The sequence below is a fragment of the Carlito syrichta genome, unplaced genomic scaffold (assembly GCF_000164805.1).
Source record: "Carlito syrichta isolate Samal-C Ts95f unplaced genomic scaffold, Tarsius_syrichta-2.0.1 Scaffold316380, whole genome shotgun sequence".
Taxonomy (NCBI): Eukaryota; Metazoa; Chordata; class Mammalia; order Primates; family Tarsiidae; genus Carlito; species Carlito syrichta.
In genome coordinates this window covers 865,133-930,803 of record NW_007260476.1, presented here as the reverse complement: position 1 = coordinate 930,803, position 65,671 = coordinate 865,133, and the positions used below count along the sequence as shown (strand labels likewise).

The window sequence follows — 65,671 nt, the reverse complement described above, 5'->3', positions numbered from 1 at the left end:
GCCCGGGGTTCGAGACCCACTTGGGCAGCGAGACCTCATCTCTACAATAAATCAAAAAATCAGCTGGGCGTGGTAGCGCTCGCCTATAATTCCGGCTACTCAGAAGGCTGAGGTGGAAGGATCGCCAGAGCCCAGCGGGTCGAGGCTGCGGTGGCTGGGAGCGGCCACTGCCCTCCAGTCTGGGTGACAGAGTGAGACTCCAACTCAAAAAAAAAAAAAGAAAGTAAAGAAAGAAAGATTAAAGAAAAATCTCCTGGATGTAAATACTAAATGAGGAATTCTATGGACTGGCCATCTGCAATTCTGATAGCTGCACAAATATGGTTATTTCTATCCTGTGTAGCATCATTTATGATATATTACTCCTCCTTCTTAACTCATAGTTGTCCATTCATTCAATCATTAATGTGACAGGTATTTACTGAATATGTGCCATAACTGTTGTAGGCACTAAGGATACCAGTAAACAACATCCCTTCTTATATCCTAACAAGAAAAATAGACAATCAGCAAGAAGATAATGGTAATAATAGTAGTAAGTGTTCAGGTACTATAAAGGAAATAAGGCAAGATAAGGTGAGAGACTATGACAAGGATGGGGGGTCAAGGAAAACCTTTCTGAGGTTACATTTAAGCAGACACCAGAAGACCAAGAGTCAGACCTGGAGCAAGGCGCACTCCAGACAGAAGGAGCAGTTTTTACTTGCTTTTTAAGGACTATACCTCAGCTTGGAAAATACCTAGAGTATTAGCAAATCTAGATAAAGAAGTATAGAAGGTTTAATTCATGTTTTCTGCACTTTTCCCCCTTTTCATATTGTCTTATATTGAAAAAAAATAGAAATTGAAAATCTGAACCCTACCGGACAGTTTTTATTCAGCCTTTTTTTTTTGGTGCTAGTTCACAAGTGCAGGTTCTGAAGGTGCTGGACAAGCACTGGCATCCCCTGGCTCCTGCCTGAAAGAATTCCGAGCCAGTCCATTTATAGAATGTCATGGAAGAGGAACCTGCAACTACTATTCAAATTCCTACAGTTTCTGGTTGGCTTCATTAAGCCCAGAAAGAATGTTTAGGTAAGTAACTATTCATTGGCCAACTTAATCTGATGACTCAAATGCATAATTAATCAAAGGCAGCCTATCTTAGCTCTTCTTTACCTATGTGTTGATCTGCTCACATCTTTAAAGTGTCCCCATGCCAAGAAAATTCTGTTTAGCTTAGCACTCCCAGTTTACAAATGTTCTTGAGTCAATGAGTAGCCATGATTTTGTACTACTGTACCAATAAAGACAAAATATGTTTTGTCATCACTAAATATATTTAATATTTACATGAACATTTACAGTAAAATACTGAGTAAAACCACTAAATGATTTGCTAATCTTAGTTTACTATATTGGAAGATTTATGAATAATGTAGATTATTTAAAGGGTGGGGAAGGTTTTATTACAAAAAAGATGATTTGTAAGTTTTCATCAAGGCCTATGTTTCTTTAGTACTGCCAAAATATGACGAAAATTATAAAATGCCAACCTATATATCTGTAAAGAGATATCCCTGTAATAAATTTTAAAATCATGTACAATATCCATTAATAAAACTCAAACTCAGCAAGGATTTCCTTTTAATCTATAAACCAACAAGACTTTTGGGGTTGTTTTTTATTTCAGAAAACCTATTCCATCAACTGTGAAAGCTGGGGAATTAGAAAAAATAATAAGTCGCTGTCAGGTGTGCATGAAGAAAAGACATTGAAGAAATGGAAGAAAGCAGAACTGCTATTTTTTCATCCTAAAGAACAAAGTAATGACTCAGAGCATGCTTTTATGTAGGTATTTTTCTCTAACCAAACAATATAACTCCATGGTGGTTTAGTACAAAGTTTCAATTTGTTTCCCCACACAACAAAGCATTTATTTTAAGTTGGTTCTGTGATGTTGATCTCTGAATCTGGGCTGTTTCAAAGTTCTGTGAGGGCAGGGCAGCAACTTGTCACAAAATATCACTTAAAACGTATTCCACTTGTATCCAACATACCATCCCAACTGTAATTGTATAAAGTTTGAATGCTAGAAGTTGGGAAATGTTTGGTCCACTGGATTCTCAACATTTGTCCTCTTCTCTTTCTGTCTTTGAGTCTCAGGGAGGCCAAATCAGTCTTAGGTTGCCTGGCCACCCCTTCCTGAAACTTTAGACCCTGGGTAGAGAGGAAGTGGAGACATGTGGAACCCTGGACTTCCAGACCTGTTGAGGTACCTAAGGTCTCGGGGGACACAGAATTGAATTGAGATTCATGGATTTTTCAGGACTCTTTCAAACACACCCAAGGCTAAGGGCAAAAAGGGGTTCCCTGTATGGAACCATAATAGCCCTGGAAATACTATATGGTTTTCTTTTATATTTTTGTAAGAATTTTTTGTTTATTGATTTCATTTCACCACAGCTATAAAGCCTACTTGTAATCAAAATACATAAAAATTTCCCCCTTTGTGAATTGATTTCAGTAGGATTTTTTTACACACATACTATGAAATGTGTCTAACTTTAACTTCTTTTTTACCAGCACACCTATACAAATAACAAGGGCACTACTTATGAGATGTGCACATCATCTTTGTCCCTATAAATGTTGTTGCATACTTAATGTAATGGAGTAATTCAATAATCCATGAAAGAATTTATGATACGTGTTCACTTACTGGCTCAGAATATTTTTTATTTCCTCTAAATATGTCATCACTTGGGTTTTACAGATTATATTCCTTTGTTGCTTCTCAAATTCTTCCTCTGTAAAAACATGTTCTTTATGTTATGTATTCTTACAAACCGTATTGACAGACTCCGTTGTTTAAAAATCTTAATGTACAAATTGTATAATTTGATAGTTGTATGTCTTAAAACTTGCTTTTCAATGTGTTGGTACATTCCTAAGGTTACTTAATTCAACTTAACAAACATTTTATTCAGCACCAAGCAAGTCCCAGGCCCTGTGCTAAATTATGGAGATGCTAAGAGAAAAAGAAACTTATTTTAGATCTAATATTTCAGAAAGGTAATTTATTGCTCTGTCAAGCATCTCATATAAATGAGCTGGTTCCCTCCCCCACTTTTTGTTCCTTTTCACTTATATAATAGTTCATCATCATAATTTAAGCTGAGTAAACACTTAAAAATAAGATCTATGCCCAGGGAAAGCCCAGAACCTCTAGCTTCTCTTAGCCATCATGGAAGTTAAGATATGAACAATGTCAAAAAAACAAAGAGCTACTGTTTTGTAATAAGGGGTTAAAAACCCCTTATTCTTGATGATAGCATGACTTAACAAGTCTTAGAGGCCAGGCATCATGAGACAAAGCTCTGAAGATGCTTCTTGATCCACCAAGGTGGAGTCAGTGGTGCTGATATTTAAATTCAGGCTATTTCCATCTCAATTGATTTGTAGGTGAAAATATGACCCTAGATGACAGCACAGACTGTGGTCATGGTTTACATTCTTCACAGCTCAGGCAATTGCTGTCAAGCCATGTTCGCATCTAAAGTAGGATGTGCAGCATTTTATTAGACTAATTTATTTAAATTACCTAATATTAAGCCTTTTCTGCTTCAAAAATGTCCTGTTGTCCCAAATGTACTAGAGTGGCATACAGGGCTGGCTGAGCTCCACAAACCCTCCATAGACCAGCAGTTTTCAAAGTGTGGTCCCTGGAAGAGTAGCATCAACATAATCTGGAAACTTGTTACAAACGCAATTTCTAGAGTCCACTTCACACCTACAGAAGCAGAAACTCTAGGGGCGGGGGAAAAAATTCTGTTTTAACAAGCCTTAGCTGGGCGTGGTGGCTCACACCTGTAAATCCTAGTGAGGCTGAGGCAGTAAGATCTCTTGGCCCTGAGTTGGAGACTACAGTGAGCGTGCCACTGCACTCCAGCCTGGGTGACAATGAAAAACTGTCTCTAACAAAACAAAAAACAAGCCCTCCACATGATTCTGTAGACTGAAAAGAACTGCTTTAGGCAAACACCCAAGAATCAACTCTACAGGCAGTTACCAAGTATGGCTGGCTATGATCACTCCTACCTTGCCTCTTTTTAAAGTTCAAAATCACAGATGATCTTAAGGTAACTTACTTTTACTCTTAAGTAAAAGCTCTAGACTGGTGCTAATGTCAAACGACTGGCCTTGGTTCGTCCCGAGGTCTCCATCTTCTCTTGCCCTCTTACCAGTATTTAACTTCTGAGGAAGACGAATGATACTAAAACCTTAAATTCCAATGAAGCCATATGAACAGTTAGTTGTTCAGTCACTTTTAAGACTTTACTTGCAAGTGCTTTGGCACCAAATTACAGCCCATGTGCATTATTTTCCAGCTAACTATGAGTAGCTTATAAAATTGTGAAGATTTAACATTATAGATAAAATGTAAATAATTTGTTTCTTTAAAATTTGAGGCTTCCACTTTGGAATTTCACAGTGTGCTAAAATAACAGATTTCTCAGAGGTATTTCTTTCTGCAAGATAAACATTATTAAGTAACTTATTTATAAAAGTATTAAAATAATGCTTACAATTGAATTTTATGGCTAACTTACAAAGATTTTCTATGTACCAAATGTAACTTACTACTACTAAACTTAATTTAATGTTTACTCTATAACCAAATGAAATATATTTAAAATATATTGAATATTTTATATTGTTATATCCTGACAAGATTATAATATTTTAATGTACTAATATTTCTGTAATTATATCTAAAATATTATTTTATTGTATTGCCAAGAATAAAATTTTTAAAATTGTATCTGGTGTTTTTTTTTTTTCAAAATGGAAATAAATTATTTGGGGATTGTAAAAATAATAACTGTTACTTGTAAAAAAAAATAGAAAATACAGAAGTTATGAGGAACAATCTAAAAATTGCCTCACCCCCCACCCAAGATAACTATTAAATAAGGGTATATACGCTTCCACATTTTTGTCCAATAAATACATTTTTAAACAAAAATGAGATAAAATCATGCTGTTTTGTTACCAGCTTTTTTTTAACTTAATATATTGTGGACATATTTTCACATACTCAATTATAAGTAATTAAAAATAATTAATCGTCATGTGCACCATAGCTTTTTTATAGGTTTATAACACAAGTCAATGAATCCCCAATTGATGGACACTTAATTTCATTTTATTAGAGACATATTGTACCTATGTCATTTCGTGTTTGTCCAATTTCTTCAGAATCAGTCTCTCGAAGGAAAACTGTACAGTTAAAGAACTCACACAATCTTAGGCTTTTGATATATACACAGAAATGCTCTCTAGGCTGAGCAGAGTGGCTTATACCCATAATCCCAGCACTTGGGAAGCTTGAGACCAGGAGTTCAACCAGTCTGGGCAACACAGCAAGACCTAGTCTCTACAAAAAATTTAAAAATTAGCTGGGTGAGGTAGTGAGTACCTGTAGTCCTAGCTACTCAGGAGGCTGAAGCGGAAGAATTGCCTGAGTCCAGGAGGTTAAGGCTGCAGTGAGCCATGATTGTGCCACTGCAGCCTGGGTGACAGACTGAGACCCTGACTCAAACAAAACAAAACAAAACAAAACAAAAAACTTTCCAGAATGGTTGTTAGAATTTTCAGCTGCATCAACAATGTAATAAAAAACACTCATTTCCTATACCTTTGCCAATACTGAATATTGCCATTCTTTTACATCTTTGCTTATCTTGTTTTAATTTTAAAATTTTGCCCATTATCAGTGACGGTGAACATTTGTCACTTTTGTGTGTGTGTGTGTGTGTGTGTGTGTGTGTATAAGTTGCAGTTACTCCATTGCCCTGGCCGAAGTACAATGGCACACTCACAGCCACCTAGCATCGAGCTGCTGGGCTCCGGCAATCCTTCCACCTCAGCTTTTCAAGTAACTGGAACTAAAGGTGTGTAATACCACGCCCAGCTGATTTTTTTATTTTTTTATGGTAGAGATAAGGTCTCACGAAGTTGCCCGGGGCTGGTCTCAAACCCGTGGGCTCAGACAATCTGCTCGCCTTGGCCTCCCAAAGTGCTGGGATTACAGGTTGAGCCACCAAGCCTGGCCACATTTGTCACTGTTAATTAGCATTTTTAAAATTAAAGTAGTTTTTTTTAGTTTTTTGTGAATTTTTTTATTTTTATGAATCCTATATTTTGAAAAATTTTTCCCATTTATAATATAAATATTCCTTATTCAAGCAAAAAATGCATAAAATTTCAAATGTAGAGCGTTGGTAAAGAAAAATGCTTTTAGTATACAAAATATAAAATCTCACAGGGAAGGAACTCTCAAGATGTGTTAAATGACAATAAAGATATAATCAAGGCAATAAATTTAATGAATAAACAGTGATCTGGATGATAATTCTAAGAAGACCAAGAAAATTGTTGTTGACATAAATATTTTAGAAATAGTCTCGGAATTGGGCCAAAGTATTCTAATTGGAAAACACTTTGAGAAAAAAAGTATACTAATCCATTTTTATAAACTCATTTTTACTGTGGGTGAGTAGAAGAATGAATACTATGTTTGAGCACATTCACTTTCTTCCTACTTATAGGTTTGTTTGGAAAGGAAAAAAAAATGTTGATCAGTCCCTGATGGAGTCTTAGCCACCTACTGGCAGGGAACTAACAGAATAGAGAGTGCCTCCTTCAATTTGTGCCCCTAGGCACCTATCTCATCTCACTCAAATCCCAGCTCTGCCTGTTGTAAATTACCAAACACAGGAAAAATTTATTTTGAATAACCAGGCTAAATTTAAACATTCAGACAAATATGATTGTTCCTAGGATTTTATAGTCTCTGTGATTGTTCTAAAAATGCTGACTGCTCAAAATCTGTTTTAGAACTATTGCTTTATGGGGAGTGGGAAGAACTACTGCTTTGGAATTATCTTCAATTCCAGTTTATGAGTCAAACAAGGAAATAGGTCTTGTTACTTTATATCCAAGAGCTCAATGCTTGGCTCCAAAGCATATACTCAGATGAGTAAGATATAGATCTTGGTATCAAACACAGAATTTACAATCTGGTAAATGAAAATAAGACAAATACATGGATAATTACAATATCAGACAGAACATGGTAAGAGCTCTGAGAGACAATAATTAGTGGCTCAAAAGTTGGAGGTCTCAGGACACTTTAAGTGGTCCTTTAAGGACAGTTGGGATTTCAAAAAGCAGACCATGATCAGAAGCAAAGTGGCATTCCCGGTGGCAGGAACAGTATGGATAATGCTAAGCAGTAGTTAAGAATGACGCAATCTCAGGGGACAATTAATGGCCAAGAATGTACAATATATATTTATACACATCATACACACAGTGGTAAAGTCACATTGTGGAAGTAAGTTAAAGCCATATTAGGTAGGGTTTAGAATACCAAGTTGACTCATTCTTTCTTGATTGCCACTACAGATGTGGTGAAGATTTTAAGCGAAAGAGTGGAATTATCAGATAAACCAGCATCCTCAACTTTTCTGTCATCAGGAACTGGTTGCATGGGAGACAATTTTCCCACAGACTTAGGGGTGGGGAGTGGAGTGGATCATCAGGTATTAGATTCTCATAAGGAGTATGCAAGCTAGATCTCCTGCTGTGTGGCCTGTTTCCTAACAAGCCAAAGACTCATATGGTCAGTAGCCTGGGGGGGTTGAGGACCACTGATACAAACAATAACCTGGAAGATCCAGTATTTAACACACTGTACTTGTGTACTTGCCAGGCTATTTCATAGTTTCAAGTGTTTTTAAAAATTGTAAGATTGCTGTTACAAACTTTTGGATTTTGTAGGTAACTATAAATCATCAATTTTATCTTAAACCTGAGGCTTTATATTTGGGATGTCACAGGACATGATGGCTCATGCCTATAATCTCAGCACTTTAGGAAGCCAAGGCAAGAGGATTACTTGAGCCCAGGAGTTCAAGACCAGCCTAGGGAACATAGGGAGACCTTGTCTCTACAAAAATAAAAAAATAAGTTGGGCATGGTGGTGCACGCCTGTAGTCCCAGCTACTTAAGAAGCTGAAGCAGAAGGATTGAGTCCAAAAGGTCAAGGCTGTGGTAAGCCATGAGCATGACACTGCACTCCAGCCTGGATGACAGAATGAGACCCAGACTCAATAAATAAATAAATAAATAACAAATAAATAAATATATTTGGGATGTCACAATTTGTAAAAAAATAAGTTCTGTGTAGATTCACTGTCTAGGAAGAACTAGAGAAAAAAGCCTGGAGATGAGGAGGCCAGTTAAAAGAGAAACAGCCCAAATGATGGGGGTAACTGTCTAGCAGTAGGAACAGATAAAGCACATGGCTGGCATTGAATAGGGAGAATCTAAATGCTGGGGGATGCATTAGTCAGAGAAACAGAAACAAATTTGAAGGATGGATAGACAGACATAGATCTATGGGAGAGAATTGGCTCACACAATTTTGTGAAGACTAAGACAGGATATACTGTCCGAAAGCCAGAAAACCAGAAAAACCAGTATCATGGCTCAGGCCAAGTTCAAAGGCCTGAGAATATAAGGGGTTGCTACTACAAGTCCCAGAGTCCAAATACCAAAGAATCTGGAGTTCTGATGTTCAAGGACAAAAGAATATGGTTGTCCTAGCTCCAGAAGAGAGAAAGAACACATTCATTTTTCCTCTGCCTTTTTGTTCTATGCAAACCTTCAGCTGATTGAAGGGTGCCTGCTCAGGTTGGGTGAGGGCACATCTTTCTTATTCAGTTTCCTGATTCAAACACCAATCTCTTACAGAAACACGCTCAAAGGCATACTCAGAAATAATGTTTTACCAAGTTATTTAGATATAATTTAATCCACTAAAATTGATACCTTAATTAGCCATTGCTGGGTACTTGAGTGACAGTGAAAGCTAATGTCAGTATTTTGAACTTTGATGACTGGAAAAAATAACCTTGCCATTAACTGGAGAAAAAAAGACATTTAGGAGACGGTATCTGCACTGAGAAAAAACAACTGAGTTTGAAACCCTATTGGGATCAAAGCACCTATGGAGCACTTAAGTAGAATTGACTAGAAATAGTGCAACAGGTCAAGACTAAATGATGTGCTAATTTAGATTTATATACTCTCCTTTCCCACATGAGATTTGAGGCAATTGTGGTTGCAAAGATTGTCAATGATATATTAAATCAGAACTAGGAATGTCCACATTAATGCCAGAAGAGAAGGAAGACCCAACATGAACACAGGTATATCACACAAATGAGGGAGCAAAGTTTCCACATAAGGGAGAGAAAATGTCTTCTTCTTCAAGAATCTACTACCAGAAGTGTTAGGTACTTTAAGGTACAACTCTGCCTCATTCAAATGAACAGAAATCAAATGATACAGGAAGATAAAAGATGATCAAGATAATGGGGGAGGACATTAGGTTTGGTATCTGGATCACAACCTTCATGTAAAAGTTATTTCAAAATGTTTTTCTTTTGAGGAAGATCAGAAATAAAAACCAAATTGCAAGTAATTAAGAAGTGGAAGGGTTAGTGGAAACAGCAAGAACCTGATTTCCAAAGGTTTTAATCATAGATGGTTCACCCAGCTTGATCTCTATCCTCCCCCAAAGGTTGACTCGGAATGACTGGTTATTCCTAAAATCTACCTATTCTTAAAGGATGATTTGTCATTGTAGGGTCGTAGAATATGCCAGCCCCAAATCTGACACCTTTGTATAAAGATTATTTTAAGCCAAAGACACTTTTTAAAAAACAGAGGTGTACTCTGATTATTCTTTTGCTTCCTTTGCAGCAGATAAAACTCTCATGTGAAGGGTGGCCTCCCTGTTACAAGAAGGGAGATATTCTTATCACCAAAGACAGGAAGACAAAGCCGAGAGACATCTGTACAAACTAAACTTGTTAAACTAACCATTATCTTCCTAGTCACTTCTCCACTATTAACTGCTGTAACCCAACACCACCGTTTTCTCACTTTTTCATAATTTACTACTCTTTTAACCAATCTATTATATAAGCTTTGAACTCTGCTTCTTTGGGTCATTTCTCTAGTGAAGGCTCCAATGTGCATATAAAAATTACTAAATAAAATTTGAATGTTTTCCTCCTGCTAGTCCGTTTCATGTCAGTTTATTTCTTAGGCCCACCCAAGACCTCAAGAGGGTAGAGGGGACAGTTTCCCTATACCAGAATCTTAAGCCCAGTAACGCAATTCAGAAGGCCTCCCAAATTTTCAGGAAGAATGGCAATAACTCTAGAATATATTCAGATTGTAGAGGAGTACTTAACTCATGTGTCTACCTTTGTTCGGTTGTGAAAATTGAGGCATACAAAGTATTCTGTTACCTGGCTTCAGTTCATCCCAATATTGTGAGCATAACTACTATGGAACGTAACTTCCCATCTTCCGCGATTCTCATCTTGGTAGACAATATCTGATCATTAGAGGACTTAAAGAGTAATGAAAATTGGAGTGTATAAGAATCACTCATGGAGCTGGTTAAATATGAGGATTCTTTTTTTTTTAAATTTTTGAATGGGAGTCTTACTCAATCGCCCAGACTGGAATGTAGTGGCACGCCCACAGCCATCGGAGCATTGACCTGCTGGGCTCAGGTGATCCTTCCAACTCAGCCTTCCAAGTAGCTGGAACCACAGGCATGTGCCACGACGCCCGGCTAATTTTTTTTAAAAATTTATTGTAGAGACGAAGTCTCACCACGATACTCAGGCTGGTCTTGAACCCTAAGCTCCGAAAATTCTCTCGTCTCCGCCTCCCAAAGTGCGGGGTTTACAGGCTTGAGCCACCGCGCCCGGCTTAATATGAGGATTCTTAAGGCTTCATTCCATAGAAATGTTGACGCAGATGGTCCTGAAAAAGTTATTTTAACTACCTGCCGGGTTTACCTTGCAAACACTAGGTTCTCAAAGATCACGCAGTCTAACAAAGGCTAAGCTTGAACCAAACTGAAGTACGGCAGACGTGTTACCTGCGGTCGGCGCTCTTTGCCCACAACAAAGATGTCTCCGTATTGCCTTCTCATGGCCCCCGCTCCTGTGCGTGAGCCGCACGTCCGCCCTTTCCCGTGTCACATGACCAAGAACCTGCTTCCGCTACGGCTCCTGGAAGGGGCCAGCCCTAGCCGTTCTCGCGTCTCTCCCGGCCCTCGGCGAGCTGCTCTGCCGGTGCTTTGCTTGGGCGCCTCGGTGCGCTCGGCCAACGGCCTCTGAGAGCGCCCACCCGAGCGCCCCGGGAGCCGGCGGGCGGCGGCCCTCGCCGGGGACCCTCCGGTGGGCCCAGGGGTGAGTGCTGACGTCTTTCCGACCCGCGGTCCGAGCTGTTCGCAGGGCCTAGCTCCGCCGCCGTGACCCTGAAGGCGACGGAAGGACCCTCGGTGGCCCTGATCCGCCCATGGTGTCGTGCTGGTCGGAGTCCCGTCCCCCGGGCCTCTCGCCTTGAACCCTGGCCTTTCCTCCTCCGCCGACCCCGAGGAGACGAGGCAGAGAAGCACCCTCTCTTGCAAATGTTTTTTTTTTTGGCGAACGTCTTCACCTTTTGTGGTTCGGCGGCTTTTGTGCATTACTTCGGACTTTTCCGACTAGAAAGTAGTTAGTGGTTTGGGAGATGGCAGGAGAGTCCCGTGAGCCTGAACGCCGAGCTTTGCTGGTCGCCTTCACTCATCCCTCCTGGCCTCGGCCCTAACATGTTACAAAGTGACCTTAAACCCGCCCTAGTTAAAAGCAGGGTTTTGCCTTGTGGCAAGTCCACGTTCGAAGGGAAAGGCCTTGTTGGAAGCCCAGGTTGTGGCATCGCGGGTGACTGTGGGCCGCCAGCGAGGTCCCTGTCGCTGTAAGCATCCTGGCGCTCAGGTGTGGATGCAGGCAGTTGCCCCTTGGGTTCCTTCCAGGAGCAGGGAAGCTGGAGGAAAGCTCGGGTGCGCGTCCCGCCGAGCCTCTCTGACCTTGATCTGAAGGCGAGTCTTTCTATTGCAAAATAAAACCCCCAGCTGCGTCTCACAGAGGAAGGGGGGCATTCTCGAGGTCGAGCACCCTTAACCAAAGCGATGATGTCTTTTAATTGCAGAAGTTAAAGAAAAAAAAGCTTTGGGGTCCTTGTGCCCAGATATAGAACCATTTGAATCCAGTACTCTCACCCACTTAGAGAACGATTGTGAATGTTTTCTCTCCCTGGGTGAGAAACATTTGTTTCTGCCTCAATTTCGTTGACTAATGAGATCCCCCAAGAAAAACAATTAGAAAAAAGTAGGATGATTTCGTTGTACTTAGTAGTCTTTTACCATGTAGTTCAATTATTTGGGGGACCCACTATCTTTTTGGTTTCAAATGCTAGTGGATTGGTTTGCTATTCTTTCCAAAAGGAAACTGTGTTCTCTTGCTGTCCGTCTGATAGAGCAGTCTCCTTTTAGTATTGCAAGGTTTATCTGTTGTCCTTCCGCCCTCCTGGTGTTGAAACTTTTCTGTGGGTTCATAACCTTATTTTAAATTTTGCTAATATATAGTTTTCAAAGTTTGCAGTGACTTTTTAAGTACAGTTAGTTGGGTTAGGGGCTTGGGAAGAGAACTGAAACAGGGTGGCCTATAAAAAAACCTTGAACTAGATCCACACAATAAGTGATAAAGAACTGGAGTTTTGTCTTTTTGTTTGTTTTTGTAATTGGAGAATTCTAAAAATCTTTGCAACCACAATCAGTTTGATCTAAGTGACTTCCTAGGCTTTCTGGGTTCCAGTGTTCTAATATAAAAAATGAGAAAATTGAATTTGAATCAGGTGTCCCCAAACTGGTACACTCTATACCATTAATAGTGACTTGACTCTAAGTAGTATGTGGATAAGGGCTCTTTGTAGTAGTATGTTTTTGTAATGTGTGTATATATACATCAAGTCCATGGTTTAAGGTAGTGATATAAAATTTCCTTTTAAAATGCATTTATTGGGTAACCTCCTTGGGTCCCCTCCTGCTGTGGGAGCTTTTCTGTCCTCTTAATAAATCCTGCTTTCTAAAAAATAAATAAATAAAATGTATGTATTTAGTGTTTAAAAGTTGAGTTAAAAATTAAGTGTACCGCTGGGTTCGGTGGCTCAGCCTGTAATCCTGCGCCTTTGGGAGGCTGAGGTGAGTGGATTGCCTGAGCCTGTGGGTTCGAGACCCACCTGGGCAGCGAGACCTCACCTCTACAATAAATCAAAAAATCAACCGGGCGTAGTAGCGCATGCCTGTAATTCCGACTACTTGGAAGGCTGAGGCGGAAAGATCACCGGAGCCCAGCAGGTCGAGGCTGCGGTGGCCGGGACCGGCCACGGCACTCCAGTCTGGGCGACAGAGTGAGACTCCAACTCAAAAAAAAAAAAAAAAAACAAATTAAGTGTACCTAAGAGTAAACGTACTTTGTAAGGAAGGAAATAAGCTCATGAAATTGGTAAGTTAGATACTGATGTTTGGAAACCACTGGGCTTAGAAAGTAGAGATCTGCAATCATCTGTGATTCTGAGGGAGATTTTGTCTCATTAGTTACATAACAGAGTCATGTACTGGTTGCCTACTAGATTCTTAGTGACAAAACTTGTGGAATTAATATCTTAACCCCAAATGAGATGTGTATTTTATTTCTTGCCAAAAGGTATTACCCAAAATGCCATGATCTAATGATGGAAAATAAATTAGACTTTGATTGCTTTTCTTAAGCAGAAAACCCAATAAGTACAGTGTTAAATCATAGTAGAAAATTTTCATTTACTTTTAAAATTTAAGAAGTTCAGCCACATGAGAATTTGGCTTTTTTCAGAAGTTGGCTTTTCAGTGTCTGCCTTTATATTCTAAGTCAGTGAGTTTTTACAAACTCAGAGATTTTTATAACGAAAGATGTTGCTATAGAATAAAACATGCTAGTGAGACCTATGAGATGTGCTAGTAGAAAGTTAATAAGACTGAAATACAATGAACAGAATGTAGAGAGCAACACATTTGAAGGAGATACTGTGGTTCCAGCAACTTGTTTCTCTTGTGTATTTAAAAAACTTCAGTGTATCACGTCCCAAGGCTATAATCTTTTTAAGATAGCTCTTTTCAGTGTTATATCTGAATATAAGAGTTACTGTGCTTCAGATACACACAAGTATTAGAAGAGCTTCCTATCTAGTAGGTGCACAAAAATTGATTATAAAGGTTGCTTGTGGGAATCTGGGTGATTAAGGATAAGATTGGGCGGAACACTTCATTTTCTCTGTATATTCTTATGTACTTTTACCCTGTACATGCATTATTGGTTCAAAATTAAAAACATTTTAAGTGATTGAAAATTTAATCGATGCATTGGTTCCTCCTAATATATATGTATATATGTGTATGTATATATGTATGTACATGCACATTTAAGTATTAAATGCTTATGTTTTTCATTTCCCATGTGTTTCTAAATACAAATCAGAAACAATGACAGAGTTAGTCTTACCTTACCTAGTGAGTAGCCATAGGGCCCTGTCTGCGGGACTAAGATCGATGGTAAACTTGTTAATTTTTTCTTTATTCTTTTATTGATTTCTTAATGTAAGGTTGTATGTCTTAACATTTGGAGAATTTCCAACAGTGAATCCCCTAATAGTGGTATGATATAGTTTCTCAGTTAGTCCCTGTTTTTCTTCCCCAGGGACAAAAGTGGCTCTTGATCCAGCACATGCACATTGAAGCAAGTTAAAAGATTTAATATGAAGCACAGAAGCAGATAGTGCCAAATTGCAAGCAGTAGTGAGTACACATTTGTGAGTAAAATTTTTCCCTTTTGGCTCTGTTTTCTTAACCTTCAAATCATCTGCATGCCAAAGCCTTAAAGATTCATGTTCCCAAAGACATTTTGGTAAAGAATAAAAGAAGCTAGTTAGCAGTCATAATCAAACCTGTTACTGGGGCTTAGCACCCTAAGCAACCTCTAAGAACTCTCCTAAGCATCTCAGTGAAGTGGGGCTTAGAGTGCAGAATATATCTCTGACATGAAGTTTAGGAAATATCCCAGTTATGTTACAGACATTTCTATTGTCTTTAACTTTTTATTACCTTTCTTGTATATTCTCTTTTGCTAGAAACTTAATGTAATTTGGTATTTGAAGTTTATTTCCATTTAAAGAATCCTTTACTTACCTATCAGATTTTTAGGCTACCTCAGATGCATTTACTTTTTGCCTTCTGTATTCCTCTCATGATTTTTTTATTTGGACTTAGTGTATCCCCTTTGGAATATAATGATTAGAGGAGTTTAATAGCAGTGTTATTCTTTTTTCTAATCTGACTTCACTTTTGTATATACATTTGATAAAACTTTTTTATCTTATTTGTAAGGATCATAAAACAATGATTATGATTAAAATTATGTTTCTGATTTTCAAGGTATAGAATAGGCTCTGTTTAGGGCAGATTTGAAAATTGGTTTCTAAGATCAAACCCCAAGCCATGTTCAAGTCTAAAATAATTTTAAGTAGATATTTAATTTTATTCATAGTTTTCATATGAAATGAATTGTTGAAATACTGATTTTTATTCTTTCTTTTTTACAGCTGGAAAAGCAGTGTCCGTGTTGTTATGTACACCTCCAAAAAAAGTTCAGATCTGTAGGGGAATTGTTGTGTAAAGTAAACTGAACGACAGGGTAGCAGTATTTTAATAGCTATTGTATACGTGTATTTACTGTATTAAAATGAGTAAAAGAACAAGCAGTGACACACCACTAGGAAGGTCAGTGAAATTTTATTCAGTTGAGCTGGTATTATAGGTTTGAGAGATAGTGGCATTAAAGCTGATCGCCATAGGCTAACCATGCTCTTTTACACTTTTATCAACATTTTGTATTTTGGGGCAACATCCTTTCTATTGCATTTTAAGGACATACATGTAAATATGATATTAATACAAATGAACGTAAAACTTTCAGTCCCTTTGAAAATGAATGCATACATTAAGATTTATTAATACAACTTCTTTATTTGGTATTCATTGCATCTCAGTCACTAGATATCTAGTGAATATGAGAAGTTTTAATTTTTTGCTGTGATTTTCAGGGAGCTGCATCCTCTCTTTTAGTAAATTCAGAATTAACCTTATTTGCTATATTAATCTGATTTTATCATTTAAAGATTTTGTTTTTTCATGCATGACGGCAATTTCTGATTTTATTTTTATAAAATTCAAGCTGCTTTCCTTCAAGTTGATGAAATTTTAATTTAAATTTTATTTCAGGCAGTTTTGAGTTGTAGGCAGCATGCATCTTTTTTATGCAGAGAGAGAATATGTGTGTATGTATGTACTTATTTGTGTTGTAGTATATAATAATTTTAAAATTTTGTTCCTAAACAATATCCTCAGGGTTCAATTTCAGCTGATAAGTAAGAAGACATTTTGTTGAGGAAAACATTTTCTTTAATCTTTCATTTTTTTCTTTGTATGTGTTCAGTTCTTTCAAGTGAGAAGTTTTCTTTTGCTCTTTCTATAAGGTATTGTCTTCTAATTTCACTACATAGAGGAGACTGACATTTTAACACTCAGTCATCCCTGTCTTCAAATTTTTCTTCCACAGGGTGAGTGGGGCAGCATTTCCTTCTCCCACTGCTGCTGAGATGGCGGAAATTAGTCGAATTCAGTATGAAATGGAATATACCGAAGGTATTAGTCAGCGAATGAGGGTCCCGGAAAAGTTAAAAGTAGCACCACCAAATGCTGAACTGGAACAAGGATTCCAAGAAGGCGTTCCAAATGCTAGTGTGATAATGCAGGTTCCAGAAAGGATTGTTGTAGCAGGTATTTCACATTTGCTTAGAAAGTTACCTGACAAATCCTTGTGTTATATATCTCTATGAAAACTTTTGGGTTTTTCAAACTATTTAGAAAAGAAATAGGGAAATATAGCTTCATATTTTTGAAATTTCAGTGTTTTTGAAAATAATTCAACTAATTTTTGAGGTTTTACACACATAAAAAGTATACATTTTAAGTATATACTTGATGAGTTTTGACAAAATGTACACTCGTGTAACTACCATGTCCAAATATAAAACATTTTTGTCCAGAAGGTTCCCTTGTGCCCCTCAGTCAGTTCCTGTCCCTCAACTCCAGGCAATCCAATCTCCTTTCTATAGCCAGAGAATAGATTTGTCTTTCCTAAAGTTTCATGTATGTAAATGGAATCATAGAGTATATAGTCTTATCTGGCTTCTTTTGTTGAGTATAATGTTTTTGAGATCTTCTGTTGTTGCATATATCAGTTGTTCATTCCATTTATTACTGAGTAATATTCCCCTGTTTGGATAGACCGTAATTTGTTTATCCACTCATCGGTTGATGTGTATTTGAGTTGCTTCCTACTTGAGGCTATTAGGATTAAAGCTACTGGCCTGTAATCCTAGCACTTTGGGAGGCTGAGGTGAGAGGATTACCTGAGCCCGAGGGTTCAAGACCGGCCTGGGCAGCATGGTGTCTCTACAATAAATCACAAAAACTAGCCGGGTGTGGTGGCATGCATCTGTAGTTCTAGCTACTTGGAAGACTGAGGCGGAAGGATTGCCAAAACCCAGCAGGTCGAAGTTGCGGTGGCCATGAGCCAGCCATTGCACTCCAGCCTGGGCTCCAAGAATGAGATTCCAACTCAAAAAAAAAAAAAGCTACTGTGAATATTCATGTACAAGTCTTTGTGAGGATATATGTTTTCATATCTTTAGGAGTGAAATTGATGGATCATATTACAAGTTATAGTTACCTTTTTGCAAAGCTAACAAACTATTTTCCAAATTGTTGTGCTATGCTGCATTTTCATTGATGATGTGTGAGAGTTTCAGTGGTTTCATGTCCGTGCCAACATTTTGTATTGTCAGTTTTTTTAATTTTAACTGTTTGAGTGGGTGTATGGTGATATCTCATTATTTTAATTTTATTTCCCTGATGACTAATAATTTTGGACATCTGCTCATGCTTTTTGACCATTTGTATATCTTCTTTGTGAAGTGTCTATTCAGTTGTTTTCCCAGTTTGAAAAATTGAGTGTTGTAAGAGGTTTTGGTTTTTTTTTTACTATGTATTCTTGATAACTTGGTTTTTTTTTTTTGGTCCGTGTATGTTTTTGCATAATTTCGTTACCATTTCTATAGCACAGTAATAAATTTTAATGAAATGTCAATTCTTATATGCTGAAAGCACTTTTAAAGAAACTAATGCTTACTGGCTAGGTTTTAATTCAAAAGCAAAGAGAAGGTAAATACATTTTAATAAAATCACTCTCTCACTATCTTTTTTGAAGTCGCCCACCTTTTCTTTTTTTTTTCTTTTTTACTCCTAGGAAATAATGAAGACATTTCATTTTCAAGACCAGCAGATCTTGACCTTATTCAGTCAACTCCCTTTAAACCTCTGGCACTGAAAACACCACCTCGTGTACTTACGCTTAGTGAAAGACCACTAGATTTTCTGGATTTAGAGAGACCTCCCACAACCCCTCAAAATGAAGAAGTAAGTAGAACGTTAACATAAACAGAATTTGAAATAATATAGATAAAAGTAAAAGTTAGAGAAGAGTTAAGAGGTTACAAATCATATAATTAGCAATATGTAATGAAAGTTTTCTGTATGGAATATTGATTATTAACAATTCTAATTTATAAATACTCCAAATAAGATACTATGCTATGGTTTTATTTAAACATTATATTTTAGGAAAAAGAAATTTTTGTGGAAAGTTTTAAGATTTGTGTGGTTTGAAGAAAGAGCTTTTATGGCTATATGTTTACTTTGTGAAATCCCTAAATTTGAGTGTTTACATGACAAAAAGGCACTGAATTACTTGCAAAATTTTATTTATTTGGCAAATATTTATGTGTGAGAAGCTGTATGCAGTATAAGAATGAATGAGACATAATTCCTGCTCTCAAAAAGCTTGCTTTCTGCCTTCTTATAGCAGGACAATGATAAGGAAAAGACATCAGCATACAGAAGATATAAAGTTCTTTAACAGCAGAGAATAGTGAAAGTAATGAAGATAGTTGTACAAAGGAGGTCCAGCTTTCCAACTCTTCAAAGTTTTTCATGAGAATTATAGCTATAAAAAACGATTTCCTTGGAGTGATAATTTTTCCAGGAGAGAGACTCTTTCTATGCTAATTCTTCAGGTTTTGTTTTTCTTATGACTTTCTGCTCCTCTTTATTGTTTTAGGCACATTTGCCTATTCAGTGTAAATAACTGATTGAAAGCCACCCAAGCACTTTCCTGAGTGATTATGTTGAGATTGAAGAAAAGTTTGCTAGGATAACCCTCAGTAGATCTAGGCTTTAAGACTATGAGGTTCACTTGTGCATTCATTTTGATGTTTAATCAAGATTTATTTTGATGTCTAATCAAGTGTGATAAATGCCCAGAGTGTATAGCACTGGGGTGAAAAACTTTGGCTGAGAATTAGACCTAATTTTGAAGGCTTACTTTGCCATTTACTAACCCTATAACTTTGGACAAATTATTTAACAATTCTATGTTTTATCTCTAAAATCAAGATAAGAATAATGCCAATAGCATAAGAATATTGTGAGAATTAAATGTAATAATGCGTGTAAGGGCATGTTCTCATTCATGTTAAAAGTTCAATATGTATAAATGTTACTGTTACAAAAGAGTTAAAATCTTGTGGCAGGAGCGAAATCCTGAGATTCAAGAGAAGAGTTTCTGAGACGATTAGTACCAGATATCTGTTGATAGGAAAACAAAGATGATGTACGTAAAGTTTATAGAAGAGTCTGATAACCCTCAAGAGATAATCAACCAATGAGCAAAGAAGGAAGCATAGAAGAAGCTAGGGTTCCAGCAACTTCAAGAAATGGATTGAAATAGAAGGGTAATAAGGCCCTGAGTGCTGATAACATTTGATGATTCACTCAGATACTACTCAGAATCTGTGAGGTGAGAGCCCCAGAACCATTTGCTGTGTAGTAATCATTTTATGCCACGGTTTCTGTGCTTTAGCACTATTGACATTTTGGATTAGAGAATTTACTCTTGTGATAAAGTCTGTCCTTTTACACTGTAGAATGTTTACATCATTCTTGATTTCTTTCCACACGATACCTTAGCATCCTTCAAGTCATGGCATTCAAAAATGTCTTCAATAGCCAAAAGGTGGAAGCAACCAGAATGTCCATCAGATGATAAATGGATAAGCAAAATATGATATATCCATATAGTGCCATAAAAAAAAAAATGAAGTACTGATACATGCTACAACATAAGTGAACCTTGAAAGCAAACCAAGTTTAAGAAGCCAGACAGAAAAGGCCATATATTGAAATTCTTTTCCTTAACATGAAATATCCAGAGTAGGCAAATCTGTGGAATCAGAATGCAGATTAGTGGTTGCCAGGGGATTAAAGGAGAGGGGAATTGAGAACGACTGCTTAATCAGTATGAGTTTTCTTTTTGGGGTGATGAAAATGTTCTGCAACTAGATAGTGGTCATGGCTGCACAACATTTTGAAAGTACTAAATGCCACTGAATTGCACACTTTAAAATTTGTGAATTGTATGTTATATGTCTTTTGCCACAATAAAAAAGAACATATTCTCAGACAAGGCTAGATGTTCTCTAGGGGGCAAAATCATCCCCAACTGAGAACCACTGGTCTAAGAAAGGAAACTACCTGGAGAAAACTTACAAGGAAGTCTATGAAATGGTTGTCTAAAAGCCCAACTGATGCAAGGGATATAATTGTAAGAAGCAACTGTACTTGAGTTCTTAAACTGGCTTAAAGAATCCAAATGAGTATATGAGGAAGGCTTAAAACATGATATAAATAATCCCCTAACCCACCAGGCTCGGTGGCTCAGCTTGTAATCCCAGCACTTTGGAAGGCCGAGGCAAGAGGGTTACCTGAGCTCGCAGGTTCGAGACCCACCCAGGCAACTTGGTGAGACCTCGTCTCTGCAATAAATCAAAAACTAGTCAGGCGTAGTAGTACACGCCTGTAGTTCTGGCTACTTGGAAGACTGAGGCTGAAGGATCACCAGAGTCTAGCAGGTTGAGGCTGCGGTGGCTGGGAACGTGCCATTGCACTCCAATCTGGGCGACAGAGTGAGACTCCAACTCAAAAAAAATAATTCTAATAATCCCCTAACCCAAAGTGGGTTTATAAAATCTAGAGTCTTGACTGGAAGACAGAAAATTGATGAATCCTTTCAGCGTGCTTGATGTCTGCCAATATTTGGATGTCATCTCTAGGACAATTGCTTGGTGACTCTGCCTGCAGGCAGGTAGTAAATCATGTGATAAGAGGATGAAAACAACAAAATACCAAATAATGACAACTCTCAGTATTCTTACAGAAGATGAGGCAGTGTGAATGAGGAGAAAGAGACAGTGATGTTACTACTACCGTCTCCTCTCAAAGCGGAATCTCAACTGGAGCCAGTGGGGAAGGGTCTTCCAGAGAACAGGAGGAACTATAAAGAAGTAGTTAGAAAGTGATGCCTAAAAAATCTGACACAGTCTTGAACAATGTGACCGAGTCAAAACTTTGGACTCCTCTATTGCATCTTATCTATCAAGCAGTGGTATGCTTTGAAAAGATCAACTGCACTAAATGCCAAGAGCTTTGTGAGAAGGCTGTTGAAGTAGGAAGAGAAAACAGACTGGAATAAAGCTGGATTGTAAGCACTTTTGTCCCTCCTACTTCAAAGAACAGAAGTATGAAAATGCCATCCATTTCTATAATAAATCTTTGGGAGAGCTCTGAACCCCGATATACCCAAGAACTGTCAATAGTTAGAAATTACCCAGAAGGAGCAAAATCAGTTGGCTTATATATAAACCGTGACCCAGGATTCATCAAATGGCATCCACAAGATGCCATATTCTACAGCAATTGTGTACAAAGTATACAGCCGCAGCTCAAGGAATGGGAGAAGTAATATCCAGCTAGGTCCAGCCTCATCGCTGATTCCATTTGGAAAGTATCAGCCTTATAAGCAGAATGATAACACAAAAGCTATGGATGTCTAACACAAGGCATTAGACCTGTAATCCCTAAAAGGAAGCAGCAGTTGGTTATAGGTGCCCTAGGATGACTACTTCGATTGACATGACAACCCTGAGGATGTGAAGCAAAAGATCCACAGTTGAACTGAAGTGTAATGAGTTACCCAGCTATATGGCACATCCTAGTACAAATGCAAAAGGACTTTCAGGCACTCAGTGGATACTTTAAAAAGTCCTGCAAAAGCTCAGGAAATCAAGAACCTGTTGGATGTGGGTCTGATCACAATTTGGTGATGGTTTGTTTAGTTCCCTTTTCTTCCCCCCTTGTCTGGAAAGAGGAACTGGGACTGTAGTGAGCAGAACTGAGCAAAAATCTGGAGAAAAAAAGGAAAAGGAGAGAACAACTTAATTGTATATATGTATACACATTTTTCCATGGAAGATTCAGAGGTTGCTCTCACATTCTTTGTACAATTACTGTTCTATGGCCTTCTTAGCACAAGTATGGTCTCTTCGTTTCTGACACATTGGTCCATGTTTCTTTCCTCAAACCCACAGTCACTGGCTTAACTATTCTCCCCCTAGTTATTTATTTTAAATTTTGAACAGTGAGCATGTTTGGGGAGGGAGGATGTTTATCCCAGTTGTTCATTCCACATTGTTAATTCTTACCTTTTCCTTTTCTCCAATAAAAGTCCCACAGAAAACAGGGATGAGTATAGAGGGAAAAATACTAAAACCTCTGAGCAGATTATTGCAGGAGTGGTAGGCTTTGATTAGATTGAGAACCAGTAAACAAAAAACCTAGAGGACATTTATTTGCCCAGGAATTTATGAATAATCAAGTGTATCTTGGAGTATAAACATATTAAAGGGGAATATTTTGCATTTGGTAACATGTGGCTGGTGCTACATTTTATACAATTAGACATAGAAGACCCTATGACCCAGCTTCCAGGATGTTGTCCAAAGCTAGGAAGCTATATTTCTCAGCTTCAGGAGTGAATAAAAAGTAAGTGGATAATCTATTCAGGAGGATTCTGAATGACAATTTAGAATCTTACCTCGGAAAAAAAAAGTCCACCACCGCCTTAACTAAGTGATGAAGATATTTTAAAGAGCATTGTGTTCCTTACTACCGCAGGCAGTATCTAAATTATTTGGTATTACGGTATGCAAGTCAAGTCACATTAGGAAGCATAATAAATCTGCATTTGTCTTATGTTGCCTCCCCCCCCCAATGTGGCACTAATATCAAGCTCAGTGTACCTGTTAAGATATATTTTAACTTGGTCTTGAAATGATGAAAATAGCAGTAGACTTAGGATCTTCTAGCTTCTCAGGCTATGTTGAAGTATTTGTCTTCTCCCACCATTTCCTATTCTACTTGATCTTAGTTCTCACCACATAGAAGTAGGAATGGTTCTGATTTAATAGATGGTTCATCTTGATCCCTGCTATATGGAAGAGCTATTGTACTGTAGGAAAAGCAACCACAATTCTGCAATGTAGGAAGGCAAGTATCGGTAGGATTCTTCCAAACCAACCCAGTACTGCACACTATACAAGAATAAAATGTACTTAATTATGGCCGTGTTAAATATAACATCTGGACATGTTACATTTTACTTACTCAAAGATAATTTTGACCTGAAGGTTAACCTTAAAAGGCTCCAAACTGACTCCTCTGTTTTCAAAGTTATGATTTTCTTTTGTTTAGATAAGTAATTTGTTCATAACCATAACCAAATCTAAACCATGATGTGAAATTGCCTGCTGGATACTGTGGTTTTAAGTTTTGTTGACATGAAATATAGGATCTGCTCTGCTTTGGTGGTGTTATAACCTGATAATCTACTCCCCAGTTTTTTTTTTTGACCAATAAATATTGATCAATATTTTTGAAAAATCTTTTTTTAGTTATTTGATTCACATACTAGTTGTCCTTTACAGTGAAGTTTAATTTTTTTTTAACCAAGCAGTTGCCATGAATGTTTTTATTTAAAAAAAAAAAAAAAGGATTTTCTAAATAGGCAAGGAAGTTAACAATTACCACTGTTCTAGTTGTCTCTTACTATTTAACAAGCCACCCTTAACCTAGTGGCTTAAAACAAAATTATTTGTTTTGCTTGTGGTTTCTGTGGGTTAGGAATTTTCAGTGGGCATGATGGGAAAAGCTTGTTTCTGTTCGCAATGTCTGGGGCCTACGCTAGGAAGTCTCAAAGGCTAACGATGACTCAACGGCTGGAGACTGCAGTCATCTGAAGGCTTGCTCACTCGTGTACTTGATAATAGCTGTTGTCTGTGACCTCTGCTAGGGTTATGGGCTGATGCACCTACATATGGCCTTGCCATCTGGCTACTTGGGCTTCTTTACATCATAGTACCATTGTTTCAAATATGAATATGCTGCAGGGGAAAAACACATTGCCTTATCTCTACAGCAGTCACTAGCCCTCCTAATTTCAAGGGAAATGAACATAGATCCTGTCAAATGTACATTTAATCAGAAGAGCATGTAGGATTCGAGATTGTGACTACTCTGCCATTCTGGTATACCAAAACCAATACATTAGAAAGACACATTTTTTCTTTTTCTTTTTCTTTCTTTTTTTTGAGTTGGTGTCTCACTCTATTGCCCAGGCTGGAGTACAGTAACACGCTCATGGCTACCACAGCCTCAATCTGCTGGGTTCAGGTGATCGCTCTGCTTCAGTCTTCTAAGTAGCTGAAACTACAGGCATGCACCAGTGTGCCCAGCTAATTTTTTGATTTAATGCAGAGATGAAGTCTTGCCATGTTGCCCAGGCTGGTCTCAAACCTGTGGGCTCAGGCAGTCCTCTCACCTCAGCCTCCCAAAGTGCTGGAATTATAAGCGTGAGCCACCGCTCCTGGCAGAAAAATACTTTTTTAGTCCAGATTTCAAACATATAACCAAATCCAAATGCATTTTCACCCTAGAAGCCAGGAACACGTTTATTTGTAATATAGATGCACTCCATTTCCTGTAATATATGTGCCTTTAAAATTCCGGTAAATTAGTGTTATAAATAATTAAATATGTAATATGAAATTATAACAAATAATAATAGTTGTACTAAGTAAGATTGATACTTAAAAAGAAACCAGGGTAGCTTTTATCTTAAAGTGAATAGGCATTCCTAAGTTTATCTGCATTACGGTAAGTAGGGTTTTTTTAACAAGTCTTTCTATAATACACATGCCAGGCAGCAATTCTTGGTCGCTTTTAATTTTGTGAGTAGCCTTGAATTAACGTTCTTTGGATGCTAAGCAGTTACTAGGCTACTAAGCATATTTCTGTTTCCTTCCCTTTCTTTGTGCCTTAACAGATCCGTGCAGTTGGCAGGCTAAAAAGAGAGCGCTCTATGAGTGAAAATGCTGTTCGCCAAAATGGACAGCTGGTCAGAAATGATTCTATGTGAGTAGAACCACTAAGCATTGTATCTCCTTTGTAAGTTTCCTCAGTATATTGTCTGTACTCATCTTTTTCAAAATAGTTTTTAAAATCTGTTTTACATTTACATCAATTTTACACTTTTGCAGTTATTTTTGTAGTCTTGAAATCTGGCCACTTTTTAGTTGTGAGAATTTTTTAGAAACATTATCCTCTTCTATGTGTATGATTCTCTTCTATAAGTATGATTTTCTAATATGGGAAATTTTCTATAAGGCATACTTGGGACAAATTGATAAATGTAAGTGCTTAGCTATATGTAGTCTTCAAAAAATGTTTAATTAGCATGTAGATTGAAAAGTAGAAAAGGAAAATATAGAATATAAAATAAAGTATAGAATATCTTTATTTTCAAGTTATTTGAGTTGTCATAAAATTGTGTCCTTTCTAGTTCTGCTTCTAATGAGCTGCGGTCAACAATGTAGCATAAACAAGTGGAATTGTTTTTTCTTTCCAGTTTGGTTTGTTTGTTTGTTTATTTGTTTGTTTAGCTTTTAACCTACTGGTTTATTTAATTGTTATTTGGTTATATTTTCGAACCCTAATCTTAAAGCTGCCACAAAATGTTTTAGATCAGGCAAGTGTTTTTTTGTTAGTTTGTTTTTATGTTTTATTTAAGTTAATGGATTTTTACAAAAAAGAAAACTTCAATCCCTTGAAAAATGGATTTTACATTTGAAAGCTGTTGGCAGGCCAGGCGCGGTGGCTCACGTCTATAATCCCAGCACTTTGGGAGGCCAAGGTGAGAGGACTGTCTGAGCCCACGGGTTCGAGACCCGCCTGGGCAACTTGGCGGGACCTCATCTCTACAATAAATCAAAAAACTAGCTAGGCGTGATGGCGCATGCCTGTAGTTCCAGCTACTTGGAAGACTGGGACCGAAGTATCACTGGAGCCCAGCAGGTCGAGGCTGCGGTGGCCAGGAGTGTGCCACTGCCCTCCAGCCTGGGCGACAGAGTGAGACTCCAACTCACAAAAAAAAAAAAAAAAAAAAAAAAAAAAAGCCATTGGCTATGGTGAGTTTTTAAAGCAGAATATTTAGATTGTTTATATATGTCAATTATTTCTTCCTCATTAATATTTTGACCAATTCATGAAGTCATCATGAGCCCTGTGTGATACCAAGCATCATGTAAGCTTCTCTGGGAACTAGAAAAGAATCAGGAGATGATGCAACCCTTCTTTGAGCTAGTAAATCTAGATAAAAACAAAACAGTTAATTTTGATTACAAAATAACTAGAGACCGTAAAATTATATTATTTATGTTATACCATATTAAATTCTAGTTTGGACCTGACTAAAGACTAAGGGGGTACAGAAGGGACTTTGATTGGGGGTAGGGTCTTAATATTCAAGGTAGAGAGAGAATTTTTTTTTTCATATGTTATTCTTGTTTTGAAAGAAGTTGATGTTTCAATCAATTCGTGAAGTTCTAACTTCAGTATAAATACATGCTTGCCTTATTGAAATTCCACTTTCTTGTGTTAGGTGCAAAGGAGAACTATAACTGCTCTGATTCCTTGCAGAATTTTGAAATATCTTCTAAGGTAGTTAGAACTATTCTGAATGGTTATGTAGGAAGAGTGTGAGTTAAAATGAGTAGATATCTCTTTCAGAGAATACTCACCTAAAAGGTTCAATCATTATTAATATGAAACTTTTTATGATTGTTTTCCTGAAGGCATCTGGTTAGGATTCATGTCAGCAAGTCCGTGAAATTCATTTTTCTAGACTGTTTCCAAACGTATTAATACAATTGTTGAAAAAGTTATACAGTTTATGGCTAAGGCCACTTCTTGATCTTAAGTACGCTGTCAAAATAATTAAACATAAACCTAAGAGCTTTAGCTATTTTCTTTTTGTAATATTTTCTTAAGGCAGCAAAGATTTCTAGTAAATTTATCCACTATATAGAGTTGTGGCTTACTACTGAGGTCCTTAATTACTTTGACATTTCATATTAATAAAATAAAAACAGGATTATTTTTATAGTGCTTTTGTTTTTAGCATCACTTTTGTTTTTTTCTCACAAAGTATATATTATTAATAGCTGCATTCAGTTGAAAAGAAAGGAAACAGCTTCAATATGTATGAAAAACAGTCTAGTGAAGTATAATTTAGAGTAGATGGTTAGTTAACAGATATTTTTTACACTTACCCAATAACATAAGTTCCTCAAAACAGGAAAGATTTACAGTGATAAGTAATATTTGATTTTTTTCTTAAGTTGCCTTAATGACATTTTTTTAGACATTTAATAAAACAGAGAAATCTCATTTTGAATAACAAAAGTAACATGAATATTTATACATTTTCACAGCAAAATGTCTAACATTACTTAACCATATTTTTTGTTATGGTTGTTATATGTGTTACCATGTTATAGTAAGATACTTAACCATCTTTTTGTTAATAATGTAACATTGCCCTTCTCCTACCATTGTTAAATTTATAATCTATAATTGAATTCATCTTTGAAAATCTATATCTTATTACCTTCAGGAATTTTGTGTAATGAGCATATTATGTATTCAATGTTGTAATATGGTAAGGAAGAAACAATATATTAATAATACCTATAGTACAACTAATTATCAAACGTTTACTATCTACCTACTTTAACTTTTTCTTTATAACATGAGATTTTTATGCATCATTGTGCATGAAATGTACCTGTCTCCACTTTATTTTAGTCTGTGGCTTTAAGAATAGAAGTGTGTGTGGGTATAAGAGTAGGAGCACTGGTCTTTATTTTCTTAATTAATTTTGAAAAGTCAATAGAATTGATTATAGTCAGATTTCAGCACAAAAATGAATTCTAAATAGTAAAATAGTAGAATTGTATCTAGCTTTTTCTTTGTGTTATAAACGCTGAATATGTAAAAGAAGCATAATTATTATTTAAGGTGGCACAGATCAGATTCTGCCCCAAGAAATAAAATTTCAAGGTTCCAGGCACCGATTTCTGCACGGGAGTACACGTAAGATTTTATCTGCTCTGCTTCTCACAAGTAGGAGTTGTTTTGTTTTTGCAGGAATATGTTAATACTAATCTATTTCACTAGGTAATTGACATATAATACCCTCAATTCTTTTACTGTTTGACTTTTAATACCTCTGTTTCAGGATTTCTCAAACTGTCATCATAATACTTTATTAAGAAAAAAATAAGTAGACCAGCTAAAGAAGTTTTATATGATTTTGGGTATATTGGTGAAAGGAAAATGGGATAATTTACACATGAGGACCAAGCATCCTTTTTCATTTTCTTTATGTTGCTTTGGTTGGCATGTTAGTTCTCTGTGTTCAACTTAACATGTTCAGCAATCCCAATCTTTTTTTTTTTAATTTTAGCACATTATCTTTTCTTCTTTTATCTTGACCCAGGAGGAGATTGGAGTCTAAATGTGGTTTGTCACTTAAGGTTTTTGTTTTTTTAATTTCATAGATGAAATTTATCCTTGGGAGAATTTTTTTACAATCATTAAACCCATTCTTTCTGTAAGCGTGGCAAAATAAGGCATGGGAATGACTGACCTCTCATGGAGTGGAACATTTTGGTGTACATTAAAAGTATTCAACATCTAATGTAGGTTTTAAAACAACAGAAGAAATCACAATGACAACCAATGATTTTTCTCTTATTCTGGTTTTATTATTATGTACATAGAAACTAATAAATTGCTTTAGAGATTGGCAACATTTAAAGATTTTCTCTCTACTTAAAATTCCAAGAGAAATTAAGATTTGTGTTTATTAAAAAATTTTTTCCTCTTCCTTTTCCTTTACTATTTTTTGGAAGAGGCTGGTACCTCACTGAAAAGATTAAACTCACAGTTTGAGAAACATTATTCTTATGGAAATCCATAAGGAAAGAGGTACTTGACTTTCAACTTACCTTTTAATAATTACATAATTATGCTGTATAAATTTAAATTTAAACTTTAGTTGTGACATTGGCTGGTGTTGTTTACTTAACTCTTATATAAGATTTCATGTAGGCATGAATTAGAGCTATTACTAATAAAGCATTCAAACATTAGTGCTTTCTTCAAAATTTTCTAATCTTTTAGTTTAAAAAGATGAAATTGAGCTTTTGCTATTTTTATAATATTATATTACTAGGATCAATTTATTATCAAAGTGCATTTTTTATTAAATTACTAATACATACGTGACATTTACTTAATCTTCTCAATGCTTTTGCAATATGTCCCTTTTCTATTTTTTGTAATAGTTCATGTGTCAAAACAAAACAAACCTTGGTTGCATACATGAATGGACAGAGGTGAAACCCAACTAACTCTAAAAGCACTGTTTTTCTTCACAATTGATACCAGTGGATGACATTCCAGCTAGTTTCAGACTGATTGCTAAACTGGGGCTTATTCTTTTTTGTTTATAAATGAATTTGTAAAAGATCTACAAGACTGCTTAAAACTTAAAAAAAGGAAAGAGAATTGCTCAATTATTTTATTAATATTGTTTTGGTCATCTTGTGATACAATCATTCAGTTCATCTGCCGATGGAAATAAATGTTACACACAAGGACATTTAATCTATACCTATATTGGCAAAACTGGTCATCAATTTTTTTAAAAACTCCCTATTTTGTTTTTGCTATTTATGGAGGATTGCTGTACAAATGAATGAAAAGTTAAATTTCTTACTAATTTTGGAAATTTAATTTCTTTTGAGAAACAATCAGAAACTCAAGTATCTTTTTGATACTGATCTTTGATGAAATAAATATCTTTAGTAACATTGATAAAGACTTAAGTTGATATTTTATCTTTGTACATAAATTTTTATTGTTATAGTTGAGGATCATGTAAGGATTATTTTTTTCTCATTTATTGCCATATTCCAATTTTATATGATCACAGAATCTTAGAATTGGGAGAGATCTGTATGTTAGAATCCAACCTTTTATGCATTCCAGCTTACAAATTCTTTGCAGTTACTCTGAAAGTAGTTTATGCTTGACTATTTTATAAGATGACCACCTTACTTCCCCTGTATGGACAGAAAATATTTGTCCTTCTACAATTTAAATAACTAATTTCTTATTGTTTGTTTCTGGCAAAAGGATTCCTCTCAAAGAAAGTACCTTTTTAAAATTTTTGACATGCAAAAATCTATTAAACTTTTCTCATGGATTCAGTTTATTAATTTTTTAAACATAACTCTAGATATTATTATAGCCTTTAGTATATTAATATGTAGCTAGTTTATTTATTAATACAGAGTGATACACAATTTAAGCCCCCCAAATGCCAAGAAATAGTACTGATTAGTCTTTTTAAACTTGCTGACCCAGCTCAGTGTCTCAGCCTGTAATCCCAGCAATTTGGGAGGCCGAGGTGAGTGGATTGCCTGAACCCACAGGTTTGAGACCAGCATGGATAACTTGGCAAGACCTCGTCTCTACAATAAATAAAAAATTAGCCGGGTGTGGTAGTGCACACCTGTAGTTCTGGCTACTTGCAAGGCTGAGCCCAGCAGGTCCATGCTGGGGTAGCTGTGAGTGTACCACTGCGCTCCAGCCTGGGCAACAGTGAGACTCCCAACTCAAAAAATAAAAAAAAAATAAAACTTGCATACATAAATTGATGAAAGGTATATGATCAGTTATGCCCACCATTCTATCAAGAAGAGTATAAAAATGGATTATTTATGTTGACTCAGAACTGGCCATTTTTAATCCTGCCTCTGGTGATACTTTTTTTTTTAACGTGAGCTCAATCTAGTTTCTTATAAGCAGCAAAAGCTTGAGGTTTTCACAGTGCTGCTAAGGAGAATTCTGAGTGTAGGACCAGCACATTGTCATTGTCTTTACTTCCCAGATATACTGACTTTTTTCTTGTTTTCTTTTTTCTTTTTTTGCTCTTTTGGATGCCTACTAGTATGGGTTTTGCCATGGGTCAGTTGGTACGTTGGCATATATATTTCCAAAGATTCCCCATCTTTGGATGAACATTTAAGGTCACTGACTATGAGTCCGCATCTGAAAATTTGAGTATATCTTGACACAATTAGACCTAATTTCTTTGGTGAATCATGCTTGATAGAGTAACTGATTAATATGCTAAGATTTGACTTAGATCCCTTCCTCCTAAGTAATCTTTGGAAAACGTGGTTTTCATATTTATTCTAACTCTCTTTGGATTATCAAGCCATTCATAGTCATCCACCCAATTGTAGAGATTTTCTTTTTTTTCAGTTTTCTGGGACTCTTGGAATACTATTAGATGACAGTAAGTAGTCTATCAAAAATTATCCCAAATATTTTGTGGTATCCAAACAAATACCACAGAATCTCTAAATTAGAAGAGATTACCCAAATTGAAAGATTTTCTTTTTTTAATGATTTATCTGCTTTGCTTTCATTCTTTTGGATATAATACACATGGGTGAAGTTAAGCCTGATGTGTTGTATCCTGACATTAATAATGTTGAGCCCTCATCCCAGTGTTATAGTCCTCTTATTATAACAAACCAACTACCAAGTCCATGTATTAGCTAATACCTTACATAGCTTAGTCATGTGCTAACATTAAACAGCTCTCTGAAAATACTGACACGGATCTTAAGAGTTTCGGTTAGAACTGTAAAAATTACTTCATTCAAATGTGGTCAGCTTTGAGAAAGCACTGGCAGTGGAGCCAAAAAAAATTGTGAATCTCAACCCACATGGGAAAAGATGATTAGTATCACTTTGGGCCACAAATTGTTGTCTATCGGCCATCTTTATAATTTAAGAAGTGCCCTTGCCTTCTTTCACTGTATTCATAGAATTGGAAATATTTTTACGTTTTAATTATTCAACTAGAGAACATATGCTCTATAATTAAGCTATCAAAATGCTTTGTGACAGTTTTCTAAGATTTTAATGAATCTTTAAGTCAATGCCATTTACTCATCATACACTCAGCTTGCTTCATTGTCTTTACTTGTGAAGTGTTTGAAATGTTTTCATGGAATCATTTTTGATTCATGTGTTTAAACTTTGACACCTATATGTGAGAATTCCCTATCCTACTCTTACTAATCACCCTTAAGTTGATTGCAGTGTTGTTTCGTAGAGATTTGGTTTATTGAATTGCAATATGTACACTAAATAAAGAATGCTGTTTCTCCAAAGTTAGCAGTTGAACACATTCACTGTTCTCTTCCCTCTCCAAGGATGTTCTTTCATATTCAGTTTGTTTATTTCTATGTAAACAGGTTTACAAAGTGACATTGTAACTAGTTTTTGAAAACAACGTAAAATGTTATTCCTTGGTTTGACTGTTTTTCTTGAGGGGAGAATGAAGGGTGGGGGAGAGGGGCAAGGAAACTAAGATACACTAAGAAAATTAATATAAAAACTGCTTAGTTAAAGTTTTATAAAAATCTGACTTGAGTGTTTTTCTCTTCATTTGCTGTGCTTATGTAAACAGTGTGACACCATCGCCACAACAGGCTCGGGTCTGTCCTCCCCATATGTTACCTGAAGATGGAGCTAATCTTTCCTCTGCTCGTGGCATTTTGTCGCTTATCCAGTCTTCTACTCGTAGGGCTTACCAGCAGATCTTGGATGTGCTGGATGAAAACCGCAGGTGATTGGCCATCAGTGACTCTTGCCAGCTTTGTTGCATATTTTTGGCTACTTATTTGGTGGACTGTGGTGTCTTCCTTTTATGTTTTCACCTTCTGATCGCTTTCTAAGATGAAATGGTTTGAAACAGCTTGCTTTGCTTTTTTTTTTTAATTTGAATTTATTGTCCAAAATTCACATTTCACAAGACTACATTAGCTTTCCTTCTGTCAGGAAGAGTATTTAGTTACTAACTATACATAGAAAATTTGATTATGTTTTTTCAAGGCTTTGCTGACCTATTCTAAATACTTGATTCCGTTTGGGGATATGCTAAGGGATGCTGCTGGATTGAGTGTGGGCTGTTGGGCTGAAGCATACTAGTTTTCTTTAGTAATTATTTTGATTTAATCATGTATGGTGCAGCTATGATTGGATTAATAAAGCAAATCTGAGAAGGTGACGTCAGTGTAGCTACCAGGATATACTTATTTTTCTTTTCCTCTTTAGGTATGGACTTCTAGCTAACTAGGTGCTGTTATCTTTTTGATAATATTGACATTTTTCAGTAGCTGATATCTCATTTTTAAACATCGCCAGGTAAAATTGTTAATAGTATACTTAGACTTCTTCATACAATTTTTTTTTGCAATTATTTCAAGTACTTTTTTCTTTGCTTTGTTACTACATGGTGTTTTAAAAAGGAAATTCAGGGAACTTTTTTGGCATCGTGTGGGAAAGAAACAGTCAGTTTCATTTCAACTCTAAACAATTATCTAGTGGTCTTTGAGAATTTGTGTTTGAATTTTCATTATCATTTAATTAAATTGCTTATTTTTACATTTTGAAAATTCCCAAAAAATTAAGCTGGCCCTTCCAATAAATCTTCTTACTGTAGGTACTAACGTGTCTTCTGGCTTGCTCTGAACAAACTTTTTCTTGTTGAATGCTTTTAATGCTCACACAGACCCCGGGTATCTCACCATGCTTTATGAGCACTCGTTTATTCTGTTTACCATTGTTGAATCCTTGGCCTTTCTAAGTCTTCCCAATGATATGCATTTGGGCCCAAGGTCTTAAAGTGGTGCTAAAAAGAGCTTAAAGAGAAAGCTTATGGCATGGGGTGGGAGGAATTATATATACATTTATGCGTATTTTTTGTTCATTTTTCCCCAAGCGTTTAGAGTCCCTTTTATGCTTTTTGAAGTTGCAAAGACTGTCTTGGAATTCTTGGAAACTGTAAGAAGCAGCAAAGCTCAGAAGAAAAAGCATGGATCAGGGGGTTAGTCAGATTCAACCTTGATCCACCCCTACTAAATAGCTGCATGACAGCCTTGAACAAATTGCTTAGCTTCCTTGGCCCTCATTTTCCTCTTCTATTAAAATGGGGGAAGGAGGATAATAATACCTACCTTTCTGGATTCTTGTGAGGAATCTTCTCTCCTCCCCCACCTTTATTTAGAATATGAGAATAATGGCCTCAAATTCTTTATTTATCTTAATTAGGAGTTCTTTAGAAAGATATTTAATATAAAGTACCTGGCATTTAAGGACTAGTATTTACAAAGGCCTTTTTTCCCCCTCCCTTCTAAAAATATTTTTTCTCCTACAGGTATCCTCTTTACTTTTTCCTTTCTTTTCTTTTCTTTTCTCTTCCCTTCTTTTCTTTTATTTTATCAAGATCTTACTCTGTTGCCAGACTGGAGTACAGTAGTGCAGTCACAGCTCACTGCAACCTCAACCTCCTGGACTCAGGCAATCCTCCCACCTCAGCCTCCGGAGGTATGCATCATCATGCCAAGCTAATTTCTTTTTCTTTTTTTTTTTGGCAGAGACAAGATCTTGCTATGGTACCCAAGCTGGATTTTTTTTTTTTTTTTCTTTTGAGTCAAAGTCTCACTCTTGTCGCCCAGGCTGGAGTGCAGTGGCACGCTCATGGCCACTGCAGCCTTGATGTGCTGGGCTCAGGTGATCCTTCTTCCTCAGCCTTCCAAGTAGCTGGAACTACAGGCATGTGCCACCATGCCCAGCTAATTTTTGATTTATTGTAGAGATGAGAGCTCACCAAGTTGCTCAGGCTGTCCTCCAACCCATGGGCTCAGGCAATCCTCTCACCTTGGCCTCCCAAAGTGCTGGGATTATATGCATGAGCCACCATGCCCAGTCTAGGATCTTTAACTTTTTAATTACATTAGGTCCTTGGAAGAGACCAGATTATTAAGTCGGAGCATATGGAGTATATCATATAAAATGCGATTACAGCAAGATTATATGAGAAAGATATTTCTAAATTCTGTATAAATGAATAAGTAGTTGATAAAGTCACAGTCGTTAAAGTTATTTGTTTCATCCTCACCAACATATACACAGGTCAGTGCAGTAATGTAGAAGTTGTAAAAATAGGATTTTTTTTCCCATAATGGAAAAAAAAATCAAGGTCAAATTTACAAAATTAGAAATCTTACTAATGTAGACTTTGTGATTTTTTTTATTATGAAAACATTTTTGGACTCTACTTGAAATTTTATTGTAACTTTTCATATTGTAATGAATTGATAACTTTAAGATTCCTTTTCTGTGAATCATCTTTTGTTCCTCCCTTAAATACGATTTTTTTAAATTCATGAAGGAGTTATAGTAATAATGCTTTGCTTTTAGATCCACACCAATAGTTTTTACCTTGGAACTTGGAGGGTTAGATTCTCATCAGTCTTATTGATGCTTCCTTTATTGAAAGGTGATCTCTTAAGTTTTATTCAGATCTCTTCGTATCTAAATGTTGAACAAAATTTGATCAGAATTTTAAGTGCCAAATCAATTTTTATTTCTAAATGAGAAGTGTCTGGCTTGACTTTTTCAGATATGAGAAATAGGAATGTGAAATTTGGATAATGTTCTACTTGCATGATTATAAAATAATACTGCTCATAAAATGTTAAATGCTTTATGTTCCTTGCTCTGCACATCAGTTTTTCCTTTTTATTTTATTATTTTTGACTGTTAAGCTAATGCAATATCTTATCTTTGGTCTTATGCTATCACATTAGGTATAGTTAATATAAGCTAGAAGTATTTGGTAGAAAGACAGGAAAAAGCTTTCTGCTTGATTTATCATTGTGAAGTAAATTACAGAGTCACAGTTGCTTGACATAAGAGCTATTTTTCATTTACACTTCAAAGGTTTCATGCTATATATTTTTTTCTTGTCTTATGTAGATAATCTTAACCAAACTCAACATGAAAACCAAGTTAAATTGTAGGTACATATTAGAAAAGTTTATTTACACAGGTCAGTGCTATACATTTGGAAAACTGGTATGTTAAATTTACCAAACCACCTGGGATAAGCACCAGATGTTTCCTTTACTCAGTGCACCAGGATGTAAAATGCTATTAGAGTTTGGTTTTTTACTGATTAGGAAATGCCCATCTCTACATCTGTTAAAGCTATGCATCTCATTCTCCATCATAAAATGGTAACATTTAAAGAAACTTAGTACCTGTGTAAGAACATTGTGTAAATATTGGTAGATGAGACATGGTTAAGTTTTATTTTTAAGAGGGGCTTGATTATTTTTATAGTTTTTCCTTAGCCTGTTGAACTAGCTTTGAGTGAATAGAATGAGAAACCAATGTGTGAATAAATTATATTTTTGGCAAGTATCCCTATTAATATACAATTTGGAAGACCCAGAAATGCAGTAGTTGATATAATGTTTGTTATTTGTAATTTTTCTTTAAAGAAAAGTATAATTCCTGATCCCCTAATCAAACTGTTTATTTACTGTAGCAGTATACATTTTTATAGCAAAGAACCACATAGACTATTAAGTCAGAGCATATTTACTCAAAAATGTCAGTGTACAGGTTAATGCTGGAATTTGGTAGCCTTAAATTTCCTTCTCTTTTCTCACTCTACAAAACACACTGTTGAAAAGATTTTATGTATTAAATCATACTTACAGTAGAAAGTGGTACTTGAATGAAGTTTCTAACTTTGCCAAATACCTGTCTAATTTACTTTTATATTATATGTGTCAATTGCCAGTGTGAGAAGACAAAATGAAATACGTTGTGAAAGGTAACTGTATTATTTTCTGGCTCTGCATTATCAAAGGGAAATCTCTGTGGTAGAATATGTTGAATACAGCAGATCTATTTGAACATAATATACGGGTTTTTTTAAGTTTTAGGAAGCACACAGTGGTGGCTTCCTAAAACTTTAACCATCTTCATGTTAGTGTAACTTAAAGCTGTAATTAAGTAACAGTTTTCCTAATACCACAGAGTAAATATGTTAGTAGCAGGGGATGAGTTTAAAACCTGTCACAAGCATATGTGATTTCTCACTGTTCTTTAACCAGCAAAATGAAAGTCACATATGTCTCCGCAAAAGGTCTGTGAATCCCTTATCTACTAGACCCTAGAAATTTCTTTAAGAACTTTTAGGACATGTAGAAGCTAAACATTATAATTTTCTTGATAATTTGAGTTGTCAGAAATTAGTGATTTGTCGTCAAAATTCTGCAGCTTTGCCAGCTTACAGAAAAAATTAGTGCATTTGGTATTAAATTACTAAAGTATTGCCTTGATACTTAAATTCAGATAAACCAGATCTATGTCTTAGAGAATGAGACCCTCAAGATAGGACTTAATAATTCTTAAAATTCTTACATAGATCCAGTACCACAATCCCCTTTCTCTAGGTAGAAAATATTGCTGATTATTTTGTGGGGAATTGACCAGTGAACATGTAGAGCTTTTGTCTTCTGATGTTAAAAGATAAAATTTATTGGAAAGGGAACTACTTATTTAGGTAGAGAACTAATTGTCTTCTAGAACCAAAGTATGTACTGAAACTGAGTGAAAATCCCCACAAAGTTTTCCTGTGCACCTTATTTTTCATTTCCAGCAGCCCTGTATGACACTCCTGGTTGTCTCAAGATCAGACTCACATTTTTTATTGTATTCTTTTTAATGTACTATATAGCATATTCCTGATCTTCTCAGCTTCAGAACTGAGGCTTGTATTTTTGCTTTGGGAGCTGAGTTTGAAAGAGACACAGCGACATTGAGACATCAGGCACTAATCAGAATGAATGAGATAGGAAAGGAATTGTGGGAAATGAAAATTTTCTTGAAAATTTTTAGTTGTTCAGGGAGAGCTGCTGATATCAGATGAGCAGCCCTGATCATGCAGGTGCAACTAGCCAGTTATTCTTGACATACTTTCAAAGATGCTGGTGATTTTTTTTTTCCAATTAGAAGAGAAGAATTACTCTTTCTTAATAGAGTTGTCCTCTGTCTTAAATTTCATAAATTAAAGTGTAAGCACCAAAAAAAATTGTTTTATATGTTGGTGCTGTTTTGTTACACAAATATAGATTACCTTTGTTTCTTTAATCAATGGTAAGATGTTGAATTTATGAAAATCATAAAATGGAGGACATACGAGACACAGATTTTTGGAGTATTTGAGAGATATTATATTGTATTGGAAACATACAATATAATCCTATTTGACATTTATTTGTCTTGTTTTTGCTTTTATTTTATTACTTCTCTGTTTCCTGATTCTGTCTTGTGCCTTCTCCCGCAAAAACCTGCCTTAGACCTGTGTTGCGTGGTGGGTCTGCTGCCGCCACTTCTAATCCTCATCATGACAACGTCAGGTAAATTTTGAGACTTTGTAATTACCAGAGTAAATGGTTGACAGAATTTGTGTTTTGCAAGACATAATGCATGTAGTAGCCATGCCTTTAAGTTACAGCTTGAACTTCTACAACTGTCCTTGAGTACATCCTGCTTCCAGGAGCAATAAGTCCAATCAGTCATGGCATGTGACCAACAGAAAATGAGGAAACATGTTGCATACTTATGATGTGGTATGATGTGAACATCTGAGCTATTTAATGCAATTTAATAGCCTATAGGAGACATGCTAAAACACAGAAAAAATAATCTTAACTCATTTTATGAGCATCATTTTAATTGTTGACTTGGTTCTGTCCAGCATTTCCTTTTTAGTTGTTAATTGTCTATAATGTCACTTTCAGTGTGGGGATAGACCTGCCTATAAAGCATCACCTTAAACTGAGGGAAGTTAACATTGACAACCCAACAGTTTACGAAGTTGAACATTTAGAAAGGAAATTAGGTCTTAAGTGTTTTTATCATCTGTTGATTTAAACCTTTCTCTCTTTGCACTTTCACACTTTCAAACATGCATAGACTGAGCAATTATTTCTTTCTATTATGCACAAGGACAGACAGAATGGCAATATGTATAAATAAATACTTAGTGTTCTCTCGAGTGCTAAAAGCCCCATTTAATTTTCCCATCTTCTGGAAAGACAAAAGCAAAAGCTGGTTGGTATTCACAGATGCTTGTTACTGTAATTTTTTCAGAGCCAGTTGTGTGTACTTTAAGCAGAATATATATCTGTAGCACTAGATTTAAAACTGGCAGCATTATTTCTATGATTAGAAGAAGCTGGCCCATTTATTGAAGCAAGAAAAAAAGGGAAACATCAGTTTCTCATTAATAACTAAATTCATGTTGGAGAAATTGAAAACTATGCCTGTAGTGATCCCTTACCACTCTTCTGACTTGTTTTTAAGTGTTTGATCCTTCCATCTTTCTATGAAAGTATTTTCAGCTATTGATCTGACTTAGCATTTCTAACAGAATTTTTACTTCTGATAAACACAAGTTTTAGTTTAAAACATTGTAAAGTAGTATATTTTTGTTTTAAATTGAATTATGTAGGTAAAATATTTTACCATATTCTTAAATTTCTTTGCAAATGAAGTTTGTTTTCAGATATCTAAAATCTTAGTTAATTCAAGATTTAAATTGTGAGTAGTTCCTTTCATTTATACTGCATTCTCTATGTTCAGTCCAGGTCCCTTTACTTTTGAAGCAATTGCTTCTATTGTTTGATTTTATTTTTTCCATTCATTTCTTATATTACTTCAGAGAAATAGAAGTGTTTTATTTTGAGGATGAAGTGCAGAAAAGGGGAGTCCTCAACCCTTATTTTTTCCACCAATTGTTTGTTCGTAAACTCATGGTTGCAGCATCTACTAACTTAAAAGTTTATTTTTCTTTTTTTTTTGAGTTGGAGTCTCACTCTGTCACCCAGATTGGAGTGCGGTGGCCACTCCCGGCCACCACAGCCTCGACCCGCTGGGCTCCGGCGATCCTTTTGCCTCAGCCTTCCAAGTAGCCAGAATTACAGGCATGCGCTACCACGCCTGGCTGATTTTTTGATTTATTGTAGAGATGAGGTCTCGCTGCCCAGGCAGGTCTCCAACCCGCGGGCTCAGGCAATCCACTCACCTCAGCCTCCCAAAGGCGTGGGATTACAGACTGAGCCACCGAGCCCGACTAAAAGTTTGTTTTTCTAACTAATGCAGTTACCCTCAATATTCTAGGATATTTGCTGTTTTCTTATGAATTAAGGGATAGTTAATGAGAAAGCAAGCTAATTTAGCCATAAAAAGAACATTTAGAGATTGTTATAGATGCTCTAAAGTCAATACACACCATCTATTGCTTAATTTCTGTTTTGCATATTTTTATTAAAGTGTTTTTGGATTACTTTTAATAATATTTAAAACAAAAATATTTTTAAATAGAAACTTGTCTTTAACATATCTGGATAAAAAATATCATTCTACTTCATGTTCCTTTATGTGGTAATGTGCTTTTTGTAATAGCTACTTGCTGAGGATATTAGAATAGGTGATCCATGTGCCAACTGTGGATAACTTTTAACTCAAGTTATTTTTATGCTACTCATTCAGAAAAGTTACTATGCCATTTTTGAAATAGCCATAAAGGATATAAAATAGATACACGTGTGAGGTGAATTGTGGGTACATAAATTATATGTAAATACTGCTGTTAATTAAAATAAATTTTGAAATGTGGAAATCCAGGCAGAGAAGAGTAATGGCATTTATATTTGTTTTTTTCAGAAGTTTAGTTTTATGCATTTAAAAATTAGTACCCCTTTAGAAGTAACTGCATTGGGGGAAAAAAGTACCTTTTCATGTATTTTCTCTGGATTTTGTCTTAGTGGTTTTTTTTTTTTTTTGAGTTGGAGTCTCACTCTGTCACCCAGACACTCCCGGCCACCACAGCCTCGACCTGCTGGGCTCCGGCGATCCTTCCGCCTCAGCCTTCCAAGTAGCCGGAATTACAGGCACCCACTACCACACCCGGCTGATTTTTTGATTTATTGTAGAGATGAGGTCTCGCTGCCCAGGCGGGTCTTGAACCCGCGGGCTCAGGCAGTCCACCACCTCAGCCTCCTGAAGGCACAGGATTACAGGCTGAGCCACCGAGCCCGGCTGTCTTAGTGGTTTTTTAGTATTATTATTTTACTCACAGCCACATGTTTGTTATTGAGCCAATTCTGGATCTAAATGTAGTGGCAATATTTATTCAGGAGATTTTGTAATTACTCCTGTGGGATACCACGGTAGAGAGTAAGTAATGAAATAAGTAAAGAATAGAAATGGCAAGACAAGGGGCAATGAGAAGAGAAGGCGAAATAAACAATGATCAGTCTTTTTATTTCTAGTTAAAGCTAGTCTACTTTATGTTCCCTGCCAGTGAGTTTTTGCCTATGGAACTACATATGGATATAAGTTTGTATAAAAATTATATTTTGTTATATTCTGAAGTGTCAGTTCTCAGACCTTTTTAGCCAGCGGTCTTTTGTAGCATTGCTAGTCCCATTAGCTTAAGAATTATCTTTTTGTATATTTAGTCAGGGTTTTCTCTCATTCTCCATGTTTTGGTTTTTGTTTTCTTTATTTTTTTAGACAGGGTCTTGTTCTGTCGCCAAGGGTGGTATGTAGTAGCATGATCATAGCTCACTGTAACCTCAAATTCCTAGGCTCAAGTGATTTTCCCAGCCTCCATTCTGAGTTGCTGGGATAACAGCCATGCACCACTATGCTCAGCTAAGTTTTTAGGTTTTTGTCGAGACAGGGTCTCACTGTTTTACCCAAGCTGGTCTTGCACTCTTGGGCTCAAGTGATTCCCTTGTCTCCCAAAGTGCTGGGATTACAGGCATGAGCCACCATGCCTGGTCTCATTCTCCAAGTTTTGATATACTTTTGCAGTATTGTAGATAGTTGTCATCTTAAGCTTTTTTCTTTCCCTTATTAGTACCAATTCAAGTGGCAAAATATTTTAGTAATGTATATTGTTAGATGCTGGTCTTCTGAATACTTCTTTGAGCATCACACAAAACATTACATGACTTGCCAGTTCTCTTAGTTCTATTTTAATATTCTCTTATATTTTTATTTCTTGTCTACTAGGTATGGCATTTCAAATATAGAGGCAACAATTGAAGGAACATCAGATGACATGACTGTTGTAGATGCGGCTTCATTAAGACGACAGGTATTTAATGTATTGAATAAGATATAATCCTAAATATATTCATTTGAGCTTTTAAAGTGATAGTTGCCAACATTTTATCATTTTCTCTGCTATGGATCCTATGAATTGAAATATTTTATCTGTCAAACTATTTAGTAAGCCATAATTGATTTTTCTCATTTTGGTTAAAGATATATTAAAACAACAATTACGTGTTATGATCAACATAAAACAGTATAACCAAAATGAATTGATGTAATTCTGGCTGAGAACAAAGAATCTTGACGTTTTAGCAAACCTGTACATCCATAAGTTGCTTGTTTGACTCTTGAAATGTCGAATGATTACTTTGGGGACCTTTGTTGCTGTGTTTGATAGCTCCATTTTGGAAACCACTGCTTTCAGTTTGCATAGTGTCTCTGTATACATATTTCTTTTATTCTGTAATAAGTCGTATCTTGGGCCGGGCTCAGTGGCTCAGCCTATAATCCCAGTACTTTGGGAGGCCGAGAAAAGTGGATTGCCTGAGCCCATGGGTTAGAGACCAGCCCGGGCATCTTGGCAAGACCTCGTCCCCACTATCAAAAATCAAAAATTAAACCGGGCTCGGTGGCTCAGCTTGTAATCCTGCACCTTTGGGAGGCTGAGGTGAGTGGATTGCCTGAGTCTGCGGCTTCGAGACCCGCCTTGGCAACTTGGCAAGACCTCACCTCTACAATAAATCAAAAGAATTAGCCAGGCGTGGTAGTGCGCGCCTGTAGTTCCAGCTACTTGGAAGGCTGAGGTGGAAGGATCGCCGGAGCCCAGCAGGTTGAGGCTGCAGTGGCCGGGAGCAGCCACTGCACTCTAGTCTGGGCGACAGAGTAAGACTCCAACTCAAAAAAATTTTAAAAAATCAAAAATTAGCCAGGTGTGGTAGTACTTGCCTGTAGTTCCAGCTACTTGGAAGGCTGAGGCAGAAGGATCACCAGAGCCCAGCAGGTCGATGCTGGGGTGGTCTTGAGCATGCCACTGCACTCCAGCCTGGGCCACAGAATGAGACTCCAACTTATAAATAAATAAATAAATAAATAAATAAATAAATAAATAAATAAATAAGGCCTATCTTGGAACTGCTATTACATATGCATATTAATATTTACTTCCACAGCCCTGAAAATCACACATACACACATGTGGGGAAAGTATACAAGGGACAACCAAAAAAAACCCAGAATTTATATATTAAAAATTGTGTATTTATTCTTACATGTTTAAACATCAGCCACCTTCAAAGTACTCTCGGGCCGGGCTCAGTGCCTTAGCCTGTAATCCCAGCACTTTGGGAGGCCGAGGCGAGTGAATTGCCTAAGCCCATGGGTTTGAGACCAGCCCAGGCAACTTGGTGAGACCTCATCGCTACAATAAATAAATAAATAAAAATTAGCTGGGTGTGGTAGCATGCACCTGTTGTTCCAGCTACTTGGTTGAGACAGAAGGATCGCCAGAGCCCAGGAGGTCAACAATGGCGTGGCCATGAGCATGACACTGCCCTCCAGCCTGGGCAACAGAGTGAGACTCTGACTGAAAAAAAAGAGGGAGAAAAAAGAACTTTCCATTTGATGCAATCCACCTATTGAGACACTTTTTCCACTGCTCAGAACAGTTTTTGAATTGTCAATTTTGATGCCTTTTGGTGCTTCTGCCATTTTGGGGGGGTACCACTTCTTCCATATTGGCAAAACGTTTTCCTTTGAGGGCATTTTTCATCTGGAGAAAGGAAAAAAAGGCGTTCCAGGCCACATCAGGTAAATGGGAGGGTGGGGCGTGGAGGTCATACCATTTTTGGTCAAAAATTGCTGAACACTCAGTGCATTGTGGATAGGTAATCACCCATCATGAAATAGGCAAACATGTTGAAAGAATCTCCCCATCAAAAAAATTCACTGAAGCCGGACGCTGTCCCTCACAACAACACTAGCTGATACACTGATACTGGTGGGTTCCTATTGATAGAACACTTGCCTAGCGGAGGAAGCCTGTACTACAAGGGACCCATGCTCCAAAAAATAATGCTGGTTTTTTGGGGGTTCCTGGTCTGTGACAAATAGATAATGAGAGAAATCAGATAAAATAAAGTATCTTTAAGTAAGGATCATAAGACAGCATGAGCTTAAGCAGGCAGTTGTTCAGCCCAGGGCTATTCACGTTGAGATCCAGCAGCCAAGGATAGTATTGTCAATTAGCAACATTTTCAGCAGCTAAAGAATTAGCCTTTCAAACTTGAAACATTTAGGTGACCTATCACAAGACTCACTACAGTAGGTTATTTTATGGGACCCTCTCAGTAACTCAGAGAAATGGGCAGAGAAGACAGTTACACCAGGTTAAAGATCAACAACAGAGGCTGAGTGACAAAAAGCTCATGGAAGAGGCATAGAAAAGAGCAGGAATCCCATTTCTTTCTGCTCTGGTAAGCCTACTGAAATGTGTGCTTAAGTCGCTTCTACCAGAATAGTAATATGTTAAACTATTTCCTCACCTCACAATTTAATCAAGGAAGGAAGGAAACACACCCTTTCTAATTCAGAAATTTGAAGAAAGGGAAGGAGAAGGCTATTTAAATGACTTAGACTGTCATGAATAACATTTTTTATATGTAGTTGTGCTTGTTTATTTTGCTCCAAATGAAGCTATTTTTGTAATAATTCTTTTAACACATTATTATACAACATAATGAGATCTGATTGCTCTATGCATTAAACCTCCTACATTGTATTTTTTTGTTTGTTTTTCACTTAGATAATCAAACTAAATAGACGTCTACAACTTCTGGAAGAGGAGAACAAAGAACGTGCTAAAAGAGAAATGGTCATGTATTCAATTACTGTTGCATTCTGGCTGCTTAATAGCTGGCTCTGGTTTCGCCGCTAGAGGTAGTATCAGCTCTCAAAAATATTGTACCAACATCTGGAAATATAAAAGATTTGCAAACTTCTTTGTTTCTGTCTCTGCGTTGTATGCCGTTTTATAGTTCATACCTTGAATATGTATTTCTTCCAAAAAGTGGGGGGGGGCTATATTTGTAGAAGTAAAGGTGTATTCTGTCATTCAGCTGTATTCACTTTTAACCAGTTCTGTGGTAATACTTGCTTAAAATTCTCCCTGTGCATGTTTTGTAAATAGGCTCTAGTTTGTTCGTTTTTCTTTTTTAAAGGAATTGATTTTTTTCCTCAGCATTCTATACAGGAAAATTCTGAATAGGAGAGAAGGTATGTAGAGAATGGACAGCTGGGCTCGGTGGCTCAGCCTGTAATCCCATGCCTTTGGGAGGCTGAGGTGAGTGGATTGCCTGAGCCCATGGGTTCGAGACCCGCCTGGGCAGTGAGACCTCATCTCTACAATAAATCAAAAAATCAGCCGGGCAAGGTAGCGCGCGCCTGTAGTTCAAACTCCTTGGAAGGCTGAGGCGGAAGGATCGCCGGAGCCCAGCAGGTCAAGGCTGCGGTGGCCAGGAGCGGCCACTGCACTCCAGTCTGGGCAACAGTGAGACTCCAACTCAAAAAATAAAATAAAAGAGAATGGACTTCGAAAAGTATCCGTAAAAGAAAAACAATACTTTGTCCTGTTTCTCAAACACTATTAGATCAAACAGTTTTGTTAATAGATATTTTTGCATTCACATTTCAACATTAACCCTTTTGAAGTCTTGGTCTGGTGCCAGATTTAAGAAAATCAAACCACCTAATATTTCATGATCGCCTTCATTAAGCACCTGTACAGATTAAATTTAAATAATTTTTAATATTTCACCAGTTTATCTAATATGTGTGTAATATGTGCTTTCTTATTTTCATTTTAGTTTTGCAGATGGTTTTCTATAAAGTACGTTTTTACTAAGTCTATGTGTGAATGATTTAAAAAACTACAGTATACGGTACAAATGTAGTGTATTTAATAAACTGTCAGCCAAAGCAATATTTGTGTATCAAAAGATTTTATTACATCATGCTGTGCGATGAGCTAAATTGTGTATCCTATTGCCTTATATGAGTCTTCCATCTCAGGAGCGAGTGATGCAGTGAATGACTTGGTAGGTAGCAGGAAACTCCTATTCCTCCTTTTAGATCGTCATCCTGGGAGTGGTTGCATCGTAGGTGGTTTTATAAAGTGGGTCAGATAGCCGGGCTCGGTGGCTCAGCCTGTAATCCCGCGCTTTGGGAGGCTGAGGTGAGTGGATTGCCTGAGCCCGCGGACTCGAGACCCGCCTGGGCAGCGAGACTTCATCTCTGCAGTAAATCAAAAAATCAGCCAGGCGTGGTAGCGCATGCCTGTAATTCCGGCTACTTGAAAGGCTGAGGCGGAAGAATCGCTGGAGCCCGGTGGGTCGAGGCTGCGGTGGCCGGGAGCGGCCATTGCACTCCAGTCTGGGCGACAGAGTAAGACTCCAACTCAAAAAATAAATAAATAAATAAATAAAGTGGTTCAGATTAAAATAACTTGAGTTGTGTATGCTTTTTCTGTTGTATTTATTTGCTAAGCATACTAAATCTCAAGAGACTAACCAATGAAGCCAAGTTTTGGGCACCTTTAGTTCTCAGAACTTTTATTTTCCCCTTTTTTGTCTAGAAACAGGTAGAATTCAGTTAGGTACAATATTCTATATATCTTCAGTGTCTTTCTTCTAAGGTAGTGAGTTTTAAGAAAGGCAGTTGATATAGGAAGATTGAATTTTTCTGTTCTTGCTTTTCCCTCATTCCTCCAAAAAAATATTAAGAGGAAAAGTCTTTCCTATATTGTTTATCATGAGTTTGATGACTATTTTGTTTTTGTTTTTTTACCCATGTAATTTTTCTGACTTTTGGTAATAATGCACATATATATCATAGGGTAATATTTGTGAGTGATCCTCCCAAATGAAACCATGAATATGATAAAAGTGATGGATAAAATTAGCACCCTTTGGCCAGGCACCACCGTGCCTTTGGGTGGCCGAGGTGAGCGGATTGCCTGAGCCCAGGGATTCAAGACCAGCCTGGGCAACTTGGTGAGACCTCATCTCTACAATAAATCAAAAAAATTAACTGGGCGTGGTAGTGTGTGCCTGTAGTTCCAGCAACTTAGAAGGCTGAGGCGGAAGGATCGCTGGAGCCCAACAGGTCGAGGCTGCAGTGACCGGAAGCAGCCACTGCACTCCAGTCTGAGCAACAGAGTGAGACTCCAACTCAAAAAAAACAAAAGCCGGGCTCGGTGGCTCAGCCTGTAATCCCGCGCCTTTGGGAGGCTGAGGTGAGTGGATTGCCTGAGCCCGTGGGTTTGAGACCCGCCTGGGCAGCGAGACCTCATCTCTACAATAAATCAAAAAATCAGCCGGGCGTGGTAGCACATGCCTGTAATTCTGGCTACTTGGAAGGCTGAGGTGGAAGCATCGCTGGAGCCCAGCAGGTCGAGGCTGCGGTGGCTGGGAGCGGCCATTGCACTCCAGTCTGGGTGACAGAGTGAGACTCCAACTCAAAAAAAAAAGAACCCTGCCTTTACCCTTGGCACACATCTAAAAGAAAAGCTTGAATCTTACAAAGTCAGGCTCTCTCTTATGCTGATCTCACTTCCCTAAAAGTTGTTAATTACTGTAAAAAAGAGTGTTTTGGAATTAAGAGGAACAAATTCACTCCTGATTAGTATAATTAGGAAATACTTCTTTGAAAGATATTTGAACTGAGCCTTGACATGTATGTAGGATTTCAACAAGCAAAGAAGAAAAATATTCCTGGTGCAGGAAAGAGAGGGAGAAATGGATAGAGTCAGAGGCCAAAGTAGTATCATACAACTAAGTATAGCAAATAAATATTGTTACACCACTTCCAGAACTCTATAAAGTTCTTCACACACACTTCTAGGAATAGTGGCTGAAGCATTTGCATGTTGTTTTCACTTTAAGGGATAACTTCCTGAAAGTAGTATATTTTCAAGAGAACTGTCCTTTTCCTGCATGGAGGTCATCTGTTTTCCAGCTTAACTATACAAGTTGGGTATCCCTTATTCAGAGTGCTTTAAACCAGAAGTGTCTCAAATTTCTAAATTTTTTTCAGATTTTGAAATGTTTACATATGCATAATGAGATATCTTGAGGATAGCACTCAACTCTAATCATGAAATTTCATTTATATTTCATATACACCTTATACATATAGCCTGAAGTTAATTTTATACAACTTTTAAAATAATTTTGTGCGTGAAACAAAGTTTGTATGCATTGAAACATCAGAAAGCAAAGGTGTCACTATCTCAGGCATCCATGTGGCGGTCTAGTTGTTTGGTTTCACCATCATTCCTGGCTCTGAATTTATATGCTACAGATAAGCAATCATTGATTAAAACATTGTATTTTTTAAGGGAGAAGAGGCATCCAAAGCAGTTGAGGGAACTAGGAAATTAGGAAATGGGTCCTCTAAGGATGAGGGGATATTCTGCTCGGTGGCTTTTTTTTTTTTTTTTTTTATAAGTCAGGGTCTTAGTCTATTTTCAGGTTGGAGTGCAGTCATGGCTCACTGCAGCCTTGACGAACTCCTGGGCTCGGACAAGCCCTAGCCTCCGGTGTAGCTGGAACCACAGGCATGTACCAACACTCCCAGCTAATTTTTTGATTTTTTAAATAGAAATAAGGTCTTGCTATGTTGCCCAGGCTGATCTCCAACTCCTGGGCTCAGGCAGTCCTTCCACCTCGGCCTTCCAAAGTGCTCAGATTACAGGCATGAGCCACTGTGCCTGGCCCGCCCGATGACTTTTAAAACTATTTCCTCGGAATCTCAGCTCCAGCCGCAGGAGGAGCGGCAGCCCAGCTTCGCAAAGGCTCTGGGCGCACTGCGGTCCCGCAGGCACTGGGCTCATGCCCTGCCCGCCGCCAAGACGCTAAGAGAAAGATCATCTCCACCGAGGGGGCCGCAAAGAAAGAACCGAAGAGATCAGCGTGGTTGTAGGCTAAACCTACTCCTGCAAAAGTAGAAGGAAGCCAAAAAAGATGGCGAGAAAGGATAAATCTTCAGACAAAAATGTGCAAGCAAAAGAGAAAAGGTGAGTGAGGGGAAAGCAGGCTGAAGTGGCTAACCAAGAGGCGAAAGAAGAGTTACATGCAGAAAACGGAGAAACTAAAACCAAGGAGAATCCAGCCTCTGGTGAAGCAGGAGAGAAAGAAGCCAAGTCTGAATATCATATCCCATGTCATCAGTGGTCCCTGTCTCCCTTCTTGTACAATCCAGAAGAATATTTTTATCAACTATTTTGTAAATGCAAATTATTTAGTAGCTTTAGAAACATTTTTAAGAAGGAAGTAATCCCACCTTATCCTATCTTTTAAGTGTAAATGCTTTTTTTTAAGAGGTGAAATCATTTGGTGGTGGGTTTTGTTTTTGTTTTTGTTTTTGTTTTTTGGTACAACCAGAAAATAGTGTGGGATATTGAATTATGGGAGACTGTTTTAGGTGTCAACTTAACATTCCATAGATGGGGGTTACTTTTTATATCCTATAATGCATGTTAACTGTGTACAAATTGAAATGTCTGTGGACTGATCATCAACACAACCAATAAACTCAATTATGAAAGACTTTCAACAACAACAAAAAATATTCGGCTCAGGATGGCAGGGCCCTGAGGCACAGAACTGCAGAGTAGAGATGTAAATTCAAGGTCATGGCAAAACATCTGAAGTTCATTGCCAGGACTGTGATGGTCCAGGAAGGGAATGTGAAAGGTGCAGGATTCCAAACAGAATCCTGACCCTGGATGGCCTCATTGAGGACATTAAGGGTAGGTGGTACTATGAGAAGCTGTACCGCCGGCGACAGAGGGAAAGCTACAAAACCTGCCAGTGGACCTACAAGATGGAAATGGCTTGCAAGATCAACTTCTTGATGTGAAAAAATCAAACGGATCCATGGCAGGGCTGCTGAGGCCCGTGGATAGGACACCCAATCTGGAAACCCTCATCCAAACTGGTGTCTCCATTCCTTTTCTTTCTACAGCCCCATTTTCTGTTACCTTTCTCTACAATAAACTCAATTACATATATGCAACAACAAAAAAATGTGTTTCCTCCACAGCACTTTAGGAGGCTGAGGAGAGAGGATTGCCTAGGCTGAGGGGTTCAAGACCAGCCTGGGCAACTTAATGAGACCTCGTATCTACAATAAATCAAAAAATAAGCTGGGTGTGACAGTGCATGCCTGTAGTTCCAGCTACTTGAAAGGCTGAGGTGGGAGGATCACCTGAGCCCAGCAAGTCCAGGCTGCCACTGCACTCCAGCCTGAGCGACAGAGTGAGATTCCCAACTCAAAAAAAGTTTCCTCCAGACTCATCTGCCTCTTTAACAATGATTGTTGTCTTAGAAGTCTCTTTGATTGTATAAACTGTTATAATTTCTTACTCTGTTTTGAATACATGCTACTCAAGTCCTTCAAAAAGTCCATCACACATTTTCAGTGTCATCCATAGGCAACTTATCTGCATTATTAACAGCATCTTCTCCATCATCACTATTATCAAAATCACTTTGATTCAGAGTTGTTTCGGTGACTTTACCATCAGCTAATGAATAAAAACCTGCAGCCTCGCTATTGATGCTAAAAACTTTCGTGATATCCACTTCATCCAGCTTACTGACAGTCTTTCAAGGTATATTTTTTGCGTATAGAAGGAGATCAGACATCATTTTTTTCTCACTTTACATATGGAATTCTTCAAAGTTGCCACCTTGTTTATCATCATCACTGAACAGAGTTGCAGGCTGGAGGTTATGCCAGGCATGCACAGCCGCCTTTTTAGCCAGTGTGTTTCAAGTGTTGGCAGCAGCATATGGCATCCTTCATACTAAATTCCTGAAAGCCTTCCACACCCATTAATGTGTTCACTGCTACTAGAATGCTGTTCAATAAAGTGTTGTATCTTTGTTGATCTAAGGATACCCTGGTCACATGACCACTGAAGTCACATATGAGGAAAGGTACATGGCATAAGCATTGTTTATTTATTTTTTTCAGTTGGAGTCTCTATCACCCAGGCTGAAGTGCAGTAGTACACTCACAGCCACCGCAGCCTCAACCTGCTGGGTTCAGGTGATCCTTCCACCTCAGCCTTCCAAGGAGCTGGAGCCACAGGCATGCACCACCGTGCCCAGCTGGTTTTTTTTATTTATTGTAGAGATGAGGTCTCGCCATGTTGCTCAGGCTGGTCTTGAATCCCTGAGCTCAGGTAATCCTCTTGCCTCCGCCTCCCAAAGTGCTGGGATTACAGGCTTGAGTCACCGCGCCTGGCTTAGTGTTATTTTTTAAATTTTTTTATTTTAAAGATGTAGGGTACAATCCAGGGTTAGTATACAAATATTCATTATGCAGGTGCCTTTGTTGATGAGGTATGCTCCCTCTCCCCTGGCAGTTTCCCACTGCTGCCAGTCCCTTTCTTATAGCATTATTTTTTATGAGAATTTCAGTTGGAGGATGAGCAGAACAGTTGCCCAGAAATAACAAAATCTTGCAGTTGTCAAATCCATCTTCCCTGCAGGGAGCATGAGCCACTCGTACAAAATGTTTATGGAACTAATCGGAGAAGATGTTCCTGGTGATCTGTGCCTTTTGTTAGCAATATAATGGACTGGTAAGAAATTCACCCCTTCAGTACAGTGAGGATGTAAGCTTTTCCCTAACACAACAAGTTTACACGTATACATGCCTGCAGCATTAACACATCCCAGCACACTTATTCTGTCCTTGGCTCCCTTAATTTCTGTAGGGCTGTTTCATCAGCTGTGGTTAGTGTCTTTCTGGAGGCAACAACACCAAGCAGTGATGTTTCATCTGTATTATAGACTTGTTCTGGCAATGGATTTTCATCAGCAATGATGTTAGCAAACTCATCAACGAATTTCTCCGCTCCTTCAAGATCAGCAGTTGCTTTATCACCACATGTCTTTAAAAATCCCATGTCTTAGCCAGGCTCAGTGGCTCAGCCTGTAATTCCGCGCCTTTGAGAGGCTGAGGTTGAGTGCATTGCCTGAGCCCGTGGGTTCGAGACCCGCCTGGGCAGCGAGATCTCATCTCTACAATAAATCCAAAAAATCAGCCGGGCGTGGTAGCACATGTCTGTAATTCCGGCTGCTTGGAAGGCTGAGGCGGAAGGATCGCCGGAGCCCAGCAGGTCGAGGCTGCGGTGGCCGGGAGCGGCCACTGCACTCCAGTATGGGCGACAGAGTGAGACTCCAACTCAAAAAAAAAACAAAAAAATGCCATGTCTTTTCTTAAATTTCTGCAGCCAGGCTGTTGAATATTCAGTTTCAGTTCATCATCATAGAACTTGTTTCATGGTCAGTGTATCAGGTGGCACGTGTTCGCTGCAGTGTGGATGGGTGTACTCTTTCAATACACAGTCAAGATCTTCATCTTTAACTTTATGAACATTTTCCTGTTTTTTACTGACTTCATCACTTTCAGCATAGAATTTTAACAGTTCATCCTTCTGTTTCTTCAGGTCCTATATAGTGGGCAGTCCAATACTGTTCTGTAAGACATGTCACATTTAGGCTGTCTGGTTTCAACAGTTTCACTTCTGTGCTATAGACACACATACCTCTTTTTCTTATGTCTGTTACCCATAGGGGTACTTGCAGGCCTTTTTTTTTTTTTCTTGACATTTTTAGCAATACCTTTACACCACAGAGCAGCATATAAGCAAAAATAACACAGTAGTGCTGGAAGGTCTTGTTCCCATGTGAGGCATAGTGGGGAACCTGCCATTAGTGCATCTGGCCTGCACACGTGCTATTTTATTACCCTTGGTGGAAGTAAGTACCTGTTCAGGAGAATCTGGGCATGTGGGAAAAAGATACCTCAAAGTTGAAAGGGGCTGGGAGTTTGTTTTTTTCCCCTGTGGATACTGAATAAACTGATGTGTGCCTGCATTTTGACCTATTACATGAGGTCAGGTGTGGATTTTCTCACTTGTGTCGGCACTCAGAATTTTTGGATTTGGAATTTTTAGATTAGAGTTGTTTAACCTGTATTTGGCATTGATATTGAAAGGAACTTGAGATATGCGCTGAAGGATGGGAGAGGAGAGTTTTAGATGGTGGATACAGTGAAAGAATTCAAAAATAAGATTGAATTTGGATAGGGGAGTGAAAGTTTAAACAATGAACTTTGCCAATGACTGTGTGTTTGGGGGGGGCATGCTTTCACATACAGACATGCATATGCAAGTTTAGGTACCAGATCAGAGATAGCATGCCCCCAATATATGTAGCCACAGGTAGCCTCCAGACGTCAGACATTTAATCCGTGGTAACGTTTTCCATAAGACTAAAATAGTGAAGAAGTGACTTACCAGCTAGTTCAGTTAATTGAGCTACTGCCAGGCATCCTTTATTTTGCCATCTAAAGTGGGAGACTTAAGTGTGTCTTTCCCTAACCCTGTAGAGAACTGAAGTCATTCCTCTCTCATTTTTAGGGTGATGAGAAAATTGTAAGCACCATTGCTGATGCTTGTTCACTTGCTGACAGTGAGCTGTCATATGCATTTAACCTGTGTTTTAATCTCATGGCTATTAGAAGTTTGCCATTCATTTTACCTGTGTTTTAATCTCATGGCTATTAGAAGTTTGAGTTTTCACTAAAAGCTGGGTACAGAGGATGGAATGTAATAAAACATTCAACTGTACACTGAGAGTGCCCCTGCTTTGTACCAGCCACTGTGCTAGGTACTGATTACACCAGAAGGGAATAAAAGGTTTTGTTGAGGCATCAAAAGTGACAAGTTCAAAAAGGCATCAAAATTGACAAGCTCAAAAGTTGTTTTGAGCAGTGGAAAAAGCATCCTGATGCTTTGACCCTGGAATATGACCCTGGAGTGTATGGTCTTATGGGAGACAGTGAAATCTAAGAAGCAAGCACAAATTGAAAATGCTATCATTATTGTGATAAATACTATAAATGAAAGCATGCTAAAAGAGAGAATACAGGGAAACTTACTTTTCTTTAGGTGGTTAGAGATGGTCTCTCAGAATAAGCAGCCTTTGTGCTGAAGTCTGAAGGATAAAGAGGATTCCACCCATGGTAGGGCAGATAAGGGGTAGCAATGGGGCTGGGTGTAGAGAGAGGGAAACCCTTGTTAAAAACCTGATGTGGGAATGCGCTGATAAATAAATGGTTTGGAAGGACATGGTCTCTGTTCTTTTAAATACTAGAGTGAGGGAGGTACAAAAACATATATTACACTGTGACAGGTACCATAATAGTGCTTGAGTAAGTGCTAGCTTAGTTTATTAGAATCATGCATGCTGGAAAAGCTTTCCTCAAGTAGGGGATATTTAAGGAAGACCTTAAGGATAAATAAGTATTTGTAGGAGCGTAGGGAAAATGTTTCTATACAGTAACTGGGGTCAGAATAAAAGTATTCTACGTTCTTAATGTTACTAATTTATTTGGGGGGTAAAATATAGATATTGTAAATTTTTTCTAGAACCTTAAGCCCAGTGAAGCTTTTGAAAAATTGAATTAAAACGCAGGAGTGATACTATTCAGAAAATTGTAGAATTTTTTTTTGTCTGTTTTATCACATTTACATATGGTAAGAAGGGAGACCCCCTCCAAAAAACCCAGGATTTGCTTATAAAAACTTGTGTATTTATTCTTACATGCTTAAACTTCAGTCACCTTCAAAGTACTCTCCGTTTGTTGCAATACACCTATCAAGATGCTTTTTCCACTGCTCAAAACAATTTTTGAACTTGTCAGTTTTGATGCCTTTTTGAACTTGTCACTTTTGATGCCTCGGCAAAACCTTTCTCCATCTGAGGACCTTTTTGATCCAGGGAAACAAACAAAAAAAGTCCATTGGGGCAAGAGTGGGTGAATAGGGAAGGTGGGGCACGGGGGTTGTGTAGGTTTTAGTCAAAAACTACTGAACACTCAGCACTGTGTAGGCAGATGTGCTTGAAAATCACTTATCATGAAATGGGCAAACACGTTGAAAAAAATCTCCAAAAAAAATTCACTAAAGCTGAACACAGCCTCTCACAACAATGCCAGCTGGTATACTGATGCCAATGGGTTCCTAAATCACTTACCTAGCATGGGAAAGCCTATACTACAAGAGACTCACCTTCTAAAACAAATTCCAGGTTTTTGGGGGATCCTCTCATATACTGTTTTGTTATCCTGTCTTTTAAAAGATTGGCATATATAGAAACCGGTTTTGAAAGACTGATTTTTCTAGGTACTGTTTTTTAATTATTATGAAAAGCATAAATAGGAAAATAGAAAAGTATAATGAATTGCCATGTACCTATTACCTAAATATTATAATAAATATTTTTTCACTGCTTTATTTTTTTCAGTATTTTAAAAACATGATACTTTTCCACCAAATGTATAAATACTCATTTCTTTTTCTTTCTTTCTTTCTTCTTCTTTTTTTTTTTTTTTTTGCTAAATCTCACTTTGTCACTCAAGCTGTAGTGCAGTGGCATGATCATAGCTCACTGCAGCCTCGACTTCCTGGGCTCAGGCGATCCTTCCACCTCAGCCTCCCAAGTACCAGGGACTGCAGACATGCATTACCATGCCTAGCTAATTTTTGGATTATTTTGTAGAGACAAGGTTTCTCTTTGCTGCCCAGGCTGCTCTCGAACCTTAGGGCTCAAGCAATCCTCCCGCCTCAGCTTCCCAAAGTACTGGGATTACAGGCATGAGCTACCACACCCAGCCTAAATACAATTTTTAAAATAGGGAAAAAAATTTTAAAGAACATTTTCCTATACAAGTTGAGTATTCCTAATGCAAAAATTCAAAAAACTGTGAGCACTGATGTAACACCATAAGTGAAAAAGTTCACACCTGACCTCATGTGAAACATCACAGTCAAAATTCTGTTTCATCCACAAAAATATTTAAATTAATGAATGAAATTACCTTCAGACTATGTGTATAAGGTATATATAAAACATAAATAAATTTTGTTTAGACTTAAGTGTCATCCCCAAGATATCTCATTATATATATGAAAATATTCAAAGGTTAGCAAAAAAAAAATGAAATCTGAAATACTTGTGTTCTAATCACTTTGGTTAAGGGTAATCATAAAATCATGTATAAAATCATGATCAGAGCTACCAAAATTAACAACTCCTTAACATCGTTTAATCCAGTTCTTCTACATGTTTCTCCCAGTTATCCCTGACAAAGTTCACATAATGCATTTAGTTGAAACATACCTCTATTCTTTTATCTCTAATTCTTTTAACACGTCCTACATTAGAAAAATAATATTTTCTTGTTGAAAATGGGATCATTTTCTGTTTACTGTCCCACCTTTTGGATTTATCTGAGTGTTTTCTGCAACCTGGGAATTAGATCCAAAGACTTGATTACATTCCGGTTATATATTTATTCTTTTTTTTAAAAAAAAGGACAATGGAATACAATAAAAAGGTCCATATTTTTATTTCCAGGATGACTTCTGTTCCTTCTCATCCTTCCTCCCTTCTCCTCTTCCTCTGTCTTTTCTTGCTTTCCACACACACAAGAATGAAAAGATAGGAAATTCAAAAAGCACAAAACAGAAAGATGCAAAATTGATTGAAAACTTCTCTTCCACCTTTCCCAAGTTAAACCACTGATTATCTTTCCTTCCCATATGAAGGTGTCTTGCGTTTGCAACATGTTTCCTATGTGAAAGGTTGAATTTTTTAAAATTTAATCACCTCAAAGATGGCTTTGAAAACAACTTTTTGGACTAAAAGGACTCATATAGCTCTCTAGATAATGTTCCATTTTTGAACTTCTGAAAGAGCATATTTTAAATGTAATTCTCAAATTATTTAAACTACTGATAGCTCCATTTTATTACTATTAAATTACACAATTTGGCCTCTTTGCTTAGAGACGCCACACAGACAGCCAAGGAAACCAATGAGTATCTGACTGAGCCCAAACAGGAGCTCAAGAATTCCAACAAGCAACAGACCTAAAAATACCGAGAGGTGGATAATCTTATATTTGTTTTCTTCAGGGTCGAAGTTCAAAAGAGGTTTACTCCAGTCATTGGCCATATCATTGCTGGTGGGGTAATTGAAACCACAAGAGTTATTGAAGAACCACTGCAGGTTGAAGGATTCTGGATGAATGTCACTGAAAAACAAAAAACACGATGAAAATAAGGTATTCAGAAATATCACTGATCCAAAAAATACAGCATTATACCCAGAAAAGAATAAGTACAGTGAAACAATGTACTTATGAAATATTGTGCCCAGCTGGGCGCAGTGGCTCACACCTATAATCCCAGCACTTTGGGAGGTGGAGGTGAGAGCTCAGCAGTTCGAGACCAGTCTGAGCAACACAGTGAGACCTTGTCTCTACAATAAATAAAAAAAAATTAGCCGGGCATGGTGGCACATGCCTATGGTTCTAACTACTTGGAAGGTTGAGGCAGAAGGATCGCCCGAGCCCAGTAGGTCAAGGCTGCAGTGGCCATGAGCGTGCCACTGCACTCCAGCCTGGGCAACAGAGTGAGACTTCGACTCAAAAAAAAGAGAAAGAAATATTGTGCCCAGAAATAATAGGTAAGATCAGGGTCTCTGAGCATGTCTCCTAACAGTTTTAAAACTTATATTCAATATATATCCTATTATTGAACAAGCATTCCTACAGTACATCTACTCTTAGGTTGAACCATATGAAATTGCTGTTTTTCCTATGTCAGAAATGGTTGAATATCAACAATTTTGCATGAAGTAACCTATTTACACAGGGACTCTTGTTCTTGTTAAAGATATGAAAACAGCCGGGTTCGGTGGCTCAGCCTGTAATCCCACACCTTTGGGAGGTTGAGGTGAGTGGATTGCCTGAGCCCACGGGTTCGAGACCCGCCTGGGCAGCGAGACCTCATCTCTACAATAAATCAAAAAATCAGCCGGGCATGGTAGCGCATGCCTGTAATTCCGGCTACTCGGAAGGCTGAGGCGGAAGGATCGCCGGAGCCCAGCAGGTCGAGGCTGCGGTGGCCGGGAGCGGCCACTGCACTCCAGTCTGGGCGACAGAGTGAGACTCCAATTCAAAAAAAAAAAAAAAAAAAAAGATATGAAAACAAAATAAAGGACCCCCCTCCCCTTTAGAAGGAGTTCAGTTCTTTGTGCAGAACTTTAGTGTTGCGTCTGCTTTTAAACTAGATGTATAGTTTTCAACTCACAAAAAACATTTAAACTATATCTGAATTAGAGTGACTTGTGTCTATTCTAATAGGGCTATGGACAATTAGAAACTTTCAGTCCTAATGCAAGTCCATGATGACTTTTTGTTTGTTTACTGTAGAGTAAGTCAGGGTGTTCTTAGGGAGTTTGCATTTCTCTATACCAACAGCTGAGTTCAACCTGGGAAAAATATAGTATTTTTAGCACATGCAGTATGAGCCTGCTTTGTGAAATTTGCAGTGAGCATAGGCTAACTCTCTTGTAACTGGTTGCTAGCCTAGTCCATCTCTCCAATTAGATTGAGAATACCTGAGTGTTGTTATCTGCTAAGCTTAGCCTGGTGCCTGGTACATCACAGGCTGTTGCCATTCTCTGAGGATTGAATGTGTATGGCATCTGTGGTAGAAATTGCTAATCTTCTACTTCAAATCTATTAGTAAGGAGAATTTCCTTGGGTTTTGAGTCAAATAATTGTGCTATGCAAATTTTGAGGGACTTTTCTTGTTTAATATAGCAAGGAAAGAGAAGGTGAAACAACAAAAATAATTTTTGTTTTTTGGGAATGTAACATTTTAAAAATGTAACTATGAAAGCAAATTTCAGTTTCTTACCAAATTGAGCAGCCTATACAGTTAGCTAATGAGTTAGATTGTTTTTTTCTTCCAGTTTTTATAAATTGTGTTTGGATTCAGTCACAGAACCGCCTTAACAGACTCAAATGAGACTGGGCGTCGTGGCTCACGCCTGTAATCCCAGCATTTTGGAAGGCTGATGTAGAAGGATTGCTTGAGCCTAGGAGTTTGAGACTCCAGTTTGGGCAGCAGAGTGAGACCCCCCCCAACGAAAAAAAAAAAGACTCAAATGAGTCATTTACATTATAACTCCTCAGTATACATATTATTACATACTACATGGCTTAAATTTTTTATTCATTCACATTGCCTACAGTATATATATAGTATGCATGAATGAATGTATTGGCTGCTTTGTTTCATTTAGGGCCTACAGGCAGGGCTAATTTTATTTATCGTGTCTTTATTAAATTTTTAAAATTGTAAGCATAATATTTGTTCCTGGGTTACAAATTTAGTTAGTTCAGAAGTATAGAAAGTAACGTTCCCTTCACTCTCCCAGGGAACCCCCTATTGCTGTTCTTCAAGGATGAAATTTAAGTTTCTGGTGCTTATTTCCAGAAATTTTTTATATACATACACATATGTAATCAGATTTTTAAAAGACAAACATAAGTTATCTGAGATCAACTAATACTTTTAAACAATATCATACCCAGAACACTCTAAACCTAGTGAATCTTCCATCTCTGTGTGAGATTGTGCTCATTGGGATTAATGTACTCAATTCCTAAGAATCTATTCATCCCACCAGTTATGTCAAAGAAAAACATGACATCGTTTCAGCACCATGCCATTCTAATCTAAAAATGCAGCTGTGTAAGACAGTAAGCCAGTGAATATCGAGTTACTTACCTGATATTTTTCAATGAAAATTCACAGTTGGCAGTACTGTTGCCTGGAGAGTTACATATGAGAGGACCTTCTGAGAGAGCCTGGATAGAGATCAACATGCAATACACAGCACCAATGACTGTGATCACATTTAAAAATGATGAAAGAAGCATCTGAAAAATAAAGTAGAACCAGTTGCACATTATTACATGTTCCTGATCTGTCTCAAGTTTCAGCAGCCATTGTCCAGTCACTCTGTAGTTCTAGATCTTAGGATCACAGTGTGACTAGGTGTGAATTATAAAAGAAAGCAGGGGGCAGAATCTCTGCCGTTTGATTACACTCACTAAAAAATAGTTGGGCTTGCCACTATCTCTGAAAAAAGTCTCAACTTTAATATTCCTGAGCCTTTTCCGTGTCATCAGTCTACTGAGCTCTAGTCCCTCCTCCCTGTTTTGTGTACTTCCTGCTTCACAAAACCTTGGCTAGATTTTAACCACCCACTTTTTGATGTCTGGTCTCTTGGCTCCCAAATCTTTCATCTGAATTTGGCCCTGGTACTATACGTGGTCAGTGGCCAGCTTAGAGTTAAGAGCAGGAATTTCCAACCTAAGCACCACTGACATTTGGGCATTGTGCAGTTGGATCCTTTCCTGTGCAGTGTTGGATGTTTAACAGCATCCCTGGTCTCTACCCACTAGATGCCAGTATCACCCTTGCCCCATCCCCCAACCCAGTTGTGACAACCAAAAATGCCTGCAGACATTGCCAAATATCCCCTTAGAGTGGGTAGCTAACATCACCTCAGTTGAGAACCACTGTGATAGAAACATAAGCGTCTTTTATTTCATGAGTCAGAGTCATGAGAGTACAAAAAAGCATGGACTTTGGCATAGGCAATGAAATGAAAGTATGGGTGTTTTTCCAAAAGTAAGCTTTTATGTTGTTTCAGTGAATTTATTACTCAATGATGATTATGGGTCTTTCAAAATTCGCAGAAATAAAGTGAGGTAATACTTTGTATATTCCTTTGGTGGAATCATACTGCAGCTCTTAGAGGATTTATATGCTGTACTCTTCAGACCTACCTTTAATGAGTACAGAATAAAGTGACTGCCTATACAGTTATGTTGAAAATCATATACTTTACATATATTACCTCATTTAATTATTTGAATAGTGCCAAGAGATAGACACTATTATCTATCCCTTAGAGCTTAGATGAGAAAACTGCCTTTCATCTACTGCCATACTGCCTGAAAGCGTCCAGTCTTGTCTGAGAAAACTGCGTTTCATAGAGGTGAACAAACTTGTCAGGATCTCACAGCTGGGAAATGCTTTAATCACTATACTATATGTCTTCTAGCTGAAGGTACGGAATGCTATATTTTGAAGCCTAATTCAAATCCTGCTTCTTTCACACTGCTGTGACCTGTGTGTTGCTTAAATTGACTCAAGAAGTGACTCTATGTTTATTTTTGTTCATCTGTTATTTTTGACTTCTCATCACTACCCAGAGGCTTGGCTTCAAAACGTGATTCCAGGCATCTGTAGTTATCTTAGAGTGGGGTTCATTGAAATGATTCAGCAAAACCGTTTTGTATTCAGAAACAAAATGAACTGGAAAAGGGGACAGTTAAGACAGGGAACAATCTTTAGTGACTCCTTTCCTTCCCTCCTAAAATTTAGCTCTTGTCGCTTTTATGATGCTTCGGTCTTACGGAAGATGCTAGGTATGACTTAAATGCCGGTTCTCATATGGCTGCCAACAAGAGAGAAAAGTTGCTAAGAACTTTTATATTTTTTATTTTTGACATTTTATCAATATGAACTGGCGATTTTGATGAGGTAACCAGCACAGTACCCCTTTGGCACTCCAGGGACGCCTGTAGCTTCCCAGCATGTCATAATCTAGAATTTTGCTGAACCATGACTTGGAATTATATTCATGGTGAGTAGAGAGGAACAAAACCAACCTAGTAAGTTAAGTGTGTTGGCTATTGTGCCTGAAAGTTGTGTTTGTTATTCTCCGCCTGCTGTGTCCTCACAAGAGAGAGAAAACTTAGGTGATCACTGAAAAGATTTCATTTTTATGAAAGAATATGTGCAAGAAAAAAAAAGATACCTAATGGAAAAGGTGATTTGAGATAACTCATATACGTGTTTTGATATTTTTGAGTTCAGGGATTCTGAAATATCTCAGGATATCTCTGTCAAGAACATTGTGAGTACAATATAAGAGAGACACAAAATCAAGATTCAAGTTATTATAGTTTATAAAGAAAATTGATGAAAGGGAAACTAAAAGCTAACATTTAGTGAATATCTAAAATATATCAAGAACAAAGACTGGAAATAAAGTAATTTTGTAATCCTAGATAAATATCAAATGAAAAAGTAATAAAAATGAATCTTCTAACTGTTCTGTATATGAAAGATCTATTTCCTTTAAAACAGCGGTTCTAACCCCTAGAAACACATTAGAATCACCTTGAGTGCTTTTGAAAAATACTGATGAAGAATCTCTGGGAGCAACCCAGGCATTGGTATTTTGTTTGTTTTTGTTTTGTTTTGAGTCAGAGTCTCACTCTGAGTCCAGCCCAGGCTGGAATGCAGTGGTACACTCGCGGCCACCCCAGCATCGACCTGCTGGGCTCCAGAGATCCTTCCACCTCAGCATTCCAAGTAGCTGGAACCACAGGCATGTGCCACCATGCCTGGCTAATTTTTGATTTATTGTAGAGACGAGGTCTCAAGTTGCCCAGGCTGGTCTCGAACCCATGGAATCAGGCAATCCACTTGCCTTGGCCTCCCAAAGTGCTGGAATTTCAGGCTGAGCCACAGAGCCGGACCAGCATTGGTATTTTAAAAATTACCCCAGATGGAGCTAAACACTGGGTACACAGGAACATAAAGATGGAAACAATAGACACTGAGGACTCCAAAAGTGGGAAGGGAGGAAGCGGGTAAGGTTTGAAAAATTACCTATTGGGTACTGTGTTCACTATTTGGATGACAGGTTCAATAGAAATCCAACCCCCCCAATATACCCATGTAGCAGACCTGCACATGAACCCCCTAAATCTAAAATAAAATATAAAAAATTCCCTCCCCCAAAAGAAAGCAAATAATAGTAAAATCTCCCCCTAGACAATGCTAATATTCCCATCTCTCTGAGAAGTATTGCTCTAAAACCTCAAGTTCAGCCAGGCCTGTTTACTGTGACTGCTTATGACTGATATATGCTCTCTTCCTTAGGGAATTGTGAGAGCCCTCAGTTTTTACTTAATAGCCATATTTATGGCATAAATTGTATAAAGACTGAATTTGGGAGTTGATTGGATTTGGATAAAAATCCACGTACTAGCTGTGCTACACTGACAAATTATTCACTTTCTCTGAGCATCAGTTTCTTGGTCAATAGAACAGATCTTACTCTTTCCTACCTAAGAGTTTTCAGACAATTAAATGAGATAGCATATTTGAAAGTGTTCTGAGCAGAGTGATACTTAGGCTAATGAATATTAATTTACTTTTAACTTAGTTACAACTTTATTCAGAGTGGGTAGGAAATAAATGTTAAAAAAAATAGTAACTAGCAGCTCCCTTAGTTTAACTAGATAAGGGCAATAATCCTAGCAAACCAGTCTTTCATATGCACGAGAGAACTGAGTATGTTTTCCCTAAGTTTTTCATACACACCACGAAACTAATAAGTATTTGAGTATTATAAAATTGATTACGGTTCTGGGTTTGACTTTTTAAATCTCCTTTCTTTGAAAACCTTTTAGATTGATGAACTGAAGATTGAGGAAAGGACTAAAGGCAAAGCTAAATTTTTATGTTTAAAAAAAACCTTCTCACTTCCCTATTGCTGTATCATCTCCCAAAGAGATGCTTCTGAGGCTGGATGGATGCAGCCGACTCAGGGTGACTTTGCTCAGCTGTCAATGCTGTTAATGCACTTCTGCTTCCACAGCGATCACCCTGTACTCACTCCGGTTTTGTTGTTGCAGCACGCTCTCTTTCTTGCTGCCAAGGACATCATTGTTGCTGGAATAACCTGGAAATGGCATCAACAGGAAAGATGAGTGTCATTACTTCTCATCAGAAGAAAAAGCAATAATCTTTGCCCTCCATTTACCACCAGTTGTGGGAAGTCAAGGCTCAAGAGAGCAAAAAGGAAATTTGGCAATATCCTTGGTCTTGTGAACCTTATGCTCCCAATTTCAACCATAAAGATTAAGAGGAACAAGGGGAATTCAAGATAGCAGTTTTAAAGCCTTTCATGTACATTCTCAGTTTACTCAGAGTCAACAGCAGAGAGATTTGGATTTTAAAAAGATTAAAATGGTTTATTTATGTATTATTTTGGAAGAAATTTTTCTGAAAGAATTAGTTGCTTCATCCAAAATTCACTTTGTTTCTCTCTGTCATTTTAGTTACTACAATCTACAGCCACTTATCCATTTCCCATAAATTATATGAATTAGTCTAGCAGTCCTCCAGAAAAGAAACTGATGATTTTGTTTGGTTGGCCTAATTACTGGGAACTAGTAATTCTGTCACCCCTTCCCACTTGCCTAGCTTTCTTCTCCCAGGGTCCCCGCCATCTTGCTGGATTCCCCAAATTTATATTTGAGAATTATTTTGGGTTCCACATTCTTCTTTCTGTCCACGATCTGAAATGATCTCACTTTACATGATGTTCAGAAATCTTGGATAGACTGTATTCTGTGTTAAGGAAAATACTGCCAAGGAAAGCTGTAAGAAATGACATCATGGCCCAGCACAGTGGCTCAAGCCTGTAATCCTAGCACTGTGGGTGGCCGAGACCAGAGGATTGCCTGAGTCCAGGGTTTCGAGACCAGCCTGGGCAACTTGATGAGACCTCATCTTTACAATAAATAAAAAAATTAGTCAGGCGTGGTAGCATGCGCCTGTAGTTCTGGCTACTTGGAAGGCTGAGGTGGAAGGATCGCCTGAGCCCAACAGGTCGAGGCTGCCGTGACTAGGAGCGTGCCACTGCACTCCAGCCTGGGTGACAGAGTGAGACTCAAAAATAAAATAAAATAAAATAAAAAAGTAAAGAAATAACATCATATTCTTTGGATTTGGGTTTCAATTTTTAGTAATATGTAGGCAGCAGCTACGCTAGAAGTTCTAACTAGAAGGAGTTTCGTATCATTGAAGGATGGAAAATTAATCACTTCCTTCCACTTGAGAAATTTTAGCTGTAAGGGTTTTTTGTTTGGCCATAGCAGAACTTTCTTTCCTGCTCCTGTTTTCTATTACTTTACTGGGCTCTATCTACATGTCAGGCACTGCCACAGGTGCTTTACATCCTTCAGTTGATTCCATCCTCATAACAATGCTATAAGGTAGATGCTACTATTATCCCCATTCTACCAATGAGAAAACTGAGGCATGGAAAGTTTGAGCAAATTGTTGAAGAAAGTGGGAGGGTTAGGATTCAAAACTCGCATTTGGGCTTCAGA

General features: G+C 37.6%; 3 protein-coding genes and 1 pseudogene across 19 annotated transcripts in view; 3 read left to right on the top strand and 1 right to left on the bottom strand.

The window, feature by feature from the left end:
- Positions 1-2,418, top strand: part of COL4A3 (collagen type IV alpha 3 chain) — a gene marked incomplete at its 5' end in the record, with an annotated part of 33,523 nt that extends 31,105 nt beyond the window's left edge. Inside the window, 2 exons of the mRNA XM_008074251.1 lie at positions 902-1,074; positions 1,673-2,418. Of these exons, the coding sequence (XP_008072442.1) occupies positions 902-1,074; positions 1,673-1,757 (258 nt within the window). The remainder of the gene's footprint in view (positions 1-901; positions 1,075-1,672) is intronic.
- An 8,655-nt stretch (positions 2,419-11,073) lies between these two features.
- MFF (mitochondrial fission factor) lies at positions 11,074-45,471 on the top strand. 17 transcript variants are annotated; one of them, XM_008074235.2, is made up of 12 exons: positions 11,074-11,327; positions 14,691-14,802; positions 15,592-15,769; positions 16,608-16,828; positions 18,360-18,529; positions 25,386-25,474; positions 28,418-28,492; positions 32,955-33,113; positions 37,140-37,172; positions 38,704-38,763; positions 42,431-42,515; positions 45,276-45,471. In XM_008074235.2, exons 3-12 carry the CDS (start codon positions 15,732-15,734, stop codon positions 45,405-45,407), a joined length of 1,062 nt encoding a protein of 353 aa, XP_008072426.1. In that variant the 5' UTR covers positions 11,074-11,327; positions 14,691-14,802; positions 15,592-15,731; the 3' UTR covers positions 45,408-45,471. The 17 variants fall into 17 exon arrangements, with proteins under 17 accessions (XP_008072426.1, XP_008072430.1, XP_008072429.1 ...); XM_008074236.2 differs by having other exon boundaries at positions 11,176-11,327; positions 14,691-14,788; XM_008074239.1 differs by lacking the exon at positions 15,592-15,769.
- A 4,691-nt stretch (positions 45,472-50,162) lies between these two features.
- Positions 50,163-50,422, top strand: LOC103276797 (annotated as a pseudogene).
- Positions 50,423-57,338: 6,916 nt separating this feature from the next.
- The window catches only part of TM4SF20 (transmembrane 4 L six family member 20), a 15,595-nt gene continuing 7,262 nt past the window's right edge, over positions 57,339-65,671 (bottom strand). Inside the window, exons 2-4 of the mRNA XM_008074234.1 lie at positions 64,171-64,236; positions 60,195-60,346; positions 57,339-57,646 (exon numbers count right to left, since the gene is read on the bottom strand). Of these exons, the coding sequence (XP_008072425.1) occupies positions 57,373-57,646; positions 60,195-60,346; positions 64,171-64,236 (492 nt within the window). The 3' untranslated portion in view covers positions 57,339-57,372. The remainder of the gene's footprint in view (positions 57,647-60,194; positions 60,347-64,170; positions 64,237-65,671) is intronic.

Coding starts and splice junctions, on each gene's coding strand:
- MFF (XM_008074235.2), top strand. CDS start 15,732: ATGAGTAAAAGAACAAGCAGTGACACACCACTAGGAAG. Junction 15,770..16,607: donor AGTGACACACCACTAGGAAG/GTCAGTGAAATT, acceptor TTTCTTCCACAG/GGTGAGTGGGGCAGCATTTC. Junction 37,173..38,703: donor AATGAAATACGTTGTGAAAG/GTAACTGTATTA, acceptor AACCTGCCTTAG/ACCTGTGTTGCGTGGTGGGT.